Source organism: Sorghum bicolor, chromosome 4 (assembly GCF_000003195.3).
Source record: "Sorghum bicolor cultivar BTx623 chromosome 4, Sorghum_bicolor_NCBIv3, whole genome shotgun sequence".
Classification (NCBI taxonomy): domain Eukaryota; kingdom Viridiplantae; phylum Streptophyta; class Magnoliopsida; order Poales; family Poaceae; genus Sorghum; species Sorghum bicolor.
This window is the reverse complement of record NC_012873.2, coordinates 60,625,999-60,686,946: the sequence shown is the minus strand read 5'-3', so window position 1 is coordinate 60,686,946 and position 60,948 is coordinate 60,625,999. Positions and strand designations below refer to the sequence as shown.

The 60,948-nt window shown below is 42.7% G+C and overlaps 6 protein-coding genes and 1 non-coding gene across 10 annotated transcripts; 6 read left to right on the top strand and 1 right to left on the bottom strand.

The window, feature by feature from the left end:
- On the bottom strand, nucleotides 513-4,805 carry LOC110434385 (AT-rich interactive domain-containing protein 5-like). Of its 2 annotated transcripts, XR_002451876.1 has the most exons (13): nucleotides 4,061-4,805; nucleotides 3,921-3,960; nucleotides 3,644-3,696; nucleotides 3,511-3,556; nucleotides 2,837-2,929; nucleotides 2,288-2,407; nucleotides 2,158-2,209; nucleotides 1,978-2,053; nucleotides 1,667-1,733; nucleotides 1,449-1,499; nucleotides 1,199-1,291; nucleotides 943-1,121; nucleotides 513-856 (listed from the first exon to the last, which is right to left on the bottom strand). XR_002451876.1 is itself a non-coding variant. In XM_021458317.1 (12 exons), the coding sequence occupies exons 1-12, from the start codon at nucleotides 4,702-4,704 to the stop codon at nucleotides 1,017-1,019; spliced, it is 1,440 nt and encodes a 479-aa protein (XP_021313992.1). In that variant the 5' UTR covers nucleotides 4,705-4,805; the 3' UTR covers nucleotides 939-1,016. The 2 variants fall into 2 exon arrangements, 1 of the variants encoding a protein (XP_021313992.1); XM_021458317.1 differs by lacking the exon at nucleotides 513-856 and having other exon boundaries at nucleotides 939-1,121.
- On the top strand, nucleotides 8,005-17,115 carry LOC8071787 (ribose-phosphate pyrophosphokinase 4). 3 transcript variants are annotated; one of them, XR_002451883.1, is made up of 14 exons: nucleotides 8,005-8,535; nucleotides 8,726-8,787; nucleotides 8,920-9,034; nucleotides 9,151-9,274; nucleotides 9,441-9,521; nucleotides 9,711-10,052; nucleotides 10,145-10,311; nucleotides 10,400-11,232; nucleotides 12,463-15,156; nucleotides 15,256-15,667; nucleotides 15,761-15,829; nucleotides 15,985-16,113; nucleotides 16,576-16,675; nucleotides 16,754-17,097. XR_002451883.1 is itself a non-coding variant. In XM_021458322.1 (14 exons), exons 1-14 carry the CDS (start codon nucleotides 8,189-8,191, stop codon nucleotides 16,885-16,887), a joined length of 4,266 nt encoding a protein of 1,421 aa, XP_021313997.1. In that variant the 5' UTR covers nucleotides 8,010-8,188; the 3' UTR covers nucleotides 16,888-17,115. The 3 variants fall into 3 exon arrangements, 2 of the variants coding, with proteins under 2 accessions (XP_021313997.1, XP_002454393.1); XM_021458322.1 differs by having other exon boundaries at nucleotides 8,010-8,535; nucleotides 12,463-13,813; nucleotides 16,754-17,115; XM_002454348.2 differs by lacking the exons at nucleotides 8,005-8,535; nucleotides 8,726-8,787; nucleotides 8,920-9,034; ... (3 more) ...; nucleotides 10,145-10,311; nucleotides 10,400-11,232 and having other exon boundaries at nucleotides 14,760-15,156; nucleotides 16,754-17,115.
- Nucleotides 18,009-19,552, top strand: LOC8071785 (cysteine protease XCP1). The gene is made up of 4 exons (XM_002454347.2): nucleotides 18,009-18,519; nucleotides 18,640-18,875; nucleotides 18,968-19,108; nucleotides 19,210-19,552. The coding sequence occupies exons 1-4, from the start codon at nucleotides 18,057-18,059 to the stop codon at nucleotides 19,438-19,440; spliced, it is 1,071 nt and encodes a 356-aa protein (XP_002454392.1). The 5' UTR covers nucleotides 18,009-18,056; the 3' UTR covers nucleotides 19,441-19,552.
- On the top strand, nucleotides 20,131-20,202 carry TRNAQ-CUG. The gene has a single exon. It is a non-coding gene; the product is annotated as a tRNA-Gln (tRNA).
- Nucleotides 21,039-24,813, top strand: LOC8071784 (short-chain dehydrogenase/reductase family 42E member 1). Its single transcript, XM_002454346.2, has 5 exons — nucleotides 21,039-21,316; nucleotides 21,801-22,143; nucleotides 22,442-22,713; nucleotides 23,642-23,841; nucleotides 24,153-24,813. The coding sequence occupies exons 1-5, from the start codon at nucleotides 21,127-21,129 to the stop codon at nucleotides 24,585-24,587; spliced, it is 1,440 nt and encodes a 479-aa protein (XP_002454391.1). The 5' UTR covers nucleotides 21,039-21,126; the 3' UTR covers nucleotides 24,588-24,813.
- LOC8071783 lies at nucleotides 27,340-28,643 on the top strand. The gene has a single exon (XM_002454345.2). The coding sequence runs from the start codon at nucleotides 27,687-27,689 to the stop codon at nucleotides 28,257-28,259; it is 573 nt and encodes a 190-aa protein (XP_002454390.1). The 5' UTR covers nucleotides 27,340-27,686; the 3' UTR covers nucleotides 28,260-28,643.
- LOC8073829 (outer envelope membrane protein 7) lies at nucleotides 29,922-30,723 on the top strand. Its single transcript, XM_002454344.2, has one exon. It carries the CDS (start codon nucleotides 30,091-30,093, stop codon nucleotides 30,430-30,432), a length of 342 nt encoding a protein of 113 aa, XP_002454389.1. The 5' UTR covers nucleotides 29,922-30,090; the 3' UTR covers nucleotides 30,433-30,723.

Sequence of the window (60,948 nt, the reverse complement as noted above, 5' to 3'; positions counted from 1 at the left end):
TTGGCTTTCGTAATTTTTTTCTCTAATGGTACCACCTTTGACTTTCAATTATATTGATATTAAGAAAAAAACGATTTTATTATACAAAAGAAGAAGTGCCAAAGAAGTGCATGCTGAGTCTGGGTCTAGGATGTGCAGGCTATATACCTGCTAAGTCTTTGGAAGGTGCTAACAGATAGAGAATGTGTTCGCATGTATATATACGAGTATTATCTGTACTGTAATTCGTAATAAAAAAAATGTGCCAAACAGGCTAACCACAACCACACTCCTTTTCTGAAAGGAGCACTCCTCCCCATGGCCCAAGTACCTACATCTGGGTTTGGAAAGCCCGTGTATGGCCGTAAAAGTACAAATGACAGGAACAACTCAGGTAGCAGTTAAGATGCTGTATTGCCATACAAATAAGCTTTTCAAGAAGCAATTGAATTCAAATCAGAATAATTTCTTTCGCTGCAAAAAATGTAACCTAGGCTGAAGCAATACGATCCACACTGAAACACAGTTGAGACTTCTATCACATAGAGACAGCAATTAGCTTCATAAACCAGAGGAACCGGCGTTATGCACAAAAATGCAACTTTAGGGCGCCCTGGAGTGACCCAGAGAGGCATTTATAATACAGAAGAAAAATAATAAAGAATAATAAGTAACCACAATGTCAAATTAGCCCTAATACGACCAACATCTCCTTTCTCTATAAAACTGGAATACATGCATGAACCAGCTAATTTTATGACCACTACTGCAATAACAAACAAGGTGATAACAACCACAGAACGGTTCTGCTAAGTCAGCTTGACAGATGTATCTGCTCAAATGAAATCCTATTTCCTCAACAGAACAGACATAAACCCTGCACAGTAAACAAAATACATGAAATCAAAGAAAACAAGATAAGTTTTGAGGCAAGGAATGCCTGAGAGGCCACAAATCACGGACCTAGTAATATCAAGGAATATCACTGGTGAAGAAGCACCGCAGTCAACAAAACTGAAGTAAACATGATTCCATATCTACATATCAGGATGACCAAATGGTGCACGCACAAATAGCTGACCATGAAGCGTGACAACAGCAGACGTTTGGTGGGGATCGATTCTTGATGGCAAATTGACCACCTGAGACAAAAAAATCACTACATGATAAACTGAGTTCACAAATGTGTTTGTGTTAGTGTTCAAGGTGAAGCTACCACCTTCTTGAACGGAGTGATCCCCCAAGGATTATCAGGCTGCTCTGGATCCCCTGTGATAACCAGACGTCCAGCAGGATCTGATTGAACATGCACCTGCTAGAACAAAAAAATTAACAATTTCCTCTATGGCCTCATTTCAAGGAAAATTCCTTTTGCTTATTTTTCCATTTATCTCCGAAAGGATTTATTTTAGGCCAATGAAAAGATTTAAAACTAGGTTCTCCACATGAATGGCGCCATACTTCCTCACCTCCTCACGTAGAAGTCCAGGAACTAGTGCATAGACTTCAAAGCAATCTTTCTGCAGGAAGCAATAACCAAATGGTATAACTTCAGTTCAAAACTCAGTGGAAGTTCACTAGCAAAGCTACCTTGTGAAAAAATAATTTCATGGTACAGGCTATAATCAAAACATACGCATAATACTCTGCACAATATTATTAACAAAAGAATATAAGCTGAACTTACAGTCTGGCGCACATTGATCTTCACCCAGTCGGCTGGTTCTCCAACGTCAATGACCATAGAATCTTCCCTGAAATTGTGCATTCCATTACATACGAGAACAGGAATCACCACACCAGAGAAACTGTCACACAGCATCCGAATGTATGGACAAAACTTCCTCCAGATGAGCTCAATTGCACTACATGGCGCTACAAGATTTTGGATTTCTCTTGTTAATTGCATAGTAGCAACCATGTCTTCTTCATCTAACATATTGCATACAATACTTAAATATATAGATATAGCCAAATGAATGTACAGGGAGTCTTAACTGTGATTTATTTATTTTTGAGCGGGACGACTTGAGAGCATACTCTGGACTAGACGCTTTCTTTCTCTTGAGCACCCCTAAACATATCACGAAATATACGTGAGAAAAAAACAGCATAGTGCACATTAGCAAGAGAAAATCATGAAGCATATTGCGTTAAAAGAATAATCATGAAGCGTACCAAAGCCTTTTAGGTTTTTATCACGACTTGAAAGTGGTATTGAATCTTTGTCCTGTAGAAAAGTGAATATTTTTTCAACGAGAACAGTAAGCAAACAAAATGTGAATCCCAGTAAAGGAAATTCTATTACCTTCAAAATGTTATCCCCGTGAGTGCCATTGGCAAGGAGGCGGTGAGCATGCCAACCCTGCATAGCACGAGCTGCAGCATCCCTTCTAACTCTGGCAGAAGATGATTGATTCACGACCACCTACAGAACCGTCAGGGAACTTGTCAAGACAAACTAAACTTAGCAACTTGCACCTTTCAGTAACAGAACATTTTCTGCAGTCTAAAATATATTAACAGGCCCTTAGCAAGCTGCCTCCTTGAATAGTACGCACATTACAATAAAACATAGATTCACAACTGACACCAGGTTTCCAGATAGAAACAGGGCAGCAATTCAGTGACTAAATCCGCTTATGTCTACCTGAATATAGATTGACTGTGACATTAATCTCCAATTATATCAAAGTACTAATTCTACACAGCTAATGAAAATGAATATATAAGGTGATAAAATCTGTGTACATTATATTTAAACGTTAAACAATATATAGATATGTGCTAAGTGTTAAGTAGAAATATAAGTTAAAGCTGCACTGTTTATTCTTTCTTTAAAAAGAAAAGGGTTTACCTCACGGTCAGCACCACTAGGCGGTGGTAAACCAGGCGGTGGTATCTGAAGCTGACCAGTCCGGACTTTGTGTTTTTCGTATTCAAGAAGTGCCTAAATTCATCAGTTAACAGACCAAGGAAACTAATGAATAGATACGACATGAGAACCCATAAGCTTAGACCTTAGAGCAATGACTACTACTGTTACTATATTCAATAGAAAATCTGGCATCTAAAGCATCAACAAGAATTTGGAGGAGTAAAAGAAGTATGGCTAGCATATAAAGCATGTCAAACAGCTAACTGTCATTTGTTCCCACAAGGCAAGAAAAAAAAACACATATATTTGTTTGGCTTAAACAATTAACAGCATAAAGTATCATTATCACGAAATGGATAAAAAAATCTGTGGCACTTCAAGGTTAGAATTTATACACTGACAGGTGCAGTACCTCTAGCTCCATATTTATACTTGTTAGGCTGAATCCAGAAAAGATTTATATCTATATAACTTAAAGAACCAAACTAAGTTCGAGTGATGTAATTTCTTGTTCTCCAAATTAAATGATGTAAGGTTGAGAATTGCTACAGTTCTGTTCATGGATAAAATGCTCCTCAGCATGCTATAATGGATAAAGTAAACAAAGGCCTTCCTTGTAAATTTATGGGAAAAGATTGCGGCCAGTGCGTCACCTTCTCATAGAAAATTCGAAATGACCACGAAACAGTCGTGCAGGTCCTGCAAAAGAATGTGAATCAAACATGGCATAAAAAGAAGGCATCTACAAGGTTGCATTTAACATGTATTGTGAAAAGAGGCCCTTACTTTGGTGGCCTGAAAGTCTCTCCGACTTGGCGCCATAGTTTACAAATCGTTACCTGAATAAGCAAAAAATATTCAACTGAACTAATGCCCACATACAAAGTGCTGAGCAGCGCAATAATGAAAAGAAGTGAAACCTGTTAGAGATCATCAGTATTTTACTAGCTTGTAATTACAGTTGTCCGAGGAACGGATATTATTGATACTATGGAAAATTTCACTCTGTTGTATCTACAGCAGCAAGTGCCTGTGCGTGATAATGAAATCAGCAGTACCGTACCTGCTCGTGGCCTCCCAGGTGGGCGACCTGCCTCCATAACCTGGATTACGACATAGCAAACAGGGGGGCAAGTGCGTTTAGACAACAAAAGATGATACAGGAGTAGCTCAGAGAACGAGAGGTATAGTTAAGATGCGCACTTGAGGCAGTTGAGGCCCTTGCCGTAGAACTTGGGCGGCTTGAACTCGAGACTGTGCTCCCTATGGAAGCGCTCCAGCTCCGCCATGAACGCGGCTTGCTCCTCCTCCGTCCCAGAGTCATCGCCGTCGAGGAAGGGGTCCGGTTCCACCTCCACGTGGTGGCCGGCGCCACTCTGGGCCATCCCGGTGGAGCTCTCGCCCTCCACCTTCACCTCAGCCCTCGGGGACGCATCCGGGGTGGAGTCGTCGTCATCGTCGTCGTCCTCCTCGTCTCCATCATCGTCTTCGTCGTCCTCCCCGTCGGCGTCGTGGCTGATGGCGTCCTCGCCGTTCGTCTCCACCTTTGCGCCGCTAACGATCCCCTCCAGCTCCTCGGCCGCGGCCACAGGCGGTGCGCGCTCCCCGCCCGCATTGGGCTCCGCCTGATCCGGGGAGCCCGCTCCTCCCTCTCCGTCATCGCTCTCCGGTTCGGCGTCCGGGGTCGTGTCCCCACCCTGCGCAGCCGCCCCTTCCGACATGGCAACCGCCTCTTTCTCGGGCGTCTGCCACGCTTCCTCGCCGTTGGCGTCCTCGGCGAGCGGGAGGTCGTGCGGGTCGTCCCCGTCGCGGTCGGGACCGGCGGCGCGGCCCCGCGGGTCGCTCATCGCGGGAGGAGTGGGGAGAGAGCGAACGGGCGGCTGCTATTTTCGCGGCAGGTTTGCACCGAGGTCTGAGGCGGAGGGGATGGCCTGGAGTTGGAGTGGGACGGATCTCCACGGCTCGCGACTCGCGGAGGAAGGGATTCCTCTCTCGCCGCTTCGCGCCCACGGGCCGCATCGCATGGGCCTAAACCCTCCGCTTACAGCTGACTACTCAAGCCATGGGCCGGCCTTCGCAAACTTAGGCCTTGTTTAGATAAAAAAGTTTTTGGATTTTAGTACTGTAGTATTTTTGTTTATTTGACAAGCATTGTCTAATTATAGAGTAACTATGTTTAAAAAATTCATCTCGTGATTTACAGGCAAATTATGCAATTAGTTTTTGTTTTTATCTATATTTAATGCTCAATGCATGTGCCGCAAGATTCGATGTGACAAAGAATCTTGAAAAGTTTTTAGTTTTTTGGGTGAACTAAACAATACCTTACCAGAGACAAGGGTGGCCTTGCTCTCCTCAATCAAATAAAAAAATAATAGTGGCCTCGTGGCGCCAACAATTTGATTGTTACCCGTGTTCATAGAGTGGTCGCTGTTCAAAACTAGATCTGGCGTCTGCCTAGCCTCACCTCTTGCTCGCCAACTTGGCAAGTCCCCAACGTCCGCGTGCAACCCACCTGCTCCCTCAGCCATCTCATCGGCATCCATGCATCACCGAGCTGGGAGCCTTCCCACCAACGAGGAGATGCAGAAGCAGCAGAGATGCTCGCCCTCGCCTCCACCTTCCCACCCTCGACCTCGGCCACCTCTCCTCTATCTATGCGCGTCAGAAGAAGTAACAACAACAGAGAACCTTCCCCAGCCACCTCACACTCCGCCCGTGCATGCTAGAAGAAAAAAAAGAAGTGGCAATAGAGATGGCCACATTCGCTTCCACCTTCTCCCCCCCGTGCAATGGAAGAAGAAGAAGCAACCGCAGAGATGGCCACCCTCGTCGTGCCCTGCTTCGCTCCACCACCGATGATGGTAACTCCAACAGCGGCAACATGTAACTTGCGACCTTCATGAAGGCATTCTTTGTTGCGCTAGCCAAAGATGTTCTTTCCTTCAAAGACCACCCTTCATCATTCTTGCAGACCAAAAGAATCTGACTCACTTGGATGACCAAAGGCTTTTCCACACCATGGTAGCATAAGGCTCTCACCAAACTTATGGGCTCATCTTACAAGATAATGTACAAGAAGGTTCGGACAACAAGGTGCCCGATACACTCTCTAGAGTTTTCAAGGCTTCACTGTATGAAATATTCCCTCCGTCCCTTTTTGTTAGTAGTTGTAGGATTGAGTATGAGAAATAAGAAGACATATCAAAGATACGACCATTCCTATAAAACAACCATTTACTAGCTAGAGACTAGGCCATTGATGTCCTATCTTATCATAAAAAAGGAGGTGTGCCACCAGAAAAAAAACATAGTTCGTTATTTTGGCTTTAAACTAAACAAAATGCTCCAAATCAATTTTAATCGGCCAGAGTTGTGCCTCGTGGTACGAGAGGAAGGGGTAGAGTGCTGGAGGGCTACTTGTGTAACATGGTCAGACCCTAAAACTATGCATGGGACCTCGTCAGTCTGCCAATGATAGATATTAGGGGATAATGTGCTAATCCTACAATGGTGAATATTAAGGGACGGAGGGAGTACTCGTATGTACTCTCTTTGTGATCAAACCTTTATAATTGCAATATATCAAGTTGTTGTTAGAGTTACCCATCCCAGCTCTCTTGGGTTATTATTCCCTCCAAGATGATCTTTCAAGTAGAGAGCATTCTACATCAAATTGTAAAATTATATTTGTAAAGAACTTATGGTAATGTATAGACGGAGGGAACACCTTTTCAAGAGAAAAAAAACAACAAAATAGAATTTTTTTTTCAAGCAACACAAGACAAAAAAATAGAAAGCTAACTGTTAAGCAAAAACATAAAAGTTACGGCATGCCTAAGTGCTTGTTTAGTATAGTCAATATTAACCTTAATTTATGTGTGTTGAAGTGATTAAGGTGGAAATTAAATTAAATTTCACTCTAAATATCTAATATACTCCAACGCATATATATTACATTAGATACGGGAGCATCAAACAGGACCTAACATTTACAAGTTAAACACATGTTCCGAAGTGAAATTCATTTCGTTCACATTTTCCTCATATTGAATATTTGAACACATGTATAAAGTATTAAATATAAATTATTTAGAACATCTCCAAGGGTTTTGCAAATAAACTTTGCATTGCCCTATTTGCAAAAAAGAGTAGAAAATACCCCTCCAATGGTTTTGCAAATAAGAATTGCAATTTGGTTAACTTTGCAAATAGAGGTTGAGGCTTTGCATATATGCAAACCTTCCCACCACTTTGCATCCACAATTTCGGCCTTCCACGTCGGACTCCGTCACCCCGCCCCTCTCCCCCACCCCGCGCGATTTCTCTACGCCCGTCCGCCCGCCCTCCAGCTGCCGCGCGTGCCCGCCGTCCCTCTAGGTGCCGTGCGCGCCCGCCCTCCCAACCGCGCGCGTCCACAGACGACGACGTACGCGGCCACGTCTGAACGACGTACGCGGCCACGACGCGGGAACGGAGGTGGACCTTCCCTCGCGGGGACCTTCCCTCGGAGGAGGACGGAGGTGGACGGAGCCGAACTGACGCGAACGACGACGACGACGAACGACGAACACGCCCTGGGCTGGGCGGCGACCTGCGCGAAGACCTGGGCTAGGTGGCAACTGGCGGTGACTTGGCCTGGGCGGCGACTGGCACACACGACATACATCAAAATGGCACGAAGGAAAAAAAACGCGCGGGCGCGATCGGTGAAAAAAATTTCGGGGGTGGGGTTTACACTTTGGGTTTGCCAAGTCTAAATGCAAAGTCCCTTGGAGTTGGACTATTTTTAGACTTTGCAAATGAGTTTGAGACTTTGCAAACAACACCAAATGCAAAATTCATTTGCAAAGTCCCTTAGAGATGCTCTTATTAAATTAAAAAACACAATTTGAGAGCAATTTGTAAGATAACTTTTTAAACCTAGTTAATCTATAATTAGATACTAATTACAAAAAAATGAAAATACTACTATAACCGTTAAATTTTAACATTCTCAACCAAACACCCCTAACTGCTGTGTATTTGTATGTTTCACGAGTTCAGTTATTTAGCCAAGGAATTCTCTAAAATCACACGAAGGTCCTTCCAATCTTTGCAGAAAACACCCGTGTGGAAAACTCATTATTACACGCGTCTTGCTTTTACTTTCATCGTCCTCGCTGACGCAGACTCGTCCCTGTTTCTCTGAAACGAACCAAACAGCCACCGCAGATCCGAGCACTCTTCCGTCCTCCCGGGCCACGGCGATCACCGCCGTCGCGGCGCCACCCATATCCACAGCAGAGCCACTCGCCCGGTAGCTTCACCTCGGCCGCGCGTGGGGCGGCCATGGAGGACTACCCGGAGGAGCTGCGGACGCCGCCGGTGTCACTCGTGTCCATCGTGGGGTGCCCAGAGCTGCACCCCTCGATCTCGGCGGCACTCAGCTCCCAGCAACCGCCCATGAACACACTGGCTCTCCCGGACTTCGCCAAGGCCTCCATCCTGGCCCGCAGCGGTAAGCCCCGCGACCCTCTTGCACCGCCGCAACCCCCCGCGGGAATCCTCAAGAAGGACTGGCTCCTTAAGCATCGCACCCGCGTCCCGGCCGCTGTCGCTGCGCTGTTCCGTGCCGACCAGGTCTCCGGCGACCCCGCCCAGTGGCTCCAGGCCTGCTCCGATCTCGAAAACCTCAAGTATGTTATCTGAATCGTTGCGTTGTTGATCCCAAATTGACTTTGCACGGTCAGAGATTATTTGCGAGTCTTAAGATGCAAAATGGACAACTTATCAACAATTTGGGACTTAGGAAGCACCACCCACACTTTATTAACAGCAGCTAGTATAACCGAAGTTGACGCCAAGTAATTTGTGTTTGTCGCACAGGTCTGCAATTCAGGGGAAAAACACTAAATTAGTGGTGGTCCTTGTGCAGGCTCAAGCTAGTGGTAAGTACCGACTTAGATAATTTTTTGGTCTTCTCTTGTCTCTATGCATTGACTGTAGACTGATTATCTTTGGGTAGCTGGATGCCGACTATGGTGAAGGTTTTAAGTTGCACCTAATAATATTTTTTGCAGATGAGCTGAGTGAGGATGTAACTGTTGCCTTGAGGAAACGTGCAGAAATCGATTCCAAGAACTTGGTTGTGTTGATTGAGCACGATGAAGCAGAATGGAACAGATCTCTGAACAAGTCTGTAACTTTTCTTTTCCTGTGTTTTTACTGTTGCACTTTGTAGAACAATCCTAACCATTTTCTATGCCAAATTCTTTGGAGGTGTGGATGATTGTAATATTCTGTAAATGCAGATTGAAGAATGTGTTTGCGGAGTTATGTGCAGCATTCTATAAAGAGGAAGGGCGAAGGATAAAGGCTCGCATTGAGAAAAGAAACTTTGCTTCTGTCGAGCTGAGCATCCGGTACTGCTTCAAGGTAAGGACTTCTCTCTCCTTCAATTTAGTGCTATTAATCATTCTAGGTGCAGTGTAAAAGCATGGAAGCATAGATAATTTTGTTCACATTTTGGTTGGTAATTTGATTAATCTCTTTCCCACATTGTTCTGATCTATGCATTTGCTCCATTATTCTAATGCATCAGGTTGCTATTTATGCGGAGTTTAGAAGGGATTGGCCAGAAGCATTGAAGTTCTATGAGGAAGGTGTTCGAGTTTTGCGCGAGGTCTGATCACATCCCTTTCCTTATCCTTAATCAACAAGTGGCATACTAAATCAACTATCTCATATATAAAAGACAAACTGTGGCTATCATAAATCCAAAAAAGCTCACTGTTAGCTGATCCTCCACTGTTTCTTAAGCAGTTTCTGTTGGCTTTGCATCATCCATTGATAATAATGTGCTTATATTCAGATGATTGGAACTTCAACAAGGTTGCCTCCAACCCAACGCCTAGTTGAGATAAAAGCAGTTGCTGAGCAATTTCACTTTAAGATATCAACCTTGCTACTTCATGCTGGGAAAGTGGTAGAAGCAATCACATGGTTCCGTAAGCATATCAGAAGCTATGAACGGGTTGTTGGAACACCAGAAGTTGCTTTTCTTCACTGGGAATGGTTTAGCAGGCAGTTCCTTGTCTTTGGTGAGCTGATAGAAACAACATCTACAACTATTCCAGATACATTATCTCCTCGATTTGGCACTGCGGATAATGCATTGACCGAGTGGGAATTTCAGCCAGCATACTACTATCAGGTTCAACCTACATCTTTGCACGGAACTACAATAGACACTCCATTTACTCGATTGCACTAACAATTGACTTCTCATACATTTTCTTCTGACAGCTAGCAGCAACTTACTTGAGAGAGAAGAGGTATGCCATTGAATGCTCATCATCAATGGCTAACCTTACAACAGAAGTTAATGGAGTACCTGAGTCAGTAATGCCTTCTGTATATGTTGGCCAATATGTCCGCTTGTTTGAGCAAGGAGATACAGTTAGTGTACTACCGTAAGCTCCTTGACTTGTTTTCAAAAAGTTATAGCATATTCTTTATATGAATGTGAATATGAATGTTTATACCTCAATCTGGTTGCAGCCTTTCTGATACTGAATACACCAGCTATGCTTTGTCAGAAGCTGAAAGGTTTCAAGATTCTTATGAGATAATAGCATTGTTCAGAAAAGCTTATGAATCATTTCAGAGCCTAGGTGCTACAAGAATGGCTTCTGCCTGTAGTGGTGGAATGGCTATAGAATATTACGCAGCTGGGGATTTTAGCAACGCAAAACAGCTTTTTGATAGTGTTGCTGGTCTATACCGCCAAGAGGGTTGGACCACTTTGCTTTGGGAGAACCTAGGATACTTGAGAGAGTGCTCGATTAAACTTAATTCTCCAAAGGATTTTATCAGTTATTCTCTAGAGATGGCTGCATTACCATTATTTTCTGGTAGTGGAGAGGAAAATCGAGAAAACAAAATTAAGAGTGGGCCTGCAGGTTCCCCTACCATTTCCAGGAGAGAGAATATACAGCAGGAAGTTATTAATGTTTTGGAAAGAAAACAGTCATCAGAAGGAACCGATGATGAATTTAATAACGCGATGGAAGAAGTTACTCGCCTTGATATTGATCAGATAAGCCCGTTAAGAATGGTGCTTATTGCGTCTGTTGCTTTTCATGATCAATCTGTAAAACCTGGTTCACCTCTGCTTGTCAGTGTGTCACTCTTATCTCATCTTCCTTCTCCAGTTGTGGTTGATCAGCTGGAGGTTCAGTTCAATCAATCTGACTGTAACTTTGTGATACATAGTGCACAGGAAGATTCTCCTCCTTTAGATTCAAATTTGCACGACCAAATTGTTCAAGATACTTCTTCTCTTACACTCTTCACCAACAGATGGATGCGGTTGACACATGAGTTAAAATCAGGTACTATCAGTATACTTCTCATTAAGTGTTCGTCAACTCGTTGTGTTACTGTGTTAGCGTCTATTGTAAATTAAGTTCACTGGTTGCCTGGCCCTGTATTTGATGTAATATGTGAGCTAGGAACTCCATGTGGGGGACCTGGATTAGCAAAAGCCAGATACTATGATATGTATTTTATCGTTGAAGGAAATCAGAAAGCCCAGAAATATTATTTTGATTTATTTTAGCCAAAATCATTTCTTTTAGGATGTTATTGCCATGCCAAGGGAAGGATAAAGCAACGTAATGTCAACTGAAGAGAAAGATCTAATCCTTAGGTTATCCTCAAATGAGAGATTTTTCTTAAAATAAAATAGCATGCTACCCGCGGCATATTATGGATTCATGATAAATACATAATGATATGATGTTATTGATGTATCCTGTGACATGTATGATAAAAAGGTGTATCATCTATATTTTTATCAAACATGCAGGAGAGCTGCACAACTTTGTATTAGAGATAGGAAAGAAAGAACTGGTCTCTTATAATCTCCCAAGGGGCAAAGCTCAAAGCCTATAACACACACAGACACACCACACGGGCACTCAGCAAAAAGCGCTCGCCACTTAAACAAGAGAGAAATGACCAGGGATACATGCAGGGGGCCTCCCAACTTTGTAGCATCTGCGTTAATTAGAAGCTGTACCTTATCATAGATTTCATGCAGAACTGAGCTAATATTTGGAGTACTTGAACATGCAATATGATGTATGCATATACTGAGGACAAAGACAACAAATGCGGTGAAAACAAATGCTTATAATTTTTATTTTTAGTAAAAGAAAAACACAAATGCTTTACATTTTTGGTTAAAAAAAAGCAAATGGTTAACATTAATTGCATAATAATAATAGTAATTATTTTAGGAAACAGAATCAAACTGATAAGCTATTAAGGAACCAGCCATGCGATATGTTGGCTAGTTATCTAGCTGTGGTAAAAATGGGTATATCCATTTTGAGTAATAGGTGGCATATAAAGAATTGTCATGTGATGTTCCATCTTCAAAGGTGAAACCACAGTTATAGCTCCCTTTATCTTTTTTAGTTTGCTTAGTTTTATAGGGCTTTGCCTATTTGTTACTTGGTACTCGAGCATTTGAGACAACATTTTCCTTGATATGTGTTTGGTGATAGTTTTCCTACCACTAATTCCAGAGTAGATAACATTATAAGTACGTTCTGCAGGACAGAGTGGAAAGCTAGAATGTTTGTCTGTGAAGGCGACAATAAACAAACACCTTGTGATTTGCTGCCATGCTGAAAGTCCTGCGTCCATGGAAGACTTCCCATTATGGAAATTTGAGAACCAAGTGGAGACACTGCCCACAAAGGACACTGCTCTTGCCTTTTCTGGACAGAAGCTTATTCAAGTTGAAGAGCCAGATGCTCAAGTTGACCTTGTCTTAAATTCTGCTGGCCCTGCTTTAGTTGGAGAGTTATTTACTGTACCAGTGACCATAGAGTCAAAAGGGCATGCAGTCCATTCTGGTGAGCTGAAAATTAACCTCGTTGATGCCAGAGGTGGTGGTCTGTTGTTGAGTCCAAGGGAAGCAGAAGATTCTGAAAGTCATCATGTTGAACTTCTTGGTGTCTCAACTGCGTCCGAGGATAAAGAGTCAAAGGAAGAAGCTGATAGCATAAGAAAGATCCAGTATTCATTTGGGGTTATATCTGTTCCAACGTTGAGTGTCGGTGATTCCTGGTCATGCAAATTAGAAATCAAATGGCATCGAGCAAAATCAGTCATGCTTTATGTTTCACTTGGTTACTCCCTGGGCTCAAGTGAAGAAGAAGCATTGCACCGGCTTAACGTCCATAGAAGCTTGCAAATTGAAGGGCAGATCCCCTTATTAATTAGTCACCAGTTTTTGAGACCATTTAGGCGAGAACCATTGTTGCTATCAGGGATCAGATCCTTAGGAAGTGATGATAAAAAATGTTCTCTTGCTATGAACGAGTCTAACATGCTTATTGTGACTGCTAGAAACTGCACTGATGTGCCTTTGTGTTTGCATTCAATGACCATTCAACCTGATGGTGATGGAGAGCAGCTCTGTTCAGTGCAACAGATCAGTGGAATTTCCAGTGGTCATGCAGTTGTTGCTCCTAGTGAGGAATACAAAGGAATATTTTCGGTCAATCCGCGGGCTATCAGTACAAACTTCAATTTAGGTGAAATTTGCCTGAATTGGTCAAGAGAATCAAGTCTTGGTGAGGATCAAGATAGGGTTATTATTATGAAAGAACAATTACCTGAGGTCAGCATTGAGGAGTCGCCGCTTGTTGTGGGCATGGAGTGTCCTCCCTATGCAATCCTTGGAATCCCTTTCACTATCTATGTGAAGATTCACAATTCAACGTCTTTGCTTCAGGAAATCAAGTACTCCCTTGTTGATTCCCAGAATTTCGTTTTTTCTGGTGCTCACAATCATGCTGCTTTCATTCTGCCTAAATCAGAGCACACTGTTAGGCATAAGCTTGTACCGCTTGGTTCCGGCTCTCAGCAGTTGCCAAAGATCACAGTGACTTCGGTGCGGTATTCTGCTGCATTGACTCCTTCAGCCTCAGCAGCGACTGTCTTTGTGTATCCCAGTGAGCCTAAATTCAACTTGGAAACTAACCATTCAACATCCGATGAGATCGTGAGTTGAGACCTGAGCAACCTGAAGTCAACCCACTCCTGAGTCCTGACACTTAGCTCGGCCGGGGTGCATGCGAGGTAAGGTCTGCTACTGGAAATACCATCAGTTTGACCTTCATGTTGATGTTCAAGAAACTTGAATCAGATTCCTGTCGGCGAAAAGGGATTGTCGCTGTGCAAAAGTTTTGGCATTGTTTTTCGAGGTTTCGATTTTGTAGTGCTTCTGGATTAACCACATATCTGTAACTTATGATTACTTCATTGTTTTTGGCCCAAGGGTACAACATACACATGAGGATAGGCAGATTGTAAATCACCGTCCCACCAGTCAAGTGGGGAATAAACCAGCTCCATGTCTCAGTTTTTACTCTTCGATGCTTGCCAAATCGTCAATTTGTCATGGTTCTCTTGTTTCTCTGAAGTGTGAACTCTGCTGATAACTAGGTTGACCCTACTATCTTGCATATCGTTTTTCTTTCACTGGAAACGCCACTCTATACAGGAAAAAAAAGTCACTTTATGCTCATGGGTCATGATGTTTCTCACTGGAAACACCATTCTATCTATATCTATACAAGAAAAAAAAAGTCACTTTAGCAATGATGTTTTGGCGTATATACAGGAAAAGTCACTTTATGAGTAATGGCGTATTTGAGGTGGCTGCGTGCTTCATGATGGCCATGCAGGAGAAAAGCGTACTTGGCTCCTCGAGCAAGTAGCCGTCGCGTTCAGGCGGCGGCGCGCTCCATGCCGATCCGTCTCGGCGTCGCATACGGCATTATTGCCCGTGCCTTCGGCCCTTCGCGTCCGTCTATAAAAAACCGGGAACATTCGCACAATCTTTTCCCCCACTTTGTTCGCCTCGCCGTATTTTCACATCGCGGGCCTCTTTTTGTTTCTCTAGCGCGTCGCGGCTGGGGTCTAGGGTTTAGGCTCCCAAAAGCCAAAAATCAAGGAGAAATATTCGCAGCGGCAGCGCGTCTCGATAAAAGCCGGCATCAACTGTTCCGTCAAAGCAGAGTCCACCCCTCCCCGCGCCGTTCTTTTTGGTTCCCCTGTCCCCGCCGCCTCCGAAACCCACCGATGGAGGTCGTCGCCGCCGCCGCCGCCGCCGCGAAGCAGAAGACGAAGAAGCACGAGAAGCACATACACCTCTTCTACTGCTCCGAATGTGAGGAGCTCGCCCTCAAGGTCGCCGCCAGCTCCGACGCCATCGAGCTCCAGTCCATCAACTGGCGGTACGCCACCCTCCCCCCTTCCTGTCCTCTTTCTCTTCTCGCCTCACCGATTTCGTGGAGCAACCTGATCCGTCGAGTTCTGTGACGCCGCACCACCAGGAGCTTCGACGACGGCTTCCCGAACCTGTTCATCAACAAGGCCCACGACATCCGGGGGCAGCACGTGGCGTTCCTGGCCTCATTCAGCTCGCCGGCGGTCATATTCGAGCAGATCTCCGTCATCTTCGCGCTGCCCAAGCTCTTCATCTCCTCATTCACGCTCGTGCTGCCCTTCTTCCCCACGGGCTCCTTCGAGCGCGTTGAGGAGGAGGGCGATGTCGCCACCGCGTTCACCCTCGCGCGCATCCTCTCGATGATCCCCAAGTCGCGCGGCGGGCCGACAAGTGTCGTCATCTACGACATCCACGCGCTCCAGGAGAGGTTCTACTTCGGGGACGACGTCCTGCCATGCTTCGAGACAGGGATCCCGCTCCTGCTGCAGCGCCTCCGCCAGCTGCCGGACGCAAAAAATGTTCGTAGTGGCATACATTATTGTGCGAAACAAACTTTTTTTTTTTTGGATAGATTCCTACTGTAGCCCTGACCGATGGCATGTTGCGTGCAGATCACCATTGCCTTTCCAGATGATGGAGCGTGGAAGCGGTTCCACAAGCTGTTGCAGCACTTTCCAATGGTCAGCGGTTCCCTTTTCTTGCTTGGATATGTCTATCTTTTGTTTTGCATACCTTGTGTTGTCCTGAATCCCCCAGTCCTTGTGTTGTCCTGAATCCCCCAGTTTAAGTGTTCTCTTGCCATGGATTTCACGTTGGTCTGTTTGATTGTATACAGATAGTCTGTAACAAGGTTCGTGAAGGTGACAAGAGAATAGTCCGTATAAAGGAAGGAAATCCTGAAGGCCGTCATGTTGTTATTGTTGATGATTTAGTGCAATCTGGGGGAACTCTTCGAGAATGCCAGGTATGATGGATGTGTTATCCTATTGCTTCTTCATGATAGTAGATGACAATGCTTAAATACCTAGTTATTACCATTTACTCAGTTTAGAAAGAAATTCTGTGTCACATATTCAATATGGCAGAGGCTATTTGCGGGTGTTTTTTTTTGGGGTGTGTGTGTGTGTGTGGGGGGGGGGGGGTTCATATCCTTAGTGCACATATTGGACAGTTGCCAGTATATAAACAAAGAGTCCTGTTAAAAGCTAAAAGCAACACTAGTGCCTTCTGTTGTCAAATCTGTGCCCAATTTTTCAGTCCTCAACTCTCACTTTGTTGGTAGACCTGGTTTACTGTCTGTAATCTATCATACCGTCAGTTGACAAATGTTGAGTGTTATGACTCATGGTTGGACACATATTCTGCTTACATTACCTATCACTTTATATATATATATATATATATATAAATCTTTCTTCTTTTGCAGAAAGTTCTAGCTTCGCAAGGCGCTGCAAAAGTTAGTGCTTATGTGACTCATGCTGTGTTCCCTAAGCGGTCATATGAACGTTTCATGGCGTCTAATTCTGGTAATTAGCAGTTCATCCAACTTAGCAATTCCCACTTTTCCTTCTAGTTGCTTATTGCTTATTATGTGTTGATCGCAGTTGGGCCAGGCGACCAGTTTGCTTACTTCTGGATCACGGACTCATGCCCACACACAGTAAAAGCTATTGGCCAAAGACCTCCATTTGAGGTTCTGAGCCTTGCTGGCTCAATTGCTGATGCTCTTCAGATCTGAGCGTACACAGGTAGATATGGGCTGATGCCCATCACAATCAGATTGAACTTGTACTATGAGATGAGCTGCTGCTGCTTTTTCTAAATGTAAGAGTTTGTTTCCAGTTCCTGGAAAAGCAAATAATGTGGAGTAAGTTAAGTACCTGAGGGTTCCGTAAACAGCACTGTGAATTGATAATAAAATCAGGCATTGGATACTCAGTTGTTGACATCTGTGTATTTGTCAATATTCACTTCTGTTTGAAGTTCGCGAGATGAGTGCTTCTTTCCTGACCTGTTGTACCGTTTAGCGACTTCGGATACTGAGCTTTGTTGTGAACAACTAAATAGTGCAATGTAACTGAGCTTCAACCCAATTGGCTGCCTTGAATTATACTGTTCTATGGATGCATCGAGGCGATTGGTTTGTGTTGATAGCCTGCGTATGAAGAGCAAGAATGCAAGAGCATGCAGCATCATTGCAATTTGACCCTGCTCTTGCCTCTCTTACTTATCTGAGCTGTTGTAAAACAAGCTATTCTTCAGGCTGATTTTTGTGGGATAGTAGATTTTAGTATCAAAGTGTTTTTTTAAATGATGATCCTGCCGGATAATAGAGTTTAGTATCAAAGTAGTCATTTTTTGGTCCTTGGTTCGGAGTATAAGCTTCTAGGAATGTGAGCTTGTCAGTTGGCACATCTAGCATCTCGTCACCAAACTCGAAATTGATAGTGCAAGTAGTTGGTTGAGAATAAAATAGTGTGGGGTTCTTCTGTTTGGTGATGACTTGAGCAGACGAGCAAAAGATACTTAGCTATCCTTCTATAAAGGCCATCGTGCAGCTGCTTCGCATGGTCGAGCACGTTATCTCTAACAGGTGTGCAGAGCTGCAAGTATAAGATACCCTTACTATAACGCATCATGCTACCAAAACCAAGATTTAAACGTCATCTGTGGCTTTGGAGAAGCACTGAAAAGCATTTCTACTACGAAACTTGTGGAACAGAGGCATACCTGCAAGGGCGCAACGACAGCTTCCTGCTAAAGCAAGGCACTGCCCTTCAGAAGCTTCACCCAGAAGAGCCATATCTGGTGCAGTGAATTGCTTGCAAGAAACATAGATATTTGCAGTATAAATGTGTTCATCGATCCTGGACATGCCATGACAAGAAACAGCAGCAGACATTCGCCATGGAACCCAAGCTCCCGGTGCTCGTCCTGTTCCTAGCATTTGCAGCCTGTTCTGCCAGTCACCACCGAGACCCCTCTGTTGTTGGATACTCCCAGGAAGATCTTGCATTGCCCAACAGGCTTGTTAACCTCTTCAAATCCTGGTCGGTGAAGCACAGAAAGATCTACGTCAGCCCGAAGGAGAAGCTGAAGAGGTATGGGATATTCAAGCAGAACCTGATGCACATTGCAGAAACAAACAGGAAGAACGGGAGCTACTGGCTGGGCCTGAACCAGTTCGCCGACATCACTCACGAAGAGTTCAAGGCCAATCATCTGGGATTGAAGCAAGGATTGTCAAGAATGGGTGCACAAACACGTACCCCAACAACGTTCAGGTACGCCGCCGCAGCCAACCTGCCATGGTCAGTCGACTGGAGGTACAAGGGAGCCGTGACGCCGGTCAAGAACCAAGGAAAATGCGGTGAGTTCCATCTCTGAACAATATACGCACACCATCCTTTTCAGCATACTGTTAGTACCGATTCCACAAGAATATACTGTACTACTGTGCTAACAAGGTGAGAAAAAAATTTGCTTGCAGGGAGCTGCTGGGCCTTCTCGTCAGTGGCAGCAGTTGAAGGGATCAACCAGATTGTGACGGGCAAGCTGGTATCACTCTCGGAGCAGGAGCTGATGGACTGCGATACCATGTTAGATCATGGCTGCGAAGGGGGTCTCATGGACTTCGCGTTCGCTTACATAATGGGGAGCCAGGGGATCCACGCCGAGGACGACTACCCGTACCTCATGGAAGAAGGCTACTGCAAAGAAAAACAGGTTCGCACAAGACACGCAAATCCTCCTCGTATGTAGGCTGGATTGCAGGCAGTTCTAACAAGGGTTATAATTCTTTGCTCTGGCGTGTTTAGCCTTATGCCAACGTCGTCACTATAACTGGATACGAGGATGTCCCGGAGAACAGCGAGATAAGCCTGCTGAAAGCGTTGGCTCATCAGCCTGTCAGTGTCGGCATCGCTGCAGGGAGCAGGGATTTCCAGTTCTACAAAGGGGTAAGCAAAATTGACTGCCTGTGTGGTTTCAGATGGCGTCACTAGCTGTCACAGTCTCACAGAAGATTAGTAACATGTGCACCTCGTCTGGCTGGCTGCAGGGGGTGTTCGACGGGAGCTGCAGCGACGAGCTTGATCATGCACTGACGGCCGTCGGGTATGGCTCGTCGTACGGCCAGAACTACATCACCATGAAGAACTCGTGGGGCAAGAACTGGGGAGAACAAGGCTACGTCAGGATAAAGATGGGCACCGGGAAGCCGGAGGGTGTTTGTGGCATCTATACCATGGCTTCCTACCCAGTGAAAAATGCAACACTCTGGGGTGCCTAATAAATTAATAATTTTGTAACGAATTTCACAATTTGTTCAAACGTAGTTTTGGAAGGAATCTATTTATCTAGTAAGATAATCTACATGGCAATATACCTTTTTTTATCGTTGATGTCAAGATCCCCTAGCTACTTGATTTCACAAAATCCATGTCGCATCCACCACTCCAGTACAATCAGGAGAATTATTTTGTGATATATTTAGGCCTTGTTTAGTTGCGAAACTTTTTTGGATTTCACTACTGTAGCACTTTGTTAACATTGTTCAATCATAGAGTAACTAGATTTAAAAGATTTGTCTCACGATTTACAGGCAAATTGTGCAATTAGTTTTTGTTTTCATATATATTTAATGTTACATGCATGTGCCGTAAGATTCAATGTGACGGAGAATCTTGAAAAGTTTTTGATTTTTGGTGGAAACTAAACAAGGCCTTACTACACACAACTGTCTTGAAAAGCGGTAAACAATTGCGCGGCCAAGCGGTAATCAAAGTATCATGTATGGACAATTAATCGGAACAACGGAGAAATATATGGTTCAAACTTCATACCATTGTTGACTGTACTTAGCCGTGCCCATCCTCCTTCAACGTTCGCTCCCAATCTCACCAGCAAATGTTAATTGTCAATAATTCGCAGATGAAGTCCATTCTCAAAAGTATAATGTTTGTTCAGATTGAACAACAAAGGTCCCATGGTCTAGTGGTCAGGACATTGGACTCTGAATCCAGTAACCCGAGTTCAAATCTCGGTGGGACCTATTTTTTCACATTTAATCTTTTTTTTGAGTAGCGAGTCTTAACGGGTTAAGCAATCTACAGGCATCTAGCCCAGACACAGAAGTCGATTTTCTGATTTTTTTTTGAGGTACGTGACATTCTGATGATGACGATGTAAAAGCAAATTCGCTGAGGTAATTGCCGAGGGAATTCACATGGCTTCGTTGGATCCTGCTTAACTAAAATTTAACTAGCTAATTACTAAAGCTAAAATTTAGCCAACTAAAAATTAACTAACTCAGGTGTTTGGATTCTCTAGTTAATTGAAAACCTTGATAATGTTACCCCTCATTAATTCTATTATTTAGATAGCTAAATTTTAGCCGGGGGTGTGGATCCTTTAGCTAAACTTTAGCTAGAAGTAGTTTATCATTGAAGAACCTGTTTGGTACAGCTCACAACAGTTTTAAGCTGTTTTTTTTTTGTCAAACACTTATTTCCAAAACAGTTTCATGAGTGAAGCTGTTTTTCTTCTCCTCTCACAAAGACATGAGTTGGAATAAAGCTGAAAAAAGTAGCTTATTGCAGCTTTCTTCTTCATTTCTCTCTCTCAACTATGCATGAAGTAGTTGGTGAAGCTATTTTACCAAACTTTTTTTCAAAACAGTTCAGCTTCATCTAGAAAGTTGCTCATAAAGTTATTTTCTAAAAAACAGTTTTACTAATGAAGTTAACTTGTGCCAAACAAGCCTGAAGTCTTTTAGCTACATTAAAATAATTAATAAGATTATATATATTTTGCCTCCAGCTAAAATTTATCTAGATTTAGCTATGGACTATTTAGATATACCACAGCTAAAATTAATCTACTAAAATTTAGCTAAACAGGCGCTAGTCGTCCACTTCACAGCTTCACAGTTCAGACTTCAGACTCCGTCGCCGGCGATCTGTACCCCGCCGAGAAGATGCATCTGAGCGCGAACGAGGGGATTGAGGGCGTCCGGTTCGCCGTGACGGGCGGGCAGGGCTTCGTCGGAGCCGCACTCTGCCTCGAGCTGCTCCGCCGCGGCGCCCGCGAGGTCCGGTCCCTCGACCTTCGCGCCTCCTCCTCCTGGTCCCAGCAGCTCCTCGACGCCGGCGTCCGCACCATCCAAGGTCAGTCCCTCCCGCTTACCATCTTCAGTTCAGATCGCTGGATCACCAATCACCACGGTTTTACTTTGCTGTCGCTGTGGGTGTGCTCTGCGGATGTTAGTACTAAAACAACAACACTACAGCCTACATGGTAGATAGCTTACTTCATGTGATTTACTGCGTTGTGAGTTGCAGAATTGGACTGCTCTTGGAAGTTAGAATAGATGCTGTTATAGTCCTTACTCAGTATGCTGTAGTTCGGCTTCTGGATCAAGATGCAAATTAGTGTGTCCACGCGGAGGACATTACTGTGCCAGTACTACTTGCTTGATCTGTGTGTATCTACGTAGGTTGTTGGTGGATCTTGCATAGTTTTTTCTGTACATGTTTTGCCTGCAATCACCCTGTTAGCTTCTGTTTCTTTGTGGTCAATGCTACTGGTTACCAAATACCAATATGTGGCTTGTGGAATGAATCATCAGTTTCTTAAGGCCTTGTTTCGCAGGGGACATTAGAAATAAGGATGATGTGGGGAGGGCTTTCCGTGGAGTGGACTGTGTTTTCCACCTTGCTTCTTATGGCATGTCAGGGAAGGAAATGGTGCAGACTGGGAGATCCGATGAGGTCAATATAAATGGGACCTGCAATGTACTGGACGCTTGCCATGAGCAAGGTGTCAGGAGGCTTGTGTATGTAAGCACTTACAATGTGGTATTTGGAGGAAAGCCGATTGTCAACGGAAATGAGGCCTTGCCTTATTTTCCAATTGAGGACCATGTTGATGCTTATGGGCGCAGCAAATCAGTTGCTGAACAGTTGGTACTGAAGAGTAATGGGCGGCCAGCTAAGTAAGTTTACCCTTCTCTTTTTCTAGGCTCCAGTACATTGAAAAATATGGGAAATACGCTTAAGTTTTTTGTGGACCATGCTGTCGTTCAAAAGGACAGTTAGAAAGAAATTGCTTAGGCTAATGCTACACTTTGTACACTTTCTTAGATTATGATATTGTCTTCTGAAAACCTTAGTGTTGTCATGTGTAATTGCTCCTTCTTAAACAACAATAATAATTTCATTTCAGCTTGTGAGTCAATAGTGGCATTTGAAAGTATATGCAGCCTGTCTTATTGATTGGGTGAAATCTTACAGGAGTGATAAAAGTACTCGTCTTTATACATGTGCAATTCGCCCTGCTGCTATATATGGACCAGGTGAAGAGCGTCATCTTCCAAGAATCCTGTCCCTTGCAAAGTTGGGATTAGCATTCTTCAAGATTGGGGGCCCAGATGTCAAGACAGATTGGCTGTATATAGATAATCTAGTTCTTGCTCTGATATTGGCAAGCATGGGACTTTTAGATGACATTCCTGACAGGAAGGGAACCCCTGTAGCAGCTGGTCAGGCGTATTTCATTTGCGATGGTAATTTCTGTTACTGTTTAGCTTCTGTGATGTCATTACTAAATTATACGCATGCAGGTTCCATCTTTGTCTTATTTTTTCTGTCCATAGTGGTACTGCTAATTTGTTTTTTACTTGAATTTGAAAAAAATGCAAACCTAGCTAGGTAGAGAAGACATCTGTGGTTTATTGTTTTGATTTTGACAATAATCCCATTGCTAGCAATATAGTTTTAACTTATGTACTACATAGATCAGATGTACAGCCCATCATCTACTTGATAGCTATTTGCCTAATCGTTTTCCGGGCTGGAAAGCTGATTATATAGTTTGTTGGAGGTAGTTTTTGGTCACTTATCTTGTAACAAAGGTGCAACTCTGATTCTCACAGACTGATTCTGGGTGTGGGTGTATTTGCAGGGTGAGTGTTTGTGTGATTCCTTGTTTTTTGGGCCCTTTTATCCCTTTTCTTCTTAATATAAGGATACACAGCTCCTCCTGCGCGTTCGAGGAAAAGAAGTTATTATTAGCTACTTTCCTTCTTGTTGTGAACTTCGAAAGTTTGAAGTTCAACACTTTGGATATATTATACAGAATTGATTATTTCCGTAATTAGGTGTTCCAGGATTCCATTGCTTGAATAACAAAATTATTTGCAATACAAGCACACAGTGTTCCATGACTTATGTTTACACCCAGGATTGTGTGTGGTGTGCGTTGTAGGGCTCTAGCCCCTTTCTTTCTTCTTAATATAATGATGCGCAGCTCTCCTGTGTTTTCCAGAAAAACTGAAACCTTTGAACAAACCTAGAATTTAGACTCTTTCTTCCTTATAAGAGAAGTGTCCCCTGAGAATTTGGTGTCTTGAAATGTCTGTGATATAGAACATGCTGATTCTATATGCAGTTATACATTTCATTGCCTTATTGAGCTATATAACTGTTTTGCAGGATCACCATGCAATACTTTTGAATTTATCATCAAGCCCCTATTTCAAAGTTTGGGTTATTCCGTTCCTCAAGTGAGGCTGGACACCTCTGTTGCCCTTGCCATTTCAAGAATGTTTTTATTCATATCTACATTGTTCTACCCATGGCTTGATAGTAAATGGATGCCTGAGCCTTTAATTCTTCCTGCTGAAGTGTATAAGGTCGGCCTCTGTCATATGCAATTTTGATGTTTTGTTTTGTGCTGCCACTTTACCTACCCCAGTATAGTTTTGAAATATGAATATAATGCTCAGATACAAGTGGACCAGTCATGTCAATTTCATTGCTAGTTTTTTTATATATAAAAAAAAACAGTTCTTTTCAAGGAATCTCTCTACTGAACTACTCTTGACTAGACCAGCAGACTTGCAAATAATATTTTTGTTTGATGTTGGACAAAAGTAAAGGTACGAATGCCAATATCCAAGGATCTGTAAATAATACATCTGATGTTGCTTGCTAATTGTGACAGGTTGGTGTTACACACTACTTTTCGTTCTTGAAAGCTAGAGAGGAACTCGGCTATGTACCTATGGTGAGGCCTCACGAAGGCTTAGCTGCAACGATCTCATACTGGCAGGAGCGTAAGAGAAGGGAACTAGATGGCCCGACCATATTTACTTGGTTGGCTGTAACAATTGGAATGCTGGCTGTGTTTTCTGCCGCTTGTCTTCCGCCAGTCGGCCCATTGAAATGGGTGCTTGACATCCATCTGTTTGTTTTTCGCTCGATGCTTGTGATCCGGCTGGTCTTGGTGATAGCAATTGCACTGCATTTTGGTGAAGCCGTGTATGCCTGGTTCTTGGCGAAAAAGGTTGATCCAAGGAATGCTACTGGATGGTTTTGGCAAACCTTCGCTCTAGGGTTCTTCTCTCTCCGGTATCTTCTCAAGAGAGCCAGAGGGTGAATTTGTGTACAATTCACATGTACATTGGGGATCCTATAACAGTGATTCCAAGCTTCATGCTTGCTTTTATAGAGGATGCGTTTCCTAGATGATCTTTTCACTTCTGTATGCATAAAAGTTGCCCACCCTGATATACTCGTGTACCGTGATCGACTGATCGGATTGAGCCGTGGCGCAGAGCCGGCCACTTGTGTGATCGATGTTTTACATGAGATTCAGCTCTCCATTGTGTGATCGGTCACTTCCTTAGATGAGCTGTAATGTAACTAGTCATTGTTAGATCCAATCCAAATGCAACTGCTGTTCCAGCAGAAATTTGGTGGCTGTCGCACATCTAATGCCGTATATGCTGTGAGTCTGAACCATATGATATCAATATGTCGAAGCTAAAAAAAAATACAGCTCGTTTTCCTCGCCTGCTCGTACATCTGCACGAGTTTTTTTTTTCTTGTGCCTGCGGAGAACTACTCTACATTGCTAGGAGTATATGTATATATATGCCACCACACCACCGGCCCACCGCCCTCTGAGGTCTGAACCGGAAGTCCTGGAACAGGCATGTTACAGACTGACGACGGAGCAACCGAAACCGGGGCCTAGGCTTGCAAAAATTTTCAAGATTCCCTATCACATCGAATCTTTGGTCGCATGCATGGAGTATTAAATATAGATGAAAATAAAAACTAATTACACAGTTTATCTGTAATTTGTGAGATGAATCTTTTGAGCCTAGTTACTCCGTGATTGGACAATGTTTGTCAAATAAAAACGAAAATGCTACAGTAGCCAAAACCCAAAAATTTTGCAAACTAAACCAGGCCTAAAATACTGCCACGGAAACAATGTGATCGAGCTCCACGCCTCCACCACTCGGCTGATTCTTCCACCAACCCCCCCAACCTACCATTGCCGTGCATTCAATAAAAGTTAGTGTCGGCGAGCGGAAGCAACCGAAAAGGAAGAGAGGAGAGAAGGTGAGCGCCGAGTGCTGTGTCAATGTCAGGGTCGGAGTTGGACTTGTGAACTGCAGCCATGTACATGAGCCGCACGAACTGCAGGCTCGGCAGCGGCTGTGCGCTTCTTCCTCAATCCTCCCTCCTGACTGCACTCTCTCGGTCTCGGCCAACAACTCCCATAGGAAATCACCACCGTAAAAGTGATGGTACAGTAGCAGATGTCAAGTGTTTTCAACCGTGTAGTATAAAGTTTATGTTCAGAGCATGCAACTCCGAGTGGTGTTTTGTGAAGGTAGATTGGCGTGCATTTGCTGGGGAGAATCATTGATGAAAAGCTCTACCTTAAAGCCTATGATGAGCAGCCGAAACATGACAAAATGTTTCGGTAGCAGGCGGGGACAGTCGGACAGACAAGGTTGATGGGCACACGGCTGCCATTTGGACGGTGGATGATTGGCTTCTCGCCTCCTCCACTCCCGCCTCCCCCATGTTCTCATGTGGATCCCTTTGGTGCGGCCGCAGCTACCCAGTTTTTTTAAGTTTAAATTTAAACGCTAATCAAATAAACAGCTCTGTCACATTCCCTCCTTCGGTCCATGAATGAATCATCAGAAGCTTCGGTTTATACCTTTTCCCGTAACTGCAAACACCGCATCCTATACAAAGTAAGATACTCTCTCCGTAAAAAAAAGGTACTCTCTCCGTAAAAAAAAAGTACAATTCTAAACCATTACATACTATCTTTACATTTGAGTAAATTTATATTAAACATATATTAATATTTATCAATGTAAATAAGTATCATTAGCGTGGAATATATGTTTATAATATGATTATTTAGAGTGTTAAATGTTGATATTGTTTTTTATAAACTAAGTCAAACTTAAGGGGGTGTTTAGTTCCCCGTAACATGCAGAATGCAAAATACAAAATGTCAACTACTTTGGAATGATGAAATACAAAATGCTAAATTTTTCAAGGTTATGTTTAGTTTCATTCAAAATGTAGAATTTATTGTCTTCATGAGGGCCTCTTGAGGTTTTGTTTTGTTTTGTTTTGTTGCTTTTGAGGCCAAAAATTCAAAATAAAGAATAATCACCTTTTTGCTAAAAAAAATTGCATGATGTTTAGTTCCAAAATGATAGACTTTTTTTTTTTGAAAAGAAGGAGAACTAAACACCCCTAAGATGATTGGACTCTAAGGGCACTCACAATGCAGACTCTATCATAGAGTCTAAAGTTATTTATTACATCGAACAATGTGGACTTAGAGTCTAAATAAGACTTGGAGTCTTATTTTTTCTACATCTTTCTTCAATAAATATGCTGCCACATCAGCAAAATACCATAAATAATATGTAGTTAATTGTCTTGGACTCTCTAATAGAGTCTTGCATTGTGAGTGCGCTAAATAACAAAATAACTGCATTCAATTTCATCGACGGACGCAAACAGTTTGAAATTCATGTTTTTTAATAAGGAATTTAAAGTTCATGTTGTTAGCCCGATGAGGCAATGAACATGTTTGTTACGACAATAATCAGACGGCCGCTGTTCACATGAGTTGGTGGCATGAGCTGCTGAACCGAGTCACACAGGGGCCGGTCAGGCGGACAGCACACCACTTGGTGGACGTCAAAGCGGCTGCCAGGTGGCCGTATCCTGGCCTGCACCGCACCAGCAGCTGCCGCCACCCATCATTTTTGCCAACACGGCTCCAGTGTATCTGAGCTGCCTGGCTTCGAGGAGGACGTCCCAAAAAAAAAAAGAGTTTGGTAATTCGTTCACGTCGCCTCGCGCTATAGCAATAGCATGTTCTTCTGTTCATTCACAAAAGCTACTAGAGGAACTTTCAACTGCACACCTCGTTCGTGTCCCCCTCATGCATGAATAAAGCCAGCCTGTCGTGGCGGAGGCAAGCTGTTGTGGCTGCCACACCGCGCCATCACATACTGACATACACATACCTCCTCCTCCTCCATCCTCTGTCCACACCAAAAGCAGAAGGAAGGGAGAGATCTGGGAGGGGTGAGAGAGCAGGAGGAGAAGGCCATTGCCCTCTTGAAGGCTCGAGACCTTCTCCGTCCATCCTCTTCCCTCTTTGCTTTGCCTCTCCTAGACTCTCTAGTCGTCCGGTCCGGCCATGGCCACCATCCTGGAGAACATCCAGAAGGCGAGGTTCCTGCCGACCAGGCCGCTCAAGGACGAGCTGCCCACCTTCCAGGGCGGCGGTGGTGGCAAGGAGGAGAGCCACCTCATGGGCCTGAGGAAGCGGCTGTCCTCCTTCTCGGGCAAGATCCAGCCCATCTCCTCCGCGTCGGCCGAGTGGGCGTTCCGGCGCTCCAAGTCGGCGCCCTCCCTCGGCGCCGCGTTCGCCGCGGGGGGCGGCTCCCTGAGGCAGTGGTGGCAGTGGGGCGTCGGCTGGCTCCTGTCCAAGAAGCCCGGGTTCGCGGGCGACCTCGAGATGAACGAGGAGGAGGTCGCCGCGCTGGGCCGCCAGAGCAGGGGCAGCTGGGGCCACATCCTCTACAAGATGCGCTCCGGTGTCCGGCGGCTCGTCATGTCCACGCACTCGCTCCCTACCACGCACAAGCAGTCGTCCCTGCCGTCGTCGGCGTCGGCGGTGCACAACAACGTCCAGTGCAAGCCGGCGGCGGCGTTCGCCTACGCGCAGCGGCAGAGCTTCCACCACACCGGCCACGCCATGGCGCACTAAGGAGCGCCGTCGCGGTTGCAGGTGCTGTTTGCAGCCGATCTCCTCCAGATTCAGAAGTGGAGATGGCGAGAGGCACGAGAAGAAGAAGAAGATTCAGGTTCCAGGTGCGTGAGATCGATGGTGAAGATATCGCTGTACCGTCCGTTATAAGTGAAAACTAGTAGCTCGGTGAATCGATGATGAATGAAATGGATCTTCATGTAGGTTTTACCATCCTGTGCTGTGTAGATCTAGTGCCCCATGTAGAGGTGAACAAGTGTTATATGCTCTCGTTCTTTATATTCTTTTGGGTTCTTTTGGACGATGTAAATGTACAATGTTTGGTTGATTTTGTACTGTTTTTGCCTCCAGCAGTAAATAAAACTAATGCAAATTGTGCCCCTCTGTTCTTGGAAAAGTAGCGCTACTCCTTCATTTGGAGTCTCGGCCCAGATCTGATCTTTTCAGCGGCTGCCCTTGCCATGTATCGGTGTCGGTGCACGCGTTTGCTGGAAGTAGTAGTTGGTCAAGGCAACGCAAAAACAGCTGGAAAAGCTTACGAAAAAAAAATTCATAAGATGCCCGTCAACGTAAGCAGCAGCTAGGAGAATATTCTGAAACGAGAGTTGCCGCCGCCCGCCGGTACCCCCGGTTCATGGAATCATGGTGTATATGGCAGTTTTTTCCCGTGAATTTGTCCACGGTTTATAGTTAATCTCAAAACGCAAATTAGTTCGAGACAGGTGGATTCGAACGCGAATTTCACTCCAATTTCGTTTCTAGAACGACACATACTATTCTCTCATTCCTCAAAAAAAAAAAACATAGGCCTTGTTTAGTTCGCAAAAATTTCCAAGATTTCCCGTCACATCGAATCTTTGGTCACATGCATGGAGCATTAAGTAAAGATAAAAATAAAAACTAATTACACAGTTTAGCTGAAATTTGTGAGATGAATCTTTTGAGCCTAGTTACTCCGTGATTAGACAATGTTTGTCAAATAAAAACGAAAGTGCTACAGTAGCCAAAAAAAAACCAAAATTTTGCCAACTAAACAAGGCCTTACTATTCTCTCGTGTCCCTGTCTACCGCTACCAGTACCAGGAGTAGTAGGAAGCACAACAGAAGGTGAAGCGTCCACATGTGAACAGGTAGGCGGTCAATTCTGTCACCTACGACTACGACTCCGATGGACCTGCAGTCGAGCAGTGCAACCACGAGAAAATGGATGGTTCGGCAGCGGTCCGATGGAAGCAATCGCGGTGGTGTCCGCGAAACAGACGTGAATTCGGCGAGCGGCGGCGGCGGTCCATGGAATTCGGAAGGAAAGCCAACCTCTTTTCCTTCCTCGTATAATAAAGGATTAAAGGGCAAAGGCCACCGACGTTTTCTTACCAGGGCCAGCCAGCCAGCGGCCAGGCCAATGAGTGAACGCCCAACCCAATTCTCCTCCAATCTTCTTCGCGGCCTTCGCCAAATTCAGCCCAGAACGGTTTCGACCTGAAAGCCACCGCTCCAAAATCCAGCCCATAGCCTATCCGGGAGCGGCCGCCCCCCGTACCACACAGCCCGCGGTCCACTCCACGCCTCCACCCCGTCCAGGTCAGGTGGACAGGTGGGTCACGGCTCGTCTCCCTTCCGTCCACCGTCCCTCGGCTTGTCCTCTTCCTCCGGCCTTCCCTTTCGTGCGCTACAGTGCAAGGACAAAAAGCTTTCCCCCCTCCCCGCCGTTGTTTCCCCCCACGCGCGCATAGAACCCCCCCAAACCCCGAGCGCCCGCGGCCAGAGACACCCATCACACACCCGCATCACGCCACCCCGTCCAGGCATCCCCATCCGTCACCGAGCACCCATGGCGAAGGGAGGTGCAGGCCAGCGCGAGGGTAGCGCCCTGAAGACGGCGGTGATCGTCGCTGGAGGGCTCGCGCTCGCATGGGTCACCGTGGAGACCGCCTTCAGGCCCTTCATGGACCGCCTCCGCGCCGCCGTCTCCCGCTCCACCGACGCCGCCCGCGACCCCGACCAGGAGGAGGACCCCGCGCCTGCCGCTGCGGCCGAGCCGGAGGAGGAGAAGGCGCCCGCACCAGCGGAGCCGTCCGCGCCGCCGGCCCCGGCCGAGGTGGAGGAGAAGGTGGCCGAGTTGGAGGAGAAGGTGGAGGAGGCCGCCGCCGCCGCCGCCGACAAGGCCGAGTGAAGGGGATGGCGACATAGCGACCTGTCTGTCTGCTCTTCTGAATAGTATGCTGTTGGTTCTGTGAATCTGTTCTGTGATTTGAAACCTGTCTCTGTCATGGATAGTGCAAAGTTTGGACTATAATTTCAGTGAGTTTAGCAGTAAGGTTGCGTTCGTCTTTCGCAAAAAAAAAAAAAAGGTAAGGTTGCGTTCGTTTTTGGCTTTGGTACCATTTAGTTCACGTCGTTGATGGTTTGATGTGATGATATGTGTGTTTAAATGTTTATTAAACTGCTGACTACTTGATTATGATATCTGCCAACAATTTCTTAATTAAAATAGTGGTTGCTCTAGTCATTTCATATCATTATTATGCTAATATAATATGATTATGTGTTATAAATCCCTATTTTGAACTTCCTTATCTCATTTTTCCATCTGGTGCTAAGAGGGCTAGAGTTTTGTTTGCCGTGCATCAGTAATTTGTTTGCACTGTCGATTGTCATCCATGCTATCAGGTAGACAGTTTTCCAGATGAATAAATCCTGGGTGTAGCTTATCTTTACTCAATATTACTATCTTAGTCTTTAACTCTGTTTCTGTATTTTGTTCCTTTCGCCATGCATCATAGATGATGCAATTGGTGGTTTTAGTAGTTTATTACATTTTCTTTTGCGAACATAGTAATTTATTACATTACATGTTATTGATGTGATCCTTTATTGATGCCTGGAAATAGGTTTTTCCTTGCAAGTTGACGCACCAGAGGTTAGAAAGCATGTAGCACTAGTGTGTAGAGGATGATGGAGCGATCAAATTTCATGTAAATTGCTAGCAGTGCAATGTTATACATGTGAAATCACAGCACAAGTAATGCCTGATTACTGCAGTTTCATGCACAGGGCCAGGGGGCCCCAGCAAGAATACTGAGCATGGGCATGCTATCCAAAGCTAGTTTAGCACTAGCTGAGGGCCTTATGATTCTGCACAGGGCATAGGTTGTTAGTAGAACGTATGGAATTTAAACAATTGTTTGATGATGTACGGATAACTAAAGTGAGAATTTATAATGTACTTGCTTCTTAGGAGTGTGTCATTATATGTGCCAGGGCAAAGTAGTCATGTTATTTCACACACAACATTGAAGTTTGAAATGGAATCTAGTTTATTATAGTAAGATTATAGTTTCTCCCTTTGAACTTCCTGTGGTATATTTGATTGCGTCAGATATGACCTATACATATTTGGTTATTGTATGATCATATTTAACATTTAGTCATTTCATTCATAAAGTAGCTTCTGTGAGATATAATCTGCTGCTCCTCTCTTTCTCTTTGTATCCTAAATTCAGTCAAGGAGAAGTCTGGTCAGCACTTGTGTTGTCTCTCCTTGGGACTGTAGAACATATGGCAATAGGCCATCACTTGTACAATAGTTGGTAGAAGTACACCAGCATGTAGGGAGCTGGTATGGCTGATCTAAGCCATGTACCTAGAGTATGGAGTGGTGTAGTCGCCATCCAAGTAGTGTACCTTCAAGGTACAAGTAGTTGTGTATATATACTACCCTTATGCAATAGAGAAAAGGCAGCTCTTGCCACCAACTCCTGTGTGCTCACTGGTTTCAGGGTCTGAAACCGTGTAGTGGTGTGTGTGTGTGAGTGCAGCAGGGGTTCATCTCATCTTCTACCTTGGGACAGGGGAGAAGGAGAGGGGAGGAGAGCAGGGACTGCTCACCTTGGGGAAGGCCAGGGCCAACAGCTTCATACATAATGCATAGTGCATAAATGGCATATATGGAATTATAATTTCTGGACTATTACATTTTTACAAAGTTGTAGCATTTCTGCCTTTACAGCAGTTTATAGATGTTAATACAAGCAGCGGATTGTAGAAGCGACCAAGTAATATGTGCAAAAATGCTAGATGTTAAAGTTTGAAATTGAAGTGACACTGTTTTAGCGAGTAGTAATTGACCTCCCTAGTTCTTCCTTGGATGTGGTGTCAAAGCACAGGTAAGATTATGTTATTAACAGTTTCTAGATTCATGCATGCATAGTTAACATCTCTCTGATGAACAACTCTGTTGCTCACTTTTTGCCAAACCTATGATGTTTCTGCATTTGCTCAGGCATTCATGTGTCACATTGTGTTATATGCTAAACAATCTTGAAAATAAAGTTGTGTTGTTGTGCTAAACCAGGTAAGATTACCAGTCTTGTTAATTAATTAAGCAACACGATTGAGATTCATGTTGGTAAGAAAGTTGGGTACCAATTATCGTCATTTCATATCATCCGGTATACTCGTATAGACTGATCAGATGTTATTGCTGTTTTCCATTCTGGTATGTCTATTTCATTAGAGGAATTCTAGAGATTTTCTTGTGTTCTCCATTCCTTTATTTGTAGTTTCTTATGCTGGGAGATAGGCACTTGCTTCAGGCGATGGAATCCTGGCTAGCTTTTGATTCTGCATTGTACTTTTTTTTTTGCTCTTCAATGTTGTTTCTATGCTTGCTCCTCCCTCCGTCAAACATGATGCTTGTTCCCTTTTTGCTATCTGTCATGAATGATAAAACTGAAAATTTTGAATTCTAACATCAGCACCGCATTCCGCACAAAGTTCAGCTTGCATGTGTTGTGGCTGCCTATGTTTGTGCTGTGTTCGTGCTATTTATATGATCCTTTGTGTTTATACATGTTATATGATGCTTGGAAATGTTTGCATTGCAATTTTATGTACCAGAGGCTAGAAAGGATGCAATACTAATGTGCAAAGGAAGATAGGGTGGTGAAAGTTCATGTAAGTTCCCGACAGCTCAATGTCACATGTGAAACTGAAGGATAAGCTGTGCCTGATAACTTAGCATGACTGCACTGTAGTTTCATGAATGGGGCACAGTTCGTTAGTACTAGTAGCACATGCTCCAAAGTTCATGCATGGAGTATAGAATAAGTGAAGTACCACAATGCTTGGATAAGTAGTGATAGAACCCATAACATACTCGCGATTTATATCATTATATGTGCCATGGGAAAGCAGGCAATGTTATCAGGATGCAGCACACGCTGGTCATTGAAGTTGAAAGTTGAAACGGAAGTAATTATAATAAGCTTATAGTCTGCTACTGTGAACTTCCTGTGCTATATTTTCTTGTTTGATATGACATCCATAGGTAGTAAATATTAGGTCATTGCATGCTTACGTTTTAGCTTTGCGTGCAACACATAGTTCATTATGTCATATCTGGAATTAAACTACCTGTAGTACTCCATCAAAAGATGACTTTTGACAGGATAATTAGTGCAAATTTGCATTGATTATCCTGTCCTAATGCCATCTTTTGATGACTGGAGGACTATTACATTTTGCTAAAGCTGTGACGGTTTCTACTTTTACAGCACTTATAAATGTAAATAGAAAGCAGCCGACTGTAGTCCGATCAGTAAATGCTATTAAGTTTTGAAATTGAACTGGCATTTTTTTGGGTAAACTAATAAGTAGTAATTGGTCTCCTTAGTTTGTCTAATGCATTTAGATGTGGCATCAAATCATATGTAAGGCTATGCTATTAACATGGTTATGTCATAGCTTCAGGCTTCATATGCTATGATCTCTCTATGATTGATCAACTCTATTACTAAGTTTTGGTGAAGTTGTAATATATCCATATTTACACTTATTATATGTGGAAAACTTTTGTGCTACATCATTTTTTGTGCTACATCATGCATGATGAACATTGTGTTACATAGTAATATCCAAATTCACTCTTCTTTACACACAGATATGTAGTTTTGTTGTGTTGAACTAAGTAAAGAATCTCAATGTTGTCACTTGATTAAGCAACAAGGTTCAGACTCGAGTTCATACAAAATTTTGCTAAAAAGTATGGTTATCCATTGGTGGCATCCTCTTCCTCTGTTTGATATGGGTGTTATTGAGTTATCATACATCTTCTGTTTCAGTTTCTACTGTCACCATTTTGTTTTAGCTTGTCAGATTCTACGTCCTACTTGTCCAGTTTCTACTGTTGGCATTTTGCTTTAGCATATCCGCTGATTTTACTTCCTGGCTGATGCACACTTGTATCTTTTGCTCACGATTTGACAATTAACATATGTTGATCTCTGAAACTTAACTACTGCAGGCTTTAGAAGCAGAACTCTATGTATGAATTTGTTGCAGAGTTATTTGTGACATCAGGAACACAGAAATGTTCAGTTGGTAGCATAATTGTGTCACAGGATATCTAGTTCATTTATATACTCAGCCTAAAACCAACATAGATATAATTGTTGGTGATTTTGGCATTATTTAGCATCGATGAAGTACACGACCATTCTAACTTTCAAGTAGAACTGCTATTGTAAACCTAATCATTCACTGCTTTCATGGTGTGGTAGCTGGTATATTTTTCTGTTTATATTAACAACTTGTATGGTTCCATAGGAAATGAATAACGATTTTTTGTGGTGAAACTGCTAAAGGCTTGTTTGAATGTAGCCCAGGCCCAGGTACATCCAACGCCTGGGACAGGCAATATTCTCACGTCTTCATCCAAACATGTTCAGTGTCGTGTCAAAATTACTCAATTCCAGTACTATAAGACTTCAACTGTGCTGGATGCTAAACCAAAGACTTCAATGTCATATACGTGGAGAAATGTTCTTAGGGGCATTGAGCTAATGAAGGAGGGCATAGTTTGGAGGGTAGGTGATGGCAGAGGATTAAAAATCTAGAGTGATCCCTAGTTACCGAGAGATCAATCCAAAAAAACCTATCACCCCAAGAAGAAATAGTCTTGTTACTGATGTGAATGGGCTAATTAACCCTTTAACGGGTGATTGGGATGTGGAACTGGTCAAGCTTTTTTGGGAAGAGGACCAGCGCTTCGTATTGGCTCTACCGGCGATTGAAGGCGAGATAATATTCTTGCATGCCATTTCGACAAACATGGCAAGTTCTGTTCGGAGTGCGTACAAAAAGTTTGTAGGGATGTTGTTATTAGAAGCCAAAATTGCAGAGAAGCTCAAGCTGGCAGCAGATTAGAAGCTGAGCCGATTTGGAAGAAAATTTGGGATCTCAAATGTCCCTGCAAAGTGAAGCACTTCCTTTGGCGTATGACGCATGAGAGCCATCCTCTTGCTGCAAGCTAGCACGCCGTGGCATGGAACTTGATACAAAATGCCTAGTCTGTGAAAGAGATAGCGAAGATGGAGGACATCTCTTTTTCAAGTGCAAGTTAGCTAAGCAGGTCTGGAACCTGTTGCCTGTTGGGATTGGAAGAAATGCGGCAGCAGCTGGCAGTGCAAAGCTCGGCCATGGAGGCTGTGTCTCTCATCTTGGCGGAGAAAGAGACTGCCATTACTCTGATGGTGATCACATTGTGGTCATTATGGACGAAGAGGAATGCAATCCGTGATTGTCAGCCACAGAGGCTACCGAGTCCGCAACGACCGGTGATGAGAGCTCGGCGGAACAGGCCGCCAGAAGGTTTCCTCAAGCTAAACTGTGACACATCTTTCTTGAAGGAATCCATGTCCGGGAGTTGGGGATTTCTGATCCGTGACCACGACGGCTACGTGGTGATCACTGGGTGAGGAAAGATGGTCATTCCAAGCTGAACTGATTGCTTGCTTGCAAGGCATTCAAGTGGCGAGCAATATATGGGGATTGGGAGACAGATGCGCATAAAGTGCAGCAAGCTCTAATGAAACTAAGTTATGATGCAAGACCCGAAGGGGGTCTGATCGAAGAGATCTAGTCCTTGGCAAGGTTAAACTTTAGTGTGTTCGAATGTAAGTGTCTAGGTAGAACTAGTAATAGGGCTGCCCATGTTTTGGTGGATTTAGGTTATGGATGCATTGAAGGGGAGGCACTGATATCTAGCTCCATTCTAGATGATGTTTTTGTAATCGTTGCTGACGATTTGTCAGTGGAGTAATGAATTAGCCAAGTTCCAAAAAAATCCAATATTTCCGTAGAAGATGAATAGTGACCTTGTGGCTGATTACTGCTTGATAAAAAACATCTACTGCGTCCTAAATCATAAGGGACCATCACAAGCATAAAGTGATTTGTTGATTCGACTTATTTGATTTCCATGTAGAAAGTGGACAATTGTTAGTTTTCGCCATGTCGGCTCATCACATATGAGTGTAGGACATGACCGAATGTCTGAAATGCTTCTTTGGTTCGTCCTGATCATTGTATTTTTTCCTCCAAGGGAACAGAGAACTATAATAAAACTCTAGTATAGTACATTATCAAATTATTATGAAATAACCTAACATAAAGAAGAAACAATACCCTATCAACTCCTTTCATTTTTCTTTTTCCATAGTGGCTTTTGTCGATGCAGGTGATGTTCCAGATGTATAGAGCCCCGTCAAACATTGAAGCCAGAATATTGTCCTTATACAGAGAATTCCTAACCAACCCTAAAACATTAGACATGTTGTAGGATCCAACTTTTTAAAACCACATTGAAACACATATGAAACGATGAAAAAAATATCAGTGATTGAATTGTCGGGTACATCGCAGCTGAGATTTAGCATCTCTAACCCTTGATCTATCTAGTTGGATGCTTGATTTACTTTATGGGACCGTTAACGACAAGGTCGGTGAACTAAAATTAATATCCTCACAGTCACATAGAGAAACACCGAAGCCAGAGTATTGTCTTTATATCGAGAATCCTTGATCAATCCTTAAACATTACACATGTTGCAAGATCTATTAATTTATAACCAAGCACATATAAAATGTTGAAAAAATATAGGTGATCAAATCGTCGGGTACATCACAGGTTGCAGAGCACCTCTAACCCTTGAACTATCGAGTTGGATGCTTGATTTGCTTCTCGGGACCATCAACAAAAGGCTGACGAACCAAAATTAATATCTTTACAAGGAGTACCATAACTACCATGAACACCTTTACTCCTGTACTCCATTCGTTCCAAATTATAAGTAGTTTTGACTTTTTTGGTACATTCATTTTGCTATGTATGTTGTATCTAAATACATAACAAAATATATATACCAAAAAAGTCAGAGTGACTTAAAATTTGGAATGATGGGAGTAGATAGTAACTACAAAGACGACGTGCCCATGCTAACACCATGGCTTTATTTCAGGAATACATAACAAAATAACCAAATGACTTTTTTTTGCATAATTTAACTTTCACACAATTGTCTATGACCATTATATTATACACTCTGGAAAACACATACATAATAAAGTTATGTCCCGCCTTAACCATATAAGGAAAACTACAATCTTAGGGTGTTTGTCTTCTTCCCTCAGCCTCTTGAAACAAAACCGATACCCAAACCTACGTAAACATAGAATAAACTTGACATCGATGAGTACTCAGGCTCTTGACACTGAAATCACTACCTTTTGCCAATTTGAGTAGGAATTTGCTTAAGAGCATGCTTGGTTTTGGGCTTTTGGCTACCATAATTTACTATGCTAAAGATTTGGCAAGTAAAAGTTGGACAAAAATATTTGAAAGATTTGACAAACGAAATATGAGATGTTACAAAATTTTGGAAGCAAACCAAATGAAACCCAAAAGCTTGAGTTGACCAAGTTTTCACAACCAAAATTTGACTACCAGCCAATTAGGGGTGAATCTACTTCTAGATTTCTCTACGTAAAATAACAACTTGAAAGACGAGAGAGCGAAAAGAGAGACTGAATTTGCTTCTCATCTTAGCCTTTGGTGGTGGCTCCATGATGGTGCTGTGGGATAGGGGCGGTTCTCATGTCTTGATCCGGTGAGGTCCTTATCTGAGCTTTGAGATACGAAGATAGAGTAGCAATGTTACCGAAGTGCATATAGCTAGTTGTCAATAATATTAGGTAGACAATTTGAAATTTGGTCCAAGGGGTTGAGGGCTCCTTGGACCAAATTTGAAATTGTCTACCTAATATTATTGACAACTAGCTATATGCACTTCGGTAACATTGCTACTCTATCTTCGTATCTCAAAGCTCAGATAAGGACCTCACTGGATGAAGTGTGATATGTATTAATGATGAAGTATGTCTTATTAGCCAACTACTATATGAGTGGGCTGATAGGTGAGCTGTAAATATCATGGTTTTAAATCTCCCGCTATAGCTGCCGCTATAGCCCGCTATAGCCTTTTGAGGCAGGGTACCGCTATTTGTGTTCATGTACGATTTAGCCGCTATATCCCGCTATAGCCCGATTTAGCTCCGCTAGCTGTTTTAGACATAAACTGCTAAACACCTTAGCCCGCTATTTAAAACCTTGGTAAATATACATATGTACAGTGACTGTACTATTAGTCATGCTCTTAGCCATTATGCTCTAGTTGGGCTGGATCAGTCGTTTGTTTAGCGGCTTTGTGTGCGGAACTGTGGAGTGTGGATACCTCTACTTGTCCATTAAGCTAGCTGGTGCCCTTGAGTTGTTTGTCCCAACAAAACACTTTCGTTTTTATTTGACAAATATTATCTAATCATGGACTAACTAAGTTCAAAAGATTCATCTCGCGATTTACAGGCAAACTGTGCAATTAGTTTTTATTTTCATCTATATTTAATGCTCCATGCATGTGCCGTAAGATTCGATGTGATGGAAAATTTTGAATTTTTTGGAAACTAAACAAGGCCTAAGTTCTTTGCCATCCTCTTTTTGGGGGAAAATAGAGAGGCGGAACAATATTTCATGCCCGCCGGCCGGCGTCAGCCCAGCCATTTTGTATTTGATTGATTTGGCACAATTTGTTTTCAAAACTATTCACCGTATATCAGGAGGGAAAACGAAAATTTTGAAAATTTTCGTTTGGATTAGTGTTTGGCGCTGTCGTCAACTAAACTGGCGGCCTCTAGCTAGCAATTCATTTCACTGAGTGAAGACAAAAATCTCCAACTCACGCCATGCATAGGAGAAGAGCATGCCGTTGGACACAGCCTCGGCCACGCTCGCTTTACTTGCAGATTTGGTGCTTGGAGAGAGAGCCCACCGTTTTGAGCTTCGAAAACAAGCACCCCGCGGCCTGCACCCAGCGCTATATATCCTCCAGTGTCCGTCATCCTCACGCGTCGCGTGCATAAGTACCAGGCGTGCCGCACCACACCACACCACACCCCACACCCCACACCACACCACGGCAGCCACCGTTCGCATTCGCAGCCACCACGGCAAGTAGAGGAGCCTGCTTCCGTTTCGAGCATAGCCAATGTCGATCGTGAGCCGGGAGAGATGATGAGGAGAAACACGGCGGCCGCTGGCGTGGTGATCCCGGCGTCCGCCGACCCCGACACCATCTCCGACTCCGGCTCATCTACGTCCGCGCCGCCGCCGAAGCCGGGGAGTAAGCAGACTAACTCCGTCTTGCAGGCAGTCCGTGCTGGCGCGCCGGTCATCCCGACTCGTCCTGAAGACGGGCGCCAACCGGTCGCCGCCGTCGACGAGGTGACGAGTCAGCTGCTCGAAGGTACCGCCCGCGCGGTGGCGGCGGCCGGGGCGGTGATCAATAGGTACCTGCGCGCCCACGGCCGGATCCCGATGATACGTTCGGAAGGCCCCGACTTGGAGCTCAACAACGCCCTGGCCCTGGCGCCGCCGGACGCCAGCCGTCCCCCGCGCCAAGCCGACCGACCTGTGATCTGCGCCTACTGCAACTGCGCATTCTGCTTCGCCGCGCATGAGCTCCCTCCCCTCAATCCTATCCCGGGGCGTGTCTACCCGGCGCCCCCCGAACCCATCACCCTTAATCTTCTCACGCCGGCGGCGGTGTGGCCGCTGTATCGCGACCCCCGGGCCCCGGGTGCCACGGCGGCGCGGCTGCTTGTCTGCTCCTGCAACAACCACTTCAAGGTCACCATGGGCATGCTGCAGCAGCAGCCTGGCGGCGTGCCGTCGCTGGTGTGGAAGTGTACTATTTCTTGTCTTCGTGTCCTGCCCATCGTCGTGGGCAGCCAAGGTGCTAACTCGCCAGATCTGCGTGCTAATCCGGCGCCTCCTCCTCCGGAACCGCGGACATACGCCGGTGCTTACTGGAACTATGTTAAGCCCGGGGACGAGGACATGGTAAAACTCAAATTACATGAGGATCCTCTGAACTTAACCCTTGGCCGCCGGTGAAAGCAGCGCGGAGTCGTGCCGGCCGGATTCATCCTCGATCTCGGCCGGCAGGTAGCTAGTGGCGCTTGTGAACGCATGCATGGAATGAAAGCTATCTGCGCTAGCTACAGCTATCCAGTCCTGTGGTCATGTTAGTCTCAGTGGTGTGTCGTCTATGGAGTCAACTTCTCGGTGATTTTTTTGTCACTGGCAGCTGGGTTTGATGTTCATCAGATCTACTTGTTAGTGATTAAAGTCCCGCGAAGCCAGTAGCGGAGGAATCAATCCTCCGCACATCTTTAGCTTTCAGTTTTTGTGTCTTTTTTCTCTAATATATCGAGTGATGAGTCGTCTATGGAGTCGACTTCACGGTGGTTTTTGTCACTGACAGATTGGTCTAATGTTCATCAGACCCAGTTGCCAGTGACAAAGTCCCGTAAAGCCGGTAGCAGAGGAATCAATCCTGTTAGTCTCTGCAGTCTCCAATATCTTTAGTTTTATGTTTTTGTGTTTCTATATAATGTGTGTTGTCATCTAGTTGAGTTGTAACTTGTGAGAGAACTGTTATGCAGCAAAAATCAGTCTATATGTCAACAGCCTCTCACTTATTAGCTTTATTTGTGAAGCATTGGACATGTTTGATAGTGCTGTTTTTTTCTCTTAATCCTCTGCGGAAAATGGTTGTCTGAGAGAAATGATTCAGATATGATAAAATTTACATAAGAAGTGATTCATGATCTGCGCGGGTAATGCATTAGGAGGAGCTATTTTTTCAGCTTTTTATTCTTCTATTTCATTTCCTAATCACTTTGTAGAATTAGCATAGAATCTTTTTCTTGCATATATTGTTTGGCAGAGTTCCTCCTGAATTTAACATGTGAACTATTTTGGAGTTCTACCAAACATGCTCTTAGCGTCTATCTAGTCAAGAAATAAAAAGGGATCCGTGTCTAAATTAAAATCAGTACTGGTCATCCTACGATTGGAAGATTAATTATTTACTTTTGAGGTCCACTTAGAAAAATATTAGAGATCGACGGCTCCCAGGTCGAAACTCATTCGTGATTCTACGCATAGTTCCCAGAGATATTCTAAGCAACATGTAACCAAAGTTTTGATATATCGTCGTCAAAACAAAATAGGCTAATCAAAGGCCGATCGAGTTCACCTCATAAAATTAGCTGCCACAATTCGTAATTGCCCACAAACAAACATAAATACGTACTAAAGCAAAGAGTCACTCAATTACAAGCAAGAAAAGAATAGAATGACCAAAGATTCTCAATCTAGTCCAATGCCTAGTAGTTAATTTGAAGTACCAACACAGAAAACATGAAGGAAAAAAAACGCATGTCAAAGAGGGTAATGAAAATGCTTGGACAGGTTCAGAAAAAAAATATATAGTGCTTGGGAAAGATTACTTAGTCATGGAATACATTGGATTCTAGCGCATACAAAGGAACTGGTCTCCGGCAGTTAAAATTGCAGTGGTGCCATACTCCCTCTGTCTTATAATATACTACATTCTAAAAATTTTAGGACAAATTAAGAGAGAACACAAAAAACACATGTACCCTCACTTTATTTTCTAATTAAGACGCTATCATTAGCATGATTAGTGATAATTGATTGATAAAGGAAAGTATTTAATGCAAAACTAGTTTCTGTATTCTAGAATGTCTTATATTTGAGGACTAAATTTGAATGTTGGAATGTGCTATATTACATATAAAACTTTAATAAAACTCTCATTGAGTTTGGCCAAACTTCGCAGATTATACATAGATAAGAAAAGAAACTTGTACATAAATTCTAAGGAAAAAGTGCCCCTTGAAATTTAGATTTATTTTGTTTGTCGTACACATACGAAGAGTAGTAGAATTGTGCGAATCCGATCCACCATGCATCCATATGATCACCAACCAGTTCCATATGTTCGCTAGACCCCCTAGACGAAAATTTGTACTGCTCACAACAATCGATCTCCCAACGCGACGTACAATGTCGCAAAACTTATTAGCACCTACACGGCACAAAAGTTTGGAACAAAAAAAAAAAAGATGCAGATTCTTCCTAAAGCCTGCTCCTACATCCATGAATACTTCATTATTTGGTTGCGAGCGAGCAGCTAGCTAGCGCAGTAAGTACGTACTCGCTCGACACAGGTTGTGACGCCGGCCGGAGCGCCACCAACCAACAACCTGGAGACATTGCACAAGAGATCAGGAAGACAGCCATGCATTCTCGGTCGTCCGATCAAAGCCCTGCATGCAAAACAAAAGGTTCACTGGCGGCCGGACGAAGAATTCTGGTCAATCGTCGTCGATCGTATACGTGGCATGGCGCACTAGATAAGCAGCAGTTAAACCCTTCCAAAATACTCCTCCAGAACATAAGTACTGCTGCTTAAATAAGTAGGTGCCGCGATGGGCATTTTGGCGTGCGCATGGCGTGACCACCTCCGCCCCCTGGCCCCTGCCGTTGCCCCTTCTCTATAAACGGCAGCGCGCGGCCCCCCGCGCTCTCACGGCGAGCAGCAAACCAAACCATCTTCTCCGATCCATCGCTCGTAGTCACACCACACACACACACCGCTCCGCTGGCTAGCTAGGGTGAAAGCATGGCTGGACAGCAACCGGAGGAGCCGCCGCGGGGGCCTTACGTTTGCGAGTTGTGCGGCGAGGTGTGGCCCTCGTCTCGGGAGCTCGCCGGCCACATTAAGGCGCACGGGAAAGTGCCGGCGGCGCAGGACGTGCCCTTCCCCGCGGTGCCGCCGGGGTTCGGTCCGGCCCCGCGCATGAGGCCACCGCCCTTCTTCCTGCAGGCGGCGCCACCAGGGTTCTTCTTCGGCGGACTGCCGCGCGGGCAGCCTCCGGCCCCGCCGCTGCGGGATCCTGTCGTCTACGATGCAGGCGGAAGGATCAGGATGGTTGTGCTCGAGCCAAACCATGCCTTCTGGTTGCCGTACCGCATGGGCATGGACCCTCCCGTGGAGATCGACTTCATGGGGCTGCGCCCCAGGCCGGAGTCGCCGTCCCCCAGCTTTGCGAGCTGGCTCAACAACGCCTGAATGTGTTGGAGCTCGATCCGCGCGCGGATATATATATGGAGTGAGAACTCGTTGCTGACATCGATCGAGCAAAACTGAGCTCTGGACTGCTGTGCCGTTCTCGTAGTAGTGATCTGAACTGTAATAATAGAATCTTGATATTTCTCGTTTTTTCCCCTTCCAAATAGAACAATGATAAATGCATGTTCAGTGCTACATTGTATCCATGTTATCGATTCAATAATGACTAGTGCAATTTATGGTTACATATATGTTTGTTTCATCTATGATCCAATTTTGCGATAGGAAGCATGAAAAAGTACAAGTGATCTCGGCTTGGTATATACAGTATTATACACTGTTGCTATATACAGCAATACGTATGTAAATTTGTTTTACAGAAATCAACCCGTTAGCTTATATATTAGGAAAGATGATCCACAATGAGATCATCACTGGAACTTCTATATGTGACAACACTTCTCACATTTAGCTAGTGATCGACGTGCTTAGGAAACAATAAGAGAGTAGTACGATTTGTCAAAAAAAAACAAGAGAGTATTACGAAAAGTAGGTTCAAAAAGCACTAAAATTAAACACCCTACTACTAGGTTCCAACTTATATTATTATCTCCTGCTGTGCTCATTAAATTTATGTTTACCATTCCAGATTCGCCTTGTCATATGGTTAAATATATACACTAATTTAAGTGAAATATTTCACTCTACTCTATATGTTGCGTGAAAAGGAATTTAGTTGTAGTGCTCTTCAGATGCTGATTTATTTTGTTCATGTCAGTATGCCACACACCTCTCATCAGTTCATTTTATTACTGTGTGACTGTGTCCATGTGTTTCTTTCCAAAAGGCTGCATTTGATAGGTTGCCGAGATAACATCTGATTTATGCATGTTGCGGCTATATCATCTTACTCGCGCAACCAGTGGCGGAGGACAGGTAAAAAACAAGGTGTGGCAAAGAGTGACAAAGATTGATTACTTGCACAAAAATTAAGAACTAACACATGACACAATCTGGATAAAGAAGAGTAAAACAAATTTGAGGTATGACAGCTGCCACACCTAGCCCTACCGAGTGCTCCGCCACTGCGCGCAACCTATACTAGGAGATGCAACTTCCTATGTTTATATCCTTGGCTCAACAGCTATGGAGGCACCTCATCCATCCTAGCTTCTACTTCATCTCTAGATAATATAACATGTCTCTTTGGGTGCTAGCTACCCTCCCATTGGCCATTGTTACACTTATATCAAAGAGGAACCCATTCGCATGCAACTATGTACTCTCTTAAGGTTAAGGCAGCATTATCCGTTACCGGTTACTAACTTCCTCATATATTGCTTACGTTGATACCGTGCGTCTGTGTTATTGTTCTTTTTTGCACGTTTACATGAGTGCACGTGTGGTTTCCTCCTACATTGTCACATGCTTATGATTTGCCACAAGGCGGATATAAGATTTGGCCATAGAAGAGGAGAATGAGGGAGGCAGGAGGCGGATATATTAGGTGATTTTTATAAGCTTGTACAGCCTCTTCAAAAAGGCGTTTTTTGTTATTAACTTCTTCACACATTGCTTTCACTTAACACGTGTCTATGTTATTGTTCTTTATTGCACGTTTGCATGCGCCGTACAACTTTCCCCTATATTCGTCATGTGCTTATGATTTGCCGCAAAGGCGGACACAAGATTTGATCATCTAAGAACCACAGTGTTGTCAACAAGTATGGTCCTCTCTCTAGATTGGTAGAACCTTGTATAGCCTCATTTCTAGAATCACTCAATGCGATAGAGTTTAGTAGAATTCTCATAGTGGAGAATTACCAAGGGTGGAGCAATTTCATCAAAATGTCCAGAAACATTGCCAAATAGACAAATATCATAGAAATATTCAAATCCTTAGTAGTGACTTTAGGTGATATTTGAATTGGTACATGATGTCACTCTTGAGTATAATAAAGATCTATGTTTGTTTTTTATAGGGAGCAACTTGTCTCTACAACATTAGTATTTTATCTTAAGTGTAATTTATATAATATTTCACAAATAATTAAAACCCAAAAATATTAGTATGGGATTTTAATTTTGAATCCAATAGTACCAATTTTATGGCATGTAACTAGAAAAATCTAGCAGAAGTAATTTGGAGAGAAACTAATATTGAGTGGTGATTCATCTAATACATGTTATGACTTTATTTAGAGGATGTAGATAATGAAATTACAAGAGTAGAGTTAAAACAGCATATTATAAAGAGGTGTTTGCATTCTTGAATCTGCCATTAGATATAATTTCTCCCTAGAAGAAAGTAAAGAAACATTGAAAGAAATTAGAGCAATACTGCCCGTTGTCATGATATGCTTCTATCAACATTCTAGGAGAAAATTAATTAAAGCAGCCTTTCATAGAGCTATTTGAATTATTCCAAATATTTTTTTTGTGAACATGAATTATTCCAAATATGATATAAGCCAATAATTATCATCCACTATTCATTATGCATGCTAGGTACTTATTAATTATGCTTGAAACGCCAACGTTTTAATATTATTAATCACCCTTGAAAAATGAAAACTGATATTGCAGCCCTCATTTTTGGCTTTCAGCTTTGACTGAGTACCACTGTGAACGGAGGAAGGTGAGTGACTGCCACATTCGGCGTACCATGTCTTCATAGTTCACACAAAGTAAGGAAACCGTTCTGGATTTTCTTAAGCGTTGGGTTTGGATTTTCTTCTACTACTTTTGAGAGGACGGGCTTGTGTTGGATAGTTGTGCAGACAACTTTTTTGTTGCAGCCCATAAATGTTTACCTTTTCATTTGACAAAATTTTTTAATCTTATATTTTTCTTTTTTGTCTTTTCATAAATAAATGCCACCATAAAAGATCAGTAAACAATATAATTCCAATTTAAATGGCAGTAAATAAAAACCAACTGTTGAAGAGGCGGTAAGCGCCTAGTGGTGAGCTGGCATGGACCCTTGTTGTTGAGAGTTTCCATTGTTATATGATTAGACGATTTTTATAAATGTTACATGAATTAACACAGGCAACTTTGTTAAAATGGGTATATCCATAAATCATCTAGTGACACGATGGTATCTTGAAAATGCCAAGTCACAAGGCGGTTTTTATTAATTGTCATATCAACCAGGAATTCATATTAACCACCATTTGTACTAGTATTATCTAGTAGTAAAGGGTGAGGGAAAACGAGTAGGGGCTAAATCAATGTTATATCTACAAAGTGTAGGTGTATATTAAAAAAAAGTTATATAGCTAAGGGGCAAAAGGCTTACTCATCAACAACAACAAAAATCATAAAATAGAAGTAGTTAAATCAAAAGAAGTGGTGGACACACTCGCTTGCATGAAAATTTACTGCAGAAATAGGTGGGAGCCTATCTTTGCCTCCACTAGGGGACACCCCTAGTTATATCTATAAACTACCATTTGACTCCTCAATTTATAAAAATGGCCTACCATGTTTTGCATAGTTTAAAATGTCAGTACATTTATTTAGTTGTTATTATGCATAGACACCAGAGATTAGACATGATAACATTTTTTATGATGTACTTCAAATTGTCTCCATGTCGTGTGCTGCTGAACTTGTGTTATGTTATATATTTTGTGTTGTCTTCAATCATGCATTATAAACTAGTTGATGTCATGATGAACCATGCAGTATCGATGCGTGGCTTGTTTTATGAAATGTTTTTCAATGTGATTTGTGTTTATGTGGTTACAAAAGATTCAAATGGCAAGGATTATTTATTAACAATGTGGAGACATCATTGCAGGAATGATAAAACAACAAAAAAAATTAGAAGGAGCACAAGGAAGACGAAACCCTTCTACTTCTATGGTACATAGTGGGAAAGCAATTTTGTGATATTGAAAGGAGAAAAAATGCATGGACAACACAACCTTGGCCTTCAACAAATGCAACAATGCCTTTAGTCATATGTGCTAAAGGAGTACTTGGGGCAGTCCTCGTGCATAGCTCTAGGCTATGAGAGATAGAACTGGTAGAGGAGGAGGAAGAGGGACCTTGTTCTAGTGGCACAGACACTTGCAATACATATTAGTACAAAGCAACACACGCGATGGTAATGATGACCAACTTTTCATGCTCCTCAGGTTCTTCTTTAGGCATTGTCATTGTTTCGATTTCTACTAGATGTAAAAAAGTTCCATAAGTACCAACTACAATGAGTAGTGGGGTCCTAAGCTAAGCCTTGGCCAAACCTAATGTATTCTTGAAATGAAGAAAAAAAAAGGAGGATCAACATATCTAGCTACTGAGACAACAATAATTGTCATTCAAGTAGGACTTCAAATGATAGAGTTTGTAAGCATTAACAAAAATGATCTCAACATATAGTAGGTATAGTGCTTACCAATATGCGTGGGAACCCAAATAATTAAACACCACCATTTCCACCATACAATTTTCAAGTGACAACAATTGGGCCACTTTTCTTTTCTCATAATCATATATATGATCATAGATGATTTGGTGGGTAAAATTCACTCTTCCCTTATTATACTAGAAAATGCTCAAGTGGGGCATCATAGCAATGGGGACCAAACAAACTAGGCCGATTAAAGCAACATGTCCTCCTTTTCCTTTTACCAGACTCACTCGCCATTGTCTTGGTTTGTTTCTCTTTTGTTGTGTATTTTGGAGGAGCATGGGTATGGAGGCACACCTTTGAATAGCATAAATATATAGGCAAGAGATGTATGTGTGTTTGCTATTAATTTTATACTCTGATGCATTGATATGCCAAATCGTAGTAGTATGCTTCAAAGGCTACATGTACTATGCTACAACGCTGAGTTGAAATGTCACTATGAGTGCTACAATGAAAGAACCTAGATGTTGCCAAAGGGGGTGAATAGGTGTTTCCTAAAATAACAAAACTCAGCAGAAATAAAATCAAAACTAGACATTCCTATTAATAAAACTAAACCACTCGATTTTACTAAAGATAATAAAATAGGAACACCTCCATAAGTAAGATATAGAACTTGTAAACTATATTAGCAAAGCCTAGGAACCTTTTCCCTACATAAAATATAGTAATAAAGCACAGTAAGCAAAGAGGGCATTGCTCTATCTAGAAATCCATAAAAATCCAATTTGAAAAACCAGAGCACCTAGCTAGTTTTTACAGATATCCTCCAATTAGAGGGGAACTTCTCCTTTTCAACTTGAGGATTAACTTGACTTCTTAGGGTTTCTTCTAAGTGTCTTTGTTGTAGATTCATCAAAAGCCTACAGACAAATGCACACAACCCCAAGTATATTGATTACACACATTATCTATTGACCTTCCCTCTATGATAGAAATTAAAAGTTCCACCCACCATTCGAGTGCTCATCACATATGTTCACAATTCAAGTTCCCTATCCCAGCCTTGCAAACTAACAATGGCTAGGAATATGACTCCATAGATTTGCACCTTCTCTTCTCCGTGCATGGCATTTAGTTGTGCTTGTGCATTTCTTGCCCTTATTGGTCACAACAAAATGGGAAGGTAGAGCATGTTCTATGCTCATTTGACAATTATTTTCATACTATGCTTCTTCACAGTGTAGCTCCATTAGCATTCTAGGCGGAGGCACTCACCACGGTGACCTACCTTGTCAATCATCATCCCTATCGTGCTACCGAAACCATGATGTCATCCACCCTCCTCTTTAGCGTGCCACCCACCTATAACGAGCTCCATGTGTTCAGCTGTCGTTGCTTCCCCAACATCATAGGAACCATGCATCACAAGCCCGATGCTTAATCAACAACACCGTGCATCTTCATTGGCTATCATGTTGATCATAGTGGCTACATACAGTTGCTACAACACTATGACACATTGAGTGATCATGTCATGTCACATCATCTTTGGTAGGACAATCTTCTTATTTCACATCGATCATGCCACCACCAATGTACCACGACATCCCATGGTGTGCAAGGAGGCTCCACCTTGCCTACTCTCCCATGGTGCAGCAACCACCTAGGTGAAAGCCCAAGTTTGGTTTTGGTAATTAATGACACCAAGTTGCTAATGCCTTGTGTTTAAGTGATTTGAGTTAGGCATAGCAACACATGTGATGAAGGTGCATGGTGGCATGGATAGGTGGCCACACGATCACAAAGGGATGAAGCTTGATGTGGAGATCATGATAATAGACGAGGAGCAAAGTTATCAAGGCAAAGGTATAAACATAGGGTTTTACTTTTGCCGGTCTAAGATGAGTAGAGAAGTGATTGACCGGGTTTAGGATAGATAGCCGACTATCAAGAGGGAAATCATGGTCATCTCTCGAATCAAGTGCTACTAGGTCCATATCTTGAGCATATGCATTAGGATCTAGTAAAGTGCTAACTTAACTCCTTTGGTGAAAATGTTTGTGAAAAAGCTAACATACTTGCACCTTGGTGGTGGACACTTATTGGTGTTAGCACATTTACAAAGGAGGTGGAGTTCCTAGGGTTGAGAGGGGTGTGGGTTCCTCTCTCCAAGCTCGGCGGGATTCGGCGCTTTTGAGAAAAATAAGAGTATATTTTCTATTGCGCCGATGGGAAATTTGGTGAAGTCGCGGGAGTGTTTTCTCACTGAGAAACACTCACCGGACGCTGGTGCTGGCAGCACCGGACGCTGGTCCAGAGCGTCCGGTGTGGTGTCTGTGGCGCAGGTGTGCACCGGACTCACTGGAGTGAGTCCGGTGCTCAGCGTCCGGTGTGAGGGGTTTTTGTAACCCTCTCTGCGTACGAGTCCGGTGAGCACCGGACCGTCCGGTGCCCAGCGTCCGGTGAGGTCGCAAGTTTGACACCCTCTCTGCGCACGAGTCCGGTGAGCACCGGACCGTCCGGTGTGGACTTGCAGAGCGTCCGGTGGTCCGCAGGTGACCGTTAGAATCTGACACGCGAGATTCAAAGAGGACACGTGGCCAACTCCAGTGCACCGGACGCAGGGGGTCGAGCGTCCGGTGCTCACTTAGTAGCGTCCGGTGCCCCCGTTTTTAACCCAATGAAAACAGCCAACGGCTAGTTTCTTTGAGGGGCTTATAAATAGTTGGTGGCCGGCTTTGGGAGGCTCTCTCTTGCACATTTGATTACTTGAGGTATACATTGAGCTAGAGAACACTCCCTCCACTCATCTCCTTGCTTGATTGCTCATCCTAGTGAGATTGAGTGAGATTCAAGTGCATTGCTTTGAGAGTTGCATTTAGTGGCACTTGATTCTTGAGTTTGCTGCGGATTTCTTGTTACTCTTGGGTGTTTCCCGACGCCCTAGACGGCTTGGAGCAACGGTGGTGTTGAGCTCGTGATTGGAGATTGTTTCGAGCCTCACCAAGTGACTTGTGAGGGGTTCTTGAGCCTTCCCCGCGGGAGATCGCAATTGGCTACTCTAGTGGATTGCTCGTGGCTTGGAGGATCCCCATCTTGTGAGTGGATGTGCGGCACCCGCTGAGGGTTTGGCTTTGGATTGCCAATTAGCTCGTGATCCATCAAGTGGGTGTATCGCCACAACGAGGAGTAGCTTGCCGGGAAGCAAGTGAACCTCGGTAAAAAATCTTGTGTCATCTCTTGCTGAGGATTCTCTTGTGATTGTGAGTGATTGGTTGGTTATATCTCTACTCTACAACGTCGGTATAACAATCACTCTCCACTCCTTTACTTACTTGTATACCTTGCTAGTTGTTTAGCTTGTTTAAGTTTAGTCTTCTTGTTTAGGAGTGTAACTAGCTTTCTCTTGTTGTTGTGCTTTAGTGTTTAGCCTTGTACTAGACTTGTATAGGTGGCTTGCATAGCTTAGTTGTGCTAGTGCTAAAATAGCTTCGCCTTTTGTTTTACTAACTTACTTGCTCAGTGAAGTTTGTAGAAATTTTAAATAGGCTATTCACCCCCCCTCTAGCCTTTTGGACCTTTCACTAGGCTCCATCGACAGTGTCATTGTAGCTCCCCAAAGACCTCAACCTCATCTAAAGCGCACATGCATGCCTTGTCTAGTGCATCAACCGCCTACATTGCCACCTCTACATAGTGAGGACAACATTCTATCCTCACCCATGCCATCTACTTTAGCAATAGCTGCAAGCACACCTGCCTGCACTGTCGTGCTGCTAGCTGCACCCGAACATGCCAGGCATCACAAGGTGACCCAGGTGCGAACACAAGCCAAACATGAAGTATGCGATGATGGCAACTGAGATGATCTCACTAATCCCTCAAAGTGTCAACACAACCATCAAGGACTCAAACTAGTATGATGCCATGTAATGCAAGTTTGATGCTTTGCCTGCCAAGAAGACATGGATGCCCGTCCCTCATCTACTAGGGGTGCACATCATGATAGGGACATGGGTCTTCAAACATAAGCTGAACTCCGACGGCACCCTCGAGTGCAACAAAGCTCGTTGGATCGTCTAGATGTTCAACTAGCAGTTGGGCATCAAATTTGGAGAGATTTTCTCACCCATGGTTAAACATGCCGCTGCCTAGCTCATCAACTTGATGCTCTGGCAAGCACCACGAGCATGGTTTGAGTGCTTCTTTAGCTATGTGACATTCTTGGGCTTCCTCTAGGCAAAGGTGGATTCATCCGTCTTCGTGTACAATCAAAACAGCTCCATGGCCTATCTTCTTTAGTACATTGACAACATGATCTTGTCTGCCTCATCAGTTCCACTGCTCTGGCACCTCATCGCCTACCTCCAAGATGCATTCGCTATGAAGGACATGGGACCTCTCAAGTACTTCCTCGGCATTGATGTTTGGTGCAACCACGAGGGCTTCTTCCTCTCGTAGACTTAGTACATCAAAGACCTGCTTGAGCGTGTAGGAAAGTCCAACTACAACCCGGTCACCACTCCCACTCAAAGCCAAAGGCCTTGGGAGCTCTCTCATATTATAGAAGTAGAAAAAATTGATTACTTACAAGGTCCGACTGGTTTAGTTTATGATAAAAAAAGAATGATGCAAATAGTTGTAGATTTTTACAAAAACTTGTTTGCTAAAGAAAAAGATACTAATGTTAACTTAGGAGATGTTATCCCCCTTCTTAGAAGCAAAAAATTAAAGAGGCGGTGTTTAGTTGTTATGCTGAGGAAGCTCCTGATAGGTACCAATTACAATCAGTAAGGAAATAATTCACCTGCTCTTTTTGGCACGGCTTATTGTAAGTGGACCTTGATTTATAGCATTTGGACTTGAACGAGCCTGCATAGCTAGGATGTCCTTATCAGCTCCTGGTTCTAATGGACTTCCCTTCCTCTTTTATCAAAAATTCTAGAATTTAGTTAAGAAAGATTTAGTAGATTTGTTTCATGACTTTCATAAGGGTAATCTCGACTTATATAGGTTAAACTATGCTCTTGTTACTTTGATCCCTAAAGTAGGAGATGCTATAAACATGAATAGTTTAGACCAATTAGTTTGCTTAATTGTAGTTTTAAGATTTTTTCTAAGACTCTTGCTATTAGATTCAGTACCATTGTTCAGAGAATTGTGGTTCCTAATCAGTCTACACTCATTAAAGGTAGTTATATTTTAGAAAGTGTAGTAATTGCTCATGATATTGTTCATAGCATTAATAGATTAGGAGAAAAAGGGGTGATTCTCAAGTTAGACTATGAAAAAGCTTATGACCGAGTTAGTTGGACTTTCCTTTTTGAGATGCTACAATCTAAGAGTTTTAGTCCCATAGTCATTAATTGGATTAAACATGTAGTTAGGGGTGCTCTATAGGGATCATGCTTAATGGTGAAGGTAGTGCCTATTTCAAGGCTAGCAAAGGTTTAGGACAAGGAGATCCTCTATCTCCTTTAATTTTTAACCTAATTGGAGATGGCTTATCAAAAATATTAGCTAAGGCTTCTAGTAGAGGTATAGTCAAAGGTATTTTAGAGGATTTTAGAGGATTTTAGACTAGGTGGAATAATATCAGTGTAATATGCACATGATACTATTTTTGTTTTCTAAAGCAGAAGAACCTGTCTTAAAAAACCTTAAGTGTGTCGTGATGTGGTATGAACAGATTTTTGGTATGAGGATAATTTTAACAAGAGTGAATTAGTGCCTCCCAATTTAGATATTGAGGAAATACATAGATTTTCCCACATTTTCTCTTGCCCAGTAGGTGGTTTTCCTATGAAGTACATAGGGGTCCCAGTCCATTATGATAATCTATCCAGGGAAGACATACAACATCTAGTGGATAAAATTTTGAAGAAGATAGCAGGTTGGAGAGGGAAACTCCTATCTCTGGTGGCAAGAGCTATGTTGCTTAAATCTTGTTTGGTTAGCATCCCTATGTATTTGTTATCTTTCATCATATTAGCAATTATCTTTGGAATGATTCTGTAGATAATCACAAGTATCATCTAGCTAACTAGAAACTAGTTTCCCTAAAGAAAGAATATGGTGGTCTAGGCCTTTCAAATCTTAGAGATCTTAATATTAGTCTTTTGGCTTCGTGGCTAAAGAGGTATAAGACTGATAGAGATAAGCTTTGGAAAGAGCTCATTGACTATAAATATCACACATAGACACCCAATATCTTCCAAACAAAAATTATGGGTGCTTCTAGCTTCTTTAAAGGGTTTATGTGGGCAGCACAAGCAACCAAAATGGGCTACAAGTGGAAAGTAGGAAATGGTAAAAAAATTATATTATAAGAAGATAATTGGCTGGGGTCTTCTAGTCTAGCCATTTAGTTTTATCCTTTGTACCGGATCGTGAATGAAGAAGGTAAAACAATAAATGAGCTCTAGGATGGGGTTAATTTACATTGTACTTTTAGAAGGAATGTCTCTAATGAGTTCTTTCATTCTTGGCTTGACATAGTAGAATTAGTTGCTTCTATACAACTCTCGGATGAGGAAGATAAAATGATTTGGCAGTTCAACTCTTCTGGTATTTACTCCTCGCAGTCCCTTTATAAGGTTATAAACTTTGGAGGAATTAAAATTGTTCATGTTTTAGCTATCTAGAGTCTCAAAGTTCCCCCTAGGTTTCATTTCTTTCTCTGGCTAGTAATGAATAATAGAGCTCTAACATGAGATAATTTGGCTAAAAGAAGAAGGTAGAGGATGATACTTGCTTTCTGTTGAGAAAAAGAAACCACTCATCATGTTTTCTTTGATTGTGTAGTGGCCTGACAATGCTGGAAAGTCATTTATGATATTTTGGGGGTACAAATAGGTGTTGATTTGATTAATGTTGGTACTTACTAGTTGAGCAATAAAAAGAATAGTTTGCTTAACATAGTTTCTTCTACTGTTATTTGGTCTATGTGGAAACTTAGAAATGATCTTTGTTTTTTAGAGGATTGGTTGGAGAGGCATGATAATGCTTCTTTGCAGGATTGCTGGTCTTTTACTGAGATAGGTGGTCCTCTGTCCAGCCAACAAGAAGGGCTCTCTGAAAAAATGTATAAACAAGATAAATTCGGTAGCAAGCAAAATTTTGTGGCCTCCATTTGGCTCCAACCAATACACTACCTGAAGGCACGAAGAAGAATAAAGAAGATTTGTTTGGAAACCACAAGTCACTGAAGGCTACAGAGAAGCTAGAAAAAGGATAGGAGCTGTCATGGTGGAGTGTGTTGGACACTTCCCTAATCGTGTGGGGGCTTGCTGGTTTGGTTCTTTTTGAGGTTGTTGGTCCTGCTGTTTGTGGCCTAAAACTTCTTAGAGGTTCTTTGTTGTCTTAGAGCTTCTGGTGTTGAAGTCTCTTTTTTCCTGTCCTGATGGACTTTTGGCTCATTAAAACTATGTTGTAAAAGACTTTTGGTTTTTCGATGTCAATTGAAAAGCCGGGGCAATAACCCTCGAATTCTAAAAACACCAAACCACGATATCGAGGTCATTCGCTGAGGCTGAGTATCGCGACATCGAGGAGCTAAGCGTCACGCATGTTCTACGCACACCAACTTCTTGATGTGTTCACCAAGGGACTATGGATGGTGTTATTCATCAACTTTAGGGACAAGCTCTCTGTCATAAGTCAAAATGTCGAGACTGCGGGTGGTGTCAGTGGAGCTCCTAAAGATAGCTCCGAATGACTTGGCAACTCATGCTAGCTCATGCCAGTCCTCCTCGGCGACACGCACTCCTCGACTTCGCACCACGTAAGACTATCAGATCTTCATTGTGCCATACACTCTTCGCTGAGCTCTCCTATCCACACAGTCTCCTAGCTAGTATTGGCCACTAGCCACTGTGGTAATACATATATAACACAACACTAAGATCAATACATATTGTCAGTTGATCAATCCTCACTCTTTCAATCCTGATGACCTCAAATGAAGGTCAACTACACTTATGTTGTTGAATAATATGCTAACAACAAACATAAATTTATGTCTGATCCAAGCTTCTATTTTTGGTGGAATATCAAATGGGTTATATTGCTTCTGGTTGCATAGAGCATCACCAATTTTCCTAGTTAGTTCAGCTCTTCTCTTTTCAAGAAACATGAATGTAGGTTTCATCTTTTGCAATGAACGAGATCTATCTGTGCAGCAAGAAAATAATTTGATTTGAATTAGTGTACATATTCTAAATAAAATTTGTGTGCTAGGTACTAGATATAATTTAAATTTACTTCCAGTCAAATTGTGTACATGGGCACTTCTCCTTTGAGCATTTGAATGTGTTGCCAGTTCCTTGGATTCTGGAGCTCCACACTCTACATGCTCGATAACCCCATGTATACTAACAAGTGTTGTTGTGCCCTCATACTTCTTTCCATAAACATATTACCATTGTAGATATTTAAAACTAGTAGTTTGAAGCGATAAAATTATAAAGAATAATATAATCAGATATGTAGTAGTAGTAGTAGTAGTAGTAATAATAATAATAATAATAATAATAATAATAATAATAATAATAATAATAATAATAATAATAATAATAATAATAATAATAATAATAATAATAATAATAATAATAATAATAATAATAATAATAATAATAATAATAATAATAATAATAATAATAATAATAATAATAATAATAATAATAATAATAATAATAATAATAATAATAATAATAATAATAATAATAATAATAATAATAATAATAATAATAATAATAATAATAATAATAATAATAATAATAATAATAATAATAATAATAATAATAATAATAATAATAATAATAATAATAATAATAATAATAATAATAATAATAATAATAATAATAATAATAATAATAATAATAATAATAATAATAATAATAATAATAATAATAATAATAATAATAATAATAATAATAATAATAATAATAATAATAATAATAATAATAATAATAATAATAATAATAATAATAATAGTGGTTTTATCCGGGTATGTAGACTCAACCAATGCCTTTATTTTTATCATTTGTTGTATAAATTAGTAGCTCCTTTGATATTTTAATTGTAGTGTTGTCAGTATCTAAATTTTCATCATTATCTAATATTGCTTTTGTAGTTTTGTTTCGTATACTTAATATCCAATTCTTGAACTGATTTAACTCTCTAAACTTTGGAGTCTCTCGTTTCAACTTTAGTAATCACATATTTTCATGTAGGTGTACTTTTTTTACATGATTCCAAAGCTGTGATTTAAATGTTGAGCCACCTATGATTTACGATCTTGATGTGTTTTCTGTAACTGGTACTACTTGTTTGGGATCTCCACTGAGGACGACAACCTTTCCTCCAAATTATTTTTCAATTGATTTTATGTCTTTCTCAGAAAGAATGTCTCTTAATGCATGATCTATTAATAGCCTCAATACATTGTCTATTTGTCATTAATGACTCATCCCATATGATTAGATCAATCTGAATAAGTAGTTCAGCAAGTTTTCTTCCATGTTTTATATCACATATTGCTAATTCATCTATGTCTACGGGTATTCTGAATCATAAATGAGTTGTGCGGACATTCGGTAATAAAGAGGCTACATCGGATGATGTTACTGTCGAAACTATTTTTCATTTTGCTCGAAGATACGAAATTGTTGTCTTATAGGCAAATGTCTTGCATGTTCCTCCATGGCCAAGTACAAAGAAAAAATTAGTTCTTTAGTGAGAACACTACTTACTATTTGGTGAAAAGCATTTTCTATTGCTCATTTAGTTTGACAAAGCATCTACTAGCTTCTTCTTCTTCTTCTTCCAAAATGTATTTATCAGTATAAGGTTAGATTTGCATATATTTTTTTAGAAATATTTGCATATCTTTTCTAGCAGAATTTATTTAGCAAAAAAATAAAATAGAAAAAAAAGTACACTTGATGACCCGGTGGTACAGTGTGTTTCTTTCTAGGAAGAAGTCCACTTTAGGTCCTTCAACTTCAAAACCAGGTAAAATACATCCTTCAACTTTTGAAATTGTGCAGCTTTAGATCTATGCTTTTTAATAATTAATTAAAATAATTATAGCTACAGTTTCCGTGGTCCAATTGTGATAAAATTTATATGGTGGGCTAATTATTGTATGTTTAGGTTGTAGTAAAAATTTCGTACTCATTATACCATGTATTACTTAGTTATAGATTTATTTAGTTTTATGCTTGTTAAATCTTAATAAATCTATAACTAAGTTATATATGATCTAATGAGTATGAAAATTTTACCACAGCTTAAACATACAATAATTATCCCAACATAAAAAATTCACTATAATTGGACCATAGAAACTATAGCTATGGATTATTCTAATTAATCGTAGAAAAACACAGATCTAAAACTACAATAAAAACTTTGTACTAAAGTATATATATTATATTTTCACTGTATAAATCTACTTATCTGGAGTAATATAAAATTAGATTTACTATTTTATGAATTTTATGTGATTTACTATGATTTTATAAAAATTGAGTGAAATAAATAAAAAAATATTATGATAAAACTGCCTTTAATACCGCTCATAATCATGCCAAGGATGTAATATGCACGATTTCAAAAGTGAAAGGATGTATTTTACTCGGTTTTGAAGTTAAGAGACGAAAAACAGACTTTCGCAAAATATAAGCAACCTAAAGTGAACTTCTTCCTTCTTATAGGCCCCCCAACTCTACAAGTGTAACACCAATGTCTGGCCCAACTCTCTTTTTTTTTGAAACATGGCCCAACTCTCTTTAGATTCGAGCTTAGAAAAGTTGGGCCGATCTATGCTGCCATGGCCCGTGGCCGTGCGAGCAAAGAGTCGAAATGGCCAGAAGCTCGCGCGGGGCACTGCTGGGTCTGCTGCGCTATGCCATCGTGTACACCTCAGGCATGACAAATGACAATAGGCAAGTGCTCGAATTCAACACATGGAGACCGTCGAGCCAATATAACATGCATGCTGCTAGATAAGGCCACGTTTGATCGACACGCATTGTGTAATCTTACTCGTAAAATCTTTAGCTGAGATCTATAAACATCCCAGCTTTTAAAGTTCATTCAAGAACCCATGCTGCCTCTTCTAAATTGTAAAGACAAATTCCCATTGGCATGTACCGGAATTACAAGCCTTCTTACCATTTGTCCACTACAATACATCCTGCTAAAGGCATATAGACAATTATAAGTGAGTTGAGAGTTGCTTAGGCCTTGTTCGGCAACAGTTGTATTGGTGCCAGGCCCATATCCTATCCAGGCCAGGATTAAGTGGTCACTAGAACCGGGCCGTCGGTCAGGTTTCGTTCCGGACCTATGAGGTTCCGATTTCATTTCGGACCGAATTGAGAGGAAAATGGTCCGGATTGACCAGCTTTCGATACGGGCCAAATCTAACCGAACAGCAATTCTTGATCCGGCCTGACTTGGAACCGGGCCTATTCAATCTGGGTGGAACGGACCAGATTTCGGGCTGTTCCGGCTAAAACGAACAAGGCCTTAGTGGGTTGATGTTAGCTTTGAGTTGAGTGCTTGGAGAACTTTACAATGTGCCACATCGTCACTGGCTTTCATTAATTAAGCTTTCAAATAAAGCCGGACGAATGCATTTTTTTATCTAAAAGTAGATAATATATTGTAACACCAAAAAGGGAAATCTAGCCCCTTTTTCCAATCACACATTTTTTCAAAAAAAGAAACCAAGGATCAAAGCAAAGCACTAGCTTTTAGTATCTAGATCCAAACACCTCCAACGCTTTTCATGGCCTATTGGCCTAACGTTGCTTTCACATTATCCTCAGTTCACGATAAGGATCACATATATATACATATGAATGGTGAAAATCACAAATGCAACAATTTGCAAGAGAGCTCCAGCCGTCCCTTCGTTTGACGTGGGAAAGGACACGGCCGAGAATCAGGCAAAGACATGCTTGCAGATCAGCTACCACCACCACCACCTCGCTCGCCGAAAAACAAAGCGGATAAACGGAGCGATCACTTGAAAGGCAGGACACAAGGCACGGGGCAGCAGTGCACCGCTGACCACCCGCTGGAGTCTGCACCTCGTTGTGCTGTCCGCTGCTCGCGTCGCTGCCTGCCACTGCCAGGCTCCGCGCGTCGGGGGGCCGGCCCCTGCCCGGCAGCCGGTTTCTGAAACGATCCTCGTGTGCAGGCGCGCGAACAGAACAGTTCCGCTTGGTCACCGGTCGATCCGCGCGCCATTACAAAATCTGGTTCGCTTGACACCGGGCGGATCTGTGGACCGGTCCATTATTGGGGTTCTCCTCCCTCGGTCGCTCATGTATAATTGGGGCATGGAGAGCAGTGATCTTGTACAGGACAGTACGACGTTGCACCTGCACTCGAGCATGCGTGTACTATACCAACGAAAAAAAAGTTGTGGCCATGGGCCTGGGCCTGGGCCTGAGTGCCTGCCTGACCCGCCATGTGCCATCTCGGCATCTCCACGTATTAATGGCGTGGACTCGGATGGGATCTCAGCGCACGGTTTCTGCGGTGCCCATCACTGTAGCCGGAGAGGGATGGATAGCGCCGGCCGCCGGCCATCACTGTAGCTGGAGAGGGATGGATAGCGCCGGCCGCCGGGCCGCGATGTTGAGCGCTCCTAGCGACTTTTCGATGGCATCAGCGGCTGCAGATAAAAGACGTGTGCAGCGGATAGAGACCGATACTGAATTCTCTTGGACCTCATGCCAAGACACGAGATTTTTGACACACGGAACAGAATGGGCATGTGATGGGGGAATAAGGTACAAGCACAACAATGTACGTTGATGGGTTCAGTATGAGCAAGTCTAGCTCCCATCCGTAAGACAGTTGAGCCGGTGCCCAGAGCAAAACAATGGTCCTCACAGGCAGGTGATCGGCACAGGAGAGCAGTTCCTTTTCCATCCACACGATAAGCATTGCGCTTGGACCACAATGT

Excerpts from the sequence above, each read along its gene's own strand:
- LOC8071784 (XM_002454346.2), top strand. The coding sequence starts at position 21,127 with ATGCATCTGAGCGCGAACGAGGGGATTGAGGGCGTCCGGTTCGCCGTG. Across the intron at positions 22,714-23,641 it reads GGCGTATTTCATTTGCGATG|GATCACCATGCAATACTTTT; the intron begins GTAATTTCTGTT and ends ACTGTTTTGCAG. Across the intron at positions 23,842-24,152 it reads TTCCTGCTGAAGTGTATAAG|GTTGGTGTTACACACTACTT; the intron begins GTCGGCCTCTGT and ends TAATTGTGACAG.
- LOC8071783 (XM_002454345.2), top strand. The coding sequence starts at position 27,687 with ATGGCCACCATCCTGGAGAACATCCAGAAGGCGAGGTTCCTGCCGACC.
- LOC110434385 (XM_021458317.1), bottom strand. The coding sequence starts at position 4,704 with ATGAGCGACCCGCGGGGCCGCGCCGCCGGTCCCGACCGCGACGGGGAC. Across the intron at positions 3,697-3,920 it reads ACCTGGGAGGCCACGAGCAG|GTAACGATTTGTAAACTATG; the intron begins GTACGGTACTGC and ends TTGCTTATTCAG. Across the intron at positions 1,292-1,448 it reads CTGGACTTCTACGTGAGGAG|GTGCATGTTCAATCAGATCC; the intron begins GTGAGGAAGTAT and ends TTGTTCTAGCAG.
- LOC8071785 (XM_002454347.2), top strand. The coding sequence starts at position 18,057 with ATGGAACCCAAGCTCCCGGTGCTCGTCCTGTTCCTAGCATTTGCAGCC. Across the intron at positions 18,876-18,967 it reads GCTACTGCAAAGAAAAACAG|CCTTATGCCAACGTCGTCAC; the intron begins GTTCGCACAAGA and ends TGGCGTGTTTAG. Across the intron at positions 19,109-19,209 it reads ATTTCCAGTTCTACAAAGGG|GGGGTGTTCGACGGGAGCTG; the intron begins GTAAGCAAAATT and ends GGCTGGCTGCAG.
- LOC8071787 (XM_021458322.1), top strand. The coding sequence starts at position 8,189 with ATGGAGGACTACCCGGAGGAGCTGCGGACGCCGCCGGTGTCACTCGTG. Across the intron at positions 9,275-9,440 it reads GCATCCGGTACTGCTTCAAG|GTTGCTATTTATGCGGAGTT; the intron begins GTAAGGACTTCT and ends CTAATGCATCAG. Across the intron at positions 15,668-15,760 it reads AGCTGCCGGACGCAAAAAAT|ATCACCATTGCCTTTCCAGA; the intron begins GTTCGTAGTGGC and ends TGTTGCGTGCAG.
- LOC8073829 (XM_002454344.2), top strand. The coding sequence starts at position 30,091 with ATGGCGAAGGGAGGTGCAGGCCAGCGCGAGGGTAGCGCCCTGAAGACG.